General features: G+C 50.8%; 1 protein-coding gene across 2 annotated transcripts; it reads right to left on the bottom strand.

Annotated features, from left to right (window-relative positions):
- Positions 1 to 11784: 11784 nt before the first annotated feature.
- Positions 11785 to 67999, bottom strand: ACSS1 (acyl-CoA synthetase short-chain family member 1). 2 transcript variants are annotated; one of them, XM_011952178.1, is made up of 15 exons: positions 67277 to 67999; positions 57609 to 57705; positions 37563 to 37762; positions 30226 to 30401; positions 29700 to 29852; positions 28179 to 28326; positions 26805 to 26942; positions 21876 to 21968; positions 20687 to 20799; positions 20263 to 20389; positions 19424 to 19551; positions 19213 to 19276; positions 15904 to 16022; positions 14362 to 14537; positions 11785 to 11861 (listed from the first exon to the last, which is right to left on the bottom strand). In XM_011952178.1, the coding sequence occupies exons 1-15, from the start codon at positions 67605 to 67607 to the stop codon at positions 11819 to 11821; spliced, it is 2106 nt and encodes a 701-aa protein (XP_011807568.1). In that variant the 5' UTR covers positions 67608 to 67999; the 3' UTR covers positions 11785 to 11818. The 2 variants fall into 2 exon arrangements, with proteins under 2 accessions (XP_011807568.1, XP_011807569.1); XM_011952179.1 differs by lacking the exons at positions 11785 to 11861; positions 14362 to 14537; positions 15904 to 16022; positions 19213 to 19276 and adding an exon at positions 12504 to 13204 and having other exon boundaries at positions 19465 to 19551.
- Between the last annotated feature and the right edge of the window lie 2834 nt (positions 68000 to 70833).

Below are 70833 nucleotides of genomic sequence, written 5' to 3'. Positions count from 1 at the left end.
GAGGCTTTCCTGATAGAAACATGCCATTACCTTTTTAAGTGCTAGATGGCACTAGAATTCCGTGTGAATGTTTTTTATTCATTCAAAGAGCTGAAGAAGCAGCTTGAGGGAAGTGGAGAGCTGTGCAAATCCAGTTCTCCAGAGGTCCCAGGTAATAATTCAAGTCTCGGCAACATTTTACATCATTCTGTGTCATTGAGAATAGCCAGTACAGCCATTAAATCAGGGATAGTGTTAACAAAGTGCTGTATGGCCTGACGCCTTCCTGCCTGTCTGGACTGTACCTCTTGCTCCGCAACCCCCATTTCAGACACTCAGGATGACTTACCATGTCTAATCTCATGCCTGGCTGCCTTGTCCTTGAGGTTCCTTCTTCCTGTGATACACTCTTCTTCACTTCCACTTGGCCAATTATGTTTATCATTCAGGACCCACTTCAAGTATCCTTGCTGAAAATTCTTCTCCCGATTTCCCAAGCAGAACATCTTCCTCTTTGTCTTCAAGGCACTTTAAACATGCCCCAGCCATAACATTTGAACCCATTGTATTGGAGCTATTTGTGTTCCATGCCCAGTGTTAAAGCCCACGCACTGCAAGCAACCAGGGACACATTCATAAGAAAAATAATGGCAGTAGGTTGGGTTTACTGAACTTGCTGCAACAAAGAAATGCACCAGAGGACCTGTGAGGCTCCCCAAAATGAGGGAGTCATGGGAGATTCCTTGTGGGGTTTGGGGGCTGGAGTTAGTCCATAGATAGTCTTGCTGGGGATTGGTCAGAATCCGTTAACAAGGGGAGTCACTGGAGGAACCAGCGACCTTATCTCTGGGATATGTAAGTCCATTCGGAGTTACCAGGAGGTCAGCTCATGGCCGTATCATGAAGCACGTAGGTAGTTGGTGTTACAGTGGTCTGAGCTAGATCATTTGTGCTGCATAGCACAGGTTCAGTACAGTTTTTCTGTTTTCAAGTGATGGTGAAGCCTGCTTTGATTGTTGTATTTGTTTCAGTTTCAGTTCTCCCACCCCACCTTCCAACCCAGCTGCCAACCAGACCGACTTTGTTTCTCATCGTACTGAAGCCAGTTATTGGAGTGGGACCACCATGATTAATTTGATCAGGTTTCTCAGCGCCACCTATATTTTGGGCTAGATAATTCTTTGTTAGGAGGTGGAGGGCGGCGTGTCCTGTGCGCTGGTGTTTCAGCAGCATCTCTGGGCTGCCACCACTAGATGGCAGTAGTATCCCACCTAGTCGTGATGATAAACGATGTTGCCAGACATTGTGACTGATACCCCCTGGAGGACAAAACAGCCCTTGGTTGAGAAGCACTAGGTTAGACCAACCAGAATCCACACCCAACCCTGGCATTGGGGATGAGGCTCACTTCCATTGGAACACAGGCCCACGTGGAGGGCATTTATTTCAACAAAAGCAGGCTCTGCCAGCATAGAAGAAGAAGCGCATGATGCTGGCAGGGAGCCACAGTGTGCCTCGCAGCTCAAACCAGAAGCAAACCCTACTTCTAGTCCAGTGCTTTTTCCCAGTCCCATGCTGTTTCAACTCCTTCCACAGAGATCTCCTGAAAGCCTGCCAGGTGCCAAGTGTGGTGACAAAACAAGGGTGAAATACAGTGAGCCAGCCTGCACAGGCGTTATCATCTAGGAGGGGGGAGAGGAAGTGTAACGAATGACCACTATAAAGCACTGCTGCAGAAGAGCCACCACATGCCTTGGGCTGCGAGGAGGAACAAGTGCCATTAGATGGGACTGACCAGAGATGGCTTCTTGGAGGAAGGGGATTTGCACCAGGACTTAGATTAATAAGATTATAATTGGGGGATTAGGGTGATAGAGGAGGACAAGAAATAGGCTAAGAGGGAAGAATGTGGTGCCCAGGGATTGTTAAACAAGGGGGCGATGATCAGGGATGGACATCAGGGTTACTGAGTGATCAAGAAAGAATAGCCTCAAATATATACACCTGTTATGTACCCACGAAAACAGAAAATAAAAATAAATTTGTTAACAAAGAAAGAATAGTCTGAAAAGGGCAAAGCAGGGTGGGAAGTAGCTGAGCCCCTTCTTGCCCACAAGTCCAGGAGAGCACAGAAGACACTGCCAACTCAGAAAAGGGTTGCAAGGGAAGTTGTTCTGTCGTGGTGGGAAGCTCTGGTTTTAATTCCGGTGGGACAGTGGAGACAGTAAAGTTAGGCAATGTGGACTAGTTTGTTCACCGCAGGAAAAGCACCTTAGAGATCATGCAGCTACCGGAAACAGACATCCGCCAAAACTGGCAGAGGATGAGGGAGGGATACATTGGAAGGATGTGGGGATACCTTATAGAACTCAGACTCAGAAAGTACAGCCAGGCCTCACAGGGACTGGAACAAAGACCTGGGAACACAGGGGCAGAGTCACCCTCCGCTTCCTAGTGCCTCACAGTGTCCTGTCTCTGCACCCCTCCGTGCTCACATGGCACACCCTGCTGGGATGGCCCCTTCTTCTCTTTTGCTGCCCTCCCCTGGAGAGCTGGAAAAGAGCAGTGTTACTCATCCAGTTGTCAAAGCTAACACAGCCATAGGCAGTGTTTTGGCACAAGATAAAAACAGAAATATAGAGATTATTTTGACCTTTAGGAAAGTTTTTGCATTTCTGATAAAAGGGACAAATGGGGCTAGCCCTGCCCCTTCTTCTGCCTGGAACCCAAGAGTTAAGCATGGAGCAGCAGCATCTTAAGACCACAGGAATACACCTTAATGTCTAAGAAACACACCCAGAAGAGCCTAGGTCCTTAATGGTGCCCCTGAGCTGTTCACCAGAGCCAGCAACCACCTACCTCTGGGCTGCCTGTCACATGAGAGAAACAGTCCTTTATGCATTGAGGCAGCTGTCAGGGGAGCAATTTGCACTGCCCCTCAGGGCCAACAGGCTAGCATTTGCTGCCTGGACATGTCCATGGTAAAAAAAAAAAAAAAAAAAAGCATCACCTAAGCCCAGCTCTCCCTGGCTCTCCCATTTCAAGTATCCCATACCAACTAATTATGGTCTCCTTCTCCAAGTCTAGATTCCTGGACTGAGGATCTGATGTTCCCAACTTTGGTGAGGCTGATGATCCATGTGAGAGGACAAGACCCCGTGGTCCATTGACCATTCCATGGGAACAATACAGCAGCCTCGCTGTTGTAGGCAGAAGGGCAGGACAGGCTCACTGAATGCATGGTCACCCCATGAGAAGCAGGGAGGAGCAGAGGTGAGCATTGAAAAGAGGCTGGCCAGGAAAATTGCCCTAATTGCCTACGAGGAGGATTCTTAAGGTTGACCTAGACTTGGCAGGAAAAGTGCTCAGGAGGAAAGACGTTCACCAGTCACCTCCACCATGGGCGTGGACATTCCTGTCTGTTGTTGAAAAGTGAATGGTCAGCCCCTTTGTTCCCTTTGGAATCTTAACACTGACATTTCATGGTTAGCAGAGATCACTCATTAATCATGTTTTATTATATCCAGAAACCATCTCCTGAGAGTTATTATACTTGATCCTTGAACAACATGGGTTTGAACTACACAGGTGCACTCATAGAAGAATGTTTTTTCAATAAAAGTTACACCTGCCTCCCCTTCCACCTCCTCCACCTCTTCTGCCTCTGCCACCCCTGAGACAGCAACAACGCCTCCCCTTCCTCCTCCCCCCAGGCTACTCAGTGTGAAGACAATGAAGATGAAGACCGTCATGATGATCCACTTCCCCTTCATGAATAGTAAAAATATTTTATCTTCCTTATGATTTTGAATGGCATTTTCTTTTCTCTAGCCTAGTTTACTGTAAGAATACAGCATATAATACTTAGGACATACAAAATATGTGTTAATCCAATGTTTACAGCTGTCAGTAAGGCTTCCGGCCAACAGTAGGCTATTCATAGTTAAGTTTTGGGGGAGTCAAATGTTACATGTGGATTTTCAGCTGGACTGGGGGTTGGCACCCCCAACCTCCGCTTTGTTCTAGGGTCAACTGTAATCATTTTCATTTTGATAATTCCTGTCCTGCTTTTTTTCTGATGGTTGAAAAAACTTATGCATATTTGTAAGAGTTCAATGTTTCTTTGGCTCTCAGTAATGAAGAGATGTGTTGTTTGGGTGAGGTAATGTCTTTCTTTAGGAAGGGAATTGGCCCAATGTGTTTGTTCTTTCAGAAGGCTGTGTGGCAAAAGTTTGGATCTATAGGAATAGAGAGACTAAAAAAGCTAAGATTACCCAAACTGGTGGCTCTTACCAGAAAAGTTCCACCCTGTTGCAAAAGAAGTTGGCAATGTCTCAAAAGTTTTCCAAACTCAGGTGCTTACTGGTAACCTCTTAGGGTATGGGACACCCAGATCTCTTCTGTCTTCTACTTCTGGGCTTGTTTAAGGTAGGCTTCTTGCCCTCTGGCTTGTCACCTCCATGGCCAGGGGTGACTCCCTGTGGTCCAGTTCCATGGGCACTAACCAACAGCTTGTCTTGTATCTGGAATAAAGACTGGCACAGGTGGGAGCCTCAGTTTCGTGATTAGCAACAGCCACCGGAACAGAACCAAGTGCAAACTCAGGCACCCACATGTGGCAAGTTTGGGGGGTAATGGCATTCCTGTAGCATGGCTGATAGGGAGAAAGTTGACAGGCAGGCCTCCACTCTCCCATGGCCTTAGAGGGAGAAGAGGCAGATGGACAACTGAACAAAAGCATGACTCTTCTCCCCTAGACAGAAAAACTGAGCCTATCTTCTCTGTTTCTTCCCTTTCTGCCCTCCAGAGAGCAGGGTGGGTGAGGACCCCCTCATTTCCTCACTCTGATGCTTGTGAACCAAGGCAGCAGGAAGGAGTGCTTTCGTGTCCCACATAGGGCATGCCTTCTTCATAGGTCTGCCCTGTGCCTTCATAGCAGTTCATTCCCCTCCCGCCACTGCAGAACTCCAGAGCCTGGGCCAGCGCCTTTGTCCCCTGCCTCTCTCCACCAGGCCAAAGCTCTGTCTGTCCCACACATCAGCTAGGTCAGTGTGACATCTGTTCACTCTTCATTCTACAGATATCACTGCGCACTTGCACATGCTGGGCACTGCTATAGGCACTGGGGATTAGGATGGTGTTATTTGCCATGTTTATCAGCATGTGACTACAGACGCAAGCTCTGAACACCCTCACTTTCACTTCAGTAAGTGCCACAGAGCTCCTAAGTCTTTATAGGGAAGCAAATCTGGAACCCAAGTCGTTTATGATCTCACAGGAGGAAGGTCTGTTGAACTCAGTAACTGACTTTAAGCATTTGTGCTTTCTCAGGGGCCAAGTTTCTCGCTCCACTCTTTGTTTACATGCACACATCAGAGAGGCAACCCTAAGGAGACAAATACCTTCTCCTTCCCTTCCCACAGCTCAGGTCCTGCTTCTCCAGTTTCCTTCCTCTGAGTTCCCTATGCCAGGAGGCCATGACAGTGTTGGGCTCCATAATGAGAGTGTGGGCACCTTCACAATGGCAGCAGCTGGACTCAGAGGCATTCTACGGAAGGGAAGAGGAGCTGTGTATGCCAGGCAGCAGCGGCAAAGGCTTCAACTGGGCATCATGAATTGTGGCTGTGCTTGATTGTGTCACCCCAGAGGGGCTGAACTTTAAGACAGTGGCTCTCAACTTTGGCTGCATGTTGGAGTCATCTGGAAAGATGCTTGCGTGCCACCCCAGAAATTCTGGTATCACTGGTCTGGGGTACAGCTTGTGCATTGGGAGTTTTACAATACTTTTAAAAACTAAATTTGAAATAGACTAGCACTTTAAAAGCAAATAGGAAATAGAGAGATACATACAGCATTCCAATTTGGGGAACCTGAGTCCAGTGTCTCTAAGACTGGAGACCTTGGAGAATCACTGCCGCCACCACTTTGCACTGGGGACCTGAGGGACTGCCCGCCTGCAGGAGACACCTGAGAGGCAGCTCTGGGCTGAGAGGGGCTGCAGAGATGCAGGTGAGATGCTGACCAAACACCCCTTTCCTCTGCTGGGCTGGGACTCTGCAAGGCTGTGATTTAGCCATGGGGACACAGATTATGATCAGGAATGGGTGGGGGTGGCATCTGAAATGCTGATGTTTTGTATCATGACCTTGAAGGGGGTTACCTGGGTTTTGTTTTATATCAGCTTGTTAAGCTATATATTTATGTACACTTTTCTGAATAAGCTTGTACACTTGTACACTTTTCTATATAAGTTTGTTATATTCCATCCCCTCCCCAAAAGTCTAAAAAATAAAACAAAAACAAAAAACCTATTACCTAGCTTGAAAGTTTTCTCTATCAGGTCCCTATCTTAAGTTGAAATAGAACTTCGGCTTGGTCAGTGATCTCCAAACACTGGTTGACGGGACCACGGCCTGGCCAACTGTGCAAAACACATGAGGAGTTGTTAGAATTTACAGATTTGAGACCCCAGCCTCCCGAGAGTGGAAGGAGTTGAAACAGTATGGGACTGGGAAAAAGCACTGGACTAGAAGCAGGATTTGCTTCTGGTTTGAGCTGTGAGGCACACTGTGGGCTGCCTGCCAGCATCATGTGCCTCTTCTAACATGCTGGCAGAACCTGTTTTTGTTGAGATAAATGCCCTCCACGTGGGCCAGTGTTCCAATGGAAGTGAGCCTCATCCCCAGTGCCAGGGTTGGGAGTGGGTTCTGGTTGGTCTAACTCAGTGCTTCCCAACCAAGGGCCATTTTGTCTACCAAGGGACATTTGTCAATGTCTGGCAACAATTTTTATGATCACAACAAGGTAGGATGCTACTGGCATCTCTGGGGGGAAGGCCAGAGATGCCGCTAAACATCAGTGGAACATTATGCAATATTTTCCATTTAGATGATGACTAATTAGATAGTTGAGACTCACACTCCCAAAGGGGACAACAATGAACAAAATATTTAAAGCATTTGCTTGAAGAAATCAGAGAGCCTGAAACTGGTGAGGAATTGCTGGAGCAGGATCCTGGAACAACAAAGACCCAGAATGATGAGCCTGATATGTAACCACTTTTGTTTTTTTATACAAGGTCTTACTCTGTTGCCCAGGCTGGAGTGCAGTGGCACAATCAGGGCTCACTGCAGCCTCAGCCTCCCAGGTTCAAATGATCCTTCTGCCTCAGCCCTCTGAGTAGCTGGGACTGCAGGCATGCACCACCATGCCCAGCTAATTTTTTTTTTTAATTTTAGTAGAGATGTTTAGTAGAGGTCTGTGTTGCTCAGGCTGGTCTTGAACTCCTGAGCTCAACCAGTCCTCCTGCCTCGGCCTCCCAAAGTGCTGGAATTACAGGTATAAGCCACCACACCTGGCCTTGTAGCCATTTCTCCCCTGGGTGTGTATGCTGCTTCCACAGGAGAAAGCTGAGATGCCAAGTAGTATTTCTTTTTTTCTTTCTTTCTTTGTATTTTTTTTTAATTTAAGTTCTAGGGTACGTGTGCACAACATGCAGGTTTGTTACATATGTATACATGTGCCATGTTGGTGTGCTGTACCCATTAACTTGTCATTTACATTAGGTATATCTCCTAATGCTATCCCTCCCCTGACCCCACGACAGGCCTTGGTGTGTGATGTTCCCCTTCCTGTGTCCAAGTGTTCTCATTGTTCAATTCCCACCTATGAGTGAGAACATGCGGTGTTTGGTTTTCTGTCTTTGTGATAATTTGCTGAGAATGATGGTTTCCAGCTTCATCCAGGTCCCTACAGAAGACATGAACTCATCCTTTTTTATGGCTGCATAGTATTCCATGGTGTATATGTGCCAAATTTTCTTAATCCAGTCTGTCATTGATGGGCATTTGGATTGGTTCGAAGTCTTTGTTATTGTGAACAGTCCCGCAATAAACATATGTGTGCATGTGTCTTTATAGCAGCATGATTTATAGTCTGTTGGGTATATGCCCAGTAATGGGATGGCTGGGTCAAATGGTATTTCTAGTTCTAGATACTTGAGGAATCACCACACTGTCTTCCACAATGGTTGAACTAGTTTACAGTCCTACCAACAGTGTAAAAGTATTCCTATTTCTCCACATCCTCTCCAGCATCTATTGTTTCCTGACTTTTTAATGGTTGCCAGTCTAACTGATGTGAGATGGTATCTTATTGTGGTTTTGATTTGCATTTCTCTGATAGCGAGTGATGATGAGCATTTTTTCATGTGTCTGTTGGCTGCATAAATGTCTTCTTTTGAGAAGTGTCTGTTCATATCCTTTGCCCACTTTTTGATGGGGTTGTTTGATTTTTTCTTGTAAATTTGTTTAAGTTCTTTGTAGATTCTGGATATTAGCCCTTTGTCAGATAGGTAGTTTGTAAAAATTTTCTCCCATTCTGTAGGTTGCCTGTTCACTCTGACGGTAGTTTCTTTTGCTGTGCAGAAGCTCTTTAGTTTAATTAGATCCCATTTGTCAATTTTGGCTCTTGTTGCCATTGCTTTTGGTGTTTTAGTCATGAAGTCCTTGCCCATGCCTATGGCCTGAATGATATTGCCTAGGTTTTCTTCTAGGGTTTTTATGGTTTTAGATCTAACATTTAAGTCTTTAATCCCTCTTGAATTAATTTTTGTATAAGGTGTAAGGAAGGGATCCAGTTTCAGCTTTCTACATATGGCTAGCCAGTTTTCCCAGCATCATTTATTAAATAGGGACTCCTTTCCCCATTGCTTGTTTTTGTCAAGTTTGTCAAAGATCAGATGGTTGTAGATGTGTGGTATTATCTCTGAGGGCTCTGTTCTGCTCCATTGGTCTATATCTCTGTTTTGGTACCAGTACCATGCTGTTTTGGTTACTGTAGCCTTGTAGTGTAGCTTGAAGTCAGGTAGTGTGATGCCTCCAGTTTTGTGCCAAGCTGTATTTCTAACAGCTCATTGTGAGTGAATGAGTTCAGGGACACATTTTGTAAGATTCCTCCTGAGGCCTGAGATGTAGTCCAAGTTGTCTGTCACACCAGCTGACTCAGTCAAATACTTGTATTGGTTCTTGCTCCTTCCCTGTTCCACACCCCTCATACCTCACATTTGTTCCTAGAATCACATCCCTAAGTAATGTACCTGCATGCAAGCCTTTGTATCAGGCTCTGCTTTCTAGGCAACCCAGGCTAAGGCAAGAGATACAGAAAATAGAATGAGAGAAATTTCATTGTATGAGAAGTCGGGGTCCTCAACAAAAGAGAGAATAACAAAAATGATATTTAAAGAGATAATGGTTGAGATATTTCCAAAATGATGCAGACATCAATACAGATTTAAGAAGTCCAAAACTGATACAAACATCAATACAGATCTAAGAAGTCCTGCAGAACCCAAGCAAGATTTTTAAAAAAGTCAAAAAATAAAACTGCAAAAACCAAAGACAAGGAGAAATATTAAGAGCAGCCAAAGGAAAAGTGGTAGATTACCTTTAAATGACCATTCATTGGTTTGACAGCCAACTTCTCAATAGAAGCATGGGAAAACAGATACCAATGGAAATGAGATCGTTGTAGTGCTGAAAAAAATAATTACCAGGCTAGAGTTATATACCTAGTCAAAATATCCTTTAAGAGTGGTCATGAAATAAAATACTTCCAAGTAGACAAAAATTGAATGAATTTCTTATCAGCAGACCTTTATTAAAAGAAATGACAAAAGTCCTTTGGGGCAGAAGGTTAATTATTCCAAATGGAAGTTTGGAGGTATAGAAGAGATATCAAAAAATGATAAATATATGGGTAAATCTAAGTTAATATTGTCTATATAGAACAATAATAAGATGCATACAACTATAATAATACTGCCTTGTAGAATTAAAAGAGAGAGAAAACTAAAATGTATGATTTATAAGTTGGAAGAGAGGTTTATATGTTGTTAAAGTGCGTTCTTAAAGTCTTTGTATTCACTGGAAAGAGGGTAAGGTACCAATTAATATTGAAGGCTGCAACTTATAATCTAGGGTAACAATTAAAATAGTAAGAGTTTATAACTTCAAGCTAATGGGGAGAAGGCAAAAATTAGAATGATAAAAAATAGTCACTCTAAAGGAAAGCAAAAAAACAGAACATAGAACAAATAGGGCAAATAAAAAGTACTGAGTTAGATGGTGGATTTAAACCCAAATATATAAATAGTTACATTAAATGTAAGTAGACTAAATATATAATTTAAATGGCAAAGACTGCCAGAGTGGTTTACAAAACCAAGGTGAAGCTATACGCTGTTTAAAAGAGACACATCAAAAACATAAGGCTACAGTAAGATTAACATTAAAGGAATAATCCACTGGACACAGTGGTTTCCCCCTGTGGTCCCAGCTACTTGGGAGACTGGGGTGGGAGGATTGCCTGAGCCCAGGAGTTCAAGACCAGCTGGGCAACACAACAAGACCCTGTCTCAAAAAAAAAAAAAAGAAAAGAAAAAGAAAGAAAAGAAAATTAAAGGGATGGAAAAAATATTTCATGCAAATATTAACAAAAAGAAAGCTGATGTGACTATACTAATATCAGACGAAATATAATTTACAGCCAAAAGAAAACATATTTAGAGATAAAGGGGGACGCCTCTTTTAGAGTCAATTCATCAGGAAGTTACAACAATTTTCAACAGCACCTAATACACAACAAATAGATAAATACATAAATAATTGCGCTAGATAAATATATAAATAGATAAAGTTTCAAAATGTCCAAAGCAAAAACTGACAGAACTAGAGAAAAAGAGAAATTCACAGTGGAAGTGGAGACTCTTAACAAGTCTGTCTCAGTAAGGGATGAAACACGTGAGTAAAAGTGAGCTGGGACGTGGATTTGAACATGATCAGCAAACTTGACCCGGTGGATACGTAAACAGTCTTCCACCCAGTGATTACGGAATACTTCTTTTCCATCTCGAATGGGACCTTTCTGAAAATAGGCTGAGGCATGCGGCAGGCCTCAACAAACTTCAGAGCACTGAAGTCATAGGAGAGCCTGCTCTCTGAGCACAGTGCAAATAAGCTAAACACCAATAACAAAAACCATCAAATACCAAAAACCATAAAATAACAAAAACTAAATGTTTAGAAATTTTAGAAATAGGCTGGGCGCGGTGGCTCACACCTGTAATCCCAGCACTTTGGGAGGCCGAGGCGGGTGGAACACCTGAGGTCGGGAGTTTGAGACCAGCCTGGCCAACATGGTAAAACCTCATCTCTACTAAAAATACTAAAATTAGCCAGGCATGGTGGTGTGCACCTGTAGTCCCAGCTACTTGGGAGGCTGAGGCAGGAGAATAGCTTGACCTGGGGAGGTGGAGGTTGCAGTGAGCCAAGATTGTGCCACTACACTTCAAACTGGGCAACAGAGCAAGACTCCATTTCAAAAACAAAAATTAGAAATATTTTTCCAAACAATCCATGATGCAAAGAAGTCATAATGTCAAGTAGAAAAGCCAGAACCATACCCCCAAAGGGCAGGTACCTCTGCAGACCTGGCCCTGGCACAGGATATCTGGGAGCAAGTTGGACAGCCAGTCTGTTTGCTCTGCAGAAATTTCTTTGTGGAATAGCAAAGGGGTATTGCAACGATGCCAAATAAACACAGAACAGGATCCTAGAAGCTGAAGGAGGAACCCTTGCCCAGAAGCCCTGGAGCAGCTCTGTTTGTTAATTATTTCTGTAGTAACCAAGGGAACATTGGTGAGCTCCCCACAGAGTAACCACAGGTCAGCATCAAAGTAGGCAAGTAGCTGGCCAGCAGTATTTCACAGCATCTTTGCTTTTCTTCCCCAATCTGCAGTTTGAGAGAGGCAGCTTGCCCTGGGAACTCTGCTGATAGGGCATCATGCAGCACAATCCAGAATCCCTTCTTTTTTGTCACACCCTCTGTACAATATGAAGTAGGAAAGTTGTATTCATTTGTATTCATTTGCTGCTGTAACTAAATATCATAGGCTGAGTGGCTTAAACCACAGAGATCTGTTTCTATGGAGGCTGGGAAGTATAAGATCAAGGGGCTGCCAGATGGGTATCAGGAGCAGACCCAGACCACTGAGATTCCACTTCTATGGCACTGAGTCAGTGTGTCCTGATGAAGGACCAGCCCACCCTAGCAGAGGGATGACCCAGGGACCGGACCATGCTCCTCATGCACGCTACTCAGAGCCAGGTTTGCTCCCTCGCTCTTGCCTGTGCTCTAGCCCAGTGCCGCCCGCGGCCTCCAAGTGATGGTGGCAGTGCGCCTATCTGACCTGCTACGCATGGCCTCTGGGCACTTGCAATGCAGCTACTGCAGACTGGGAACCAAATTTCTACTCTGTTTAAGTTACAGCTAAATGGCCACGTGTGGCTGATGCATCGGTGCAGTCAGCCATCCTTGGTAAGGCACGTGAGCTCACCAAGGAGCAGTCAGTGCTGTGAGTGTGAACCCTCCAGGAGAAAAGGCCCCTTCCAATTTTGTCCGTAGGATTATATTCAGGGGGAAAAAAAAAGAGTAGCATTATTGGACCAAAAAAATCACCACAAACAGAAAATGAACAAAATAAAGCTTTATTTGAACTCCCTCCCATACAGATCATTCAGATGCCCGGGACCATGTCCAGATTCCTCTCAGCAACATGGAAAGCTAAGCCATTTCACAAATGCACAGCCATAGCCACACTACAGCCCCCCATGCCCAGGGCACAGATCTTTGTTGCTAAGTCTGTAACAAAAGAGCACCACTCAGTATTTGTGTGCGCTGCAGCCAACACCACCTCCTGGGCATCACAGGCTCACTCACCCAAGAGGCCAGCACCGCCATGGCCGAGTGGGTGCTCAGTAGCCCAGACACCCCCCCAACACCGGCACTGCCACAAGGCCCTGAGGGGTAGACTGTGGGGCAAAGAGGACACACTCTCCCTGACCTAAGGGACCCGGCTCACTGGGCCTCCTTCCCCTGCCAACCACCAGCTCCTGCGTGCCTAGCTGGGAGGTAAGCACCCACTGGTGGCATGATTTCCATTATCTTGCTAATGTTGACAGCACCTAAGTCACATTAAAACAGAGAGAGACCGGATTCAGATCTCCAAGTCTCATCAGTGGACCTCAGTGGTTCTCACCGCCCCAACCACAGAGCGAAGGTCAGGCAGCATTTACCAGGACTTGGCTCTGACCAAGTTAGTGCTCTAACAAGTCACCTGAGTTTCTAATAGCTTCCCTGAAGAGCCCACCTATTTGGAGAGTGTTGCCTCTCCTATCAAGAGGCATCTGGGGGCACAAAAATCTTTCTGGATCACAGCTTGAAGAAACAGAACATGATTGGAGTAGCTTCAGAACTAAGGTGGCCACATTCACCCCATCACTTAGGAGTTAGCTCCACTATACACAACCAAGCACAGGAGAAACAGTCACCAGGAAAGGATGCCGGAGGCTTGGAAGTTCTCAAGGGAGCTGTTTAGACAGAGGTGCAAACATCTCCAATTCAGACTTCCGAATACACTAACAATAATTAAAAATGTGGCCTCTGATCCTCACGTTTCCCACTAGTAGAGGCAAAAAAGGAGATTTTCATAACTGTATGTTAAAAAGAACATGTTCAAGTAAATCCACACACTACATGTAAGTGTTGCATGCTGTTCTTCCACAATATAAAAGTATAAAAATACGATTTCTGCCCTTTGTATCTAGACACATCTGGAGAAAGCACGGTTGCTACTCGCTAACTAGCTCTGTGTTATCTGAGCGGGTGCACTATCCCAGGGCCTCACCTTCCTGTGCTGGCTCAAGAGGGCAGAGAAATGGAGATGGCAATGCCTTTTCTTTTCTTTTTTTTTTTTTTTTTTTTTTGAGACGGAGTCTCGCTCTGTCGCCCAGGCTGGAGTGCAGTGGCCGGATCTCAGCTCACTGCAAGCTCCGCCTCCCGGGTTTACGCCATTCTTCTGCCTCAGCCTCCCGAGTAGCTGGGACTACAGGGGCCCGCCACCTCGCCCGGCTAGTTTTTTTGTATTTTTTAGTAGAGACGGGGTTTCACCGGGTTAGCCAGGATGGTCTCGAACTCCTGACTTCGTGATCCGCCTGTCTCGGCCTCCCAGAGTGCTGGGATTACAGGCTTGAGCCACCGCGCCCGGCGGCAATGCCTTTTCATTCCAGGAGACCAAACTCAGGATGACAGAACCAGCCCTAGCATGTTGCGTAGCCTCTCCATGGGTGATACTCTTGGGACCTCCAATGGATGGGAGAAAGGGCTCTCAGCCCAGCTTCACGTGAGGGCGGTGTGGGTCATGTGTGGGGTGGGGGCTGCTTCTGGGACTTAGGAAGATGCCAACCTCAGGGGTACCCTCTGGGAAGGACAAGCCAGGGCCTGGGTGCCCGCCCATCCTAAGAGCCCCTCAAAGCGCCAGCTCACTTAGCGGCAGCCTGCTTGTCCTTGCACTTCTGGTAGGCACTCAGGATCTCCGTGATGATGCTGGGGTCCTCCAGGGTGGTAGTGTCCCCCAGCTCCTGGGTCTCACTAGTGATGATCTTCCTCAGGAGCCGCCGCATGACCTTCCCAGACCTGGTTTTTGGAAGACGTTTCACCACCTGGAAAGGAACAGGCACGGTATTAGAGCATGGATGATGCCCAGCCTCCATGCTAGTATGGACTGCATTGAGATGAGAAGGGCTCTGCTCAGGGGGGATGCCCTCCCGGGGGTCCACAGTGGATGTCTAAGCCTCCACCCCCAGAGAATGGTGAGGCCCGAGGTCTTGGCTTTATCCTCCTACAATCTGGACCTAAGCTGAAACCCACCCCGATGCCCTCTGCCAGGCAGGGTCCACCCAGGCTGGGTTCACCCCATACTGCCGCCTGTCTGTCCTGCCACTGTGCCACGTGCAGGCACCCAGGTGGCAGCAGGTCCAAGCACCCACTGGGTGCCTCATCTCCATTCCCTGGCCTGGGACTTAGCGGGTTTTGTCTTACATAAGAGGTGAGAACTACTTAAGAGAAAAATTTTGTCTTAGTGTTTGAAAAGCTCACATGGAGCATGCTCAAACAACTACAGCCCATTCACTGCAAATAGCAATACATTAAGAGCTGTTGTTTGGGATCTTTGACAGTCACTCTGTCTTTTGAAATAGTTCAGTTCACCTAGGGCGAGTCCGGGTCTCCTGAAACTCTGGTCACTTGGCCAAATGTGTCAACTCTCGCAATCCCAAGTGGAGCCTGGCCCTGCTGCCTCCGAGGGCCACCAAACCCAGAGTCACTGCGTGCAATGTTCATAAAGGAAGGAATGAAAAACCGAGGGCTGAAGAGGCAGCCCAATCCTCCCCCGATTCTGACCCCCTGGGGTGGGGATCTGCGATCTCCCTCACTGCCACCAGGAAAAGTGCTCAGGAATCACACAGGGGCTGGAGAACCCTGGTACCGTCCTCATGTCTCTAATGAAAATCCCTAAGATTCTTCACCAGCAGCCCCATTTCTGTGACTAGCCTGCACATGCCAACATACGAGAGCGGAAGCCTGCCTAGGTGACCTCCTGGACAGGTGAGCTGGCTGGGCATGGAAGCCTAGGTGAACTCCTGGACAGGTGAGCTGGCTGAGTGTGGAAACCTGCCTAGGTGGCCTCCTGGACAGGTGAGCTTACTAAGCGTGGAAGCCTGCCTCGGCAACCTCCTGGACAGATGAGCCCACTGAGCATGGAAACCTGCCTAGGTGACCTCCTGGACAAGTGAGCTGGCTGAGCTTTTGGAGCTGCTGAGCTCTTGGAGCGACATCTCCTGCCCTCTCCTCTCCCTCTATGACAACACAGCGACCCACCAGCCTCACCACCAGCCAGGAAAACCAAACAGCTAATGTCAGTTTTGATGGTAATTGGAAAAGAGTAATATGCTCCTAAAAGATCATTGTCACTTAACAACTGTGGGAAGCACAGCAGCACAGCCCCACCTTTGTGGGAGGCCCACTCACCAGGATCTCATCAGGCACAGCATATTTGGCAATCTTGGTGGCCACCATGGACTTGAGCTCCTGCACCACCACATCTGAGTCACCTGCACTATCTTTTACCACAATGAAGGCAAAGGCAGCTGAAAATAAAGTCAAGTTTGGGGATGTATTAAATACTAGACAATGAGCCAACTCCCGAAGCAGGGTGGTATGCACAGACTGCCAGAAATCCAAAGGGCTTTTGAATTCTATGTTAGTGACATTGTAGCAGCTGGTTTCTTTAGTTGCAAACCCAAAGACGCAACTTCAGTTTCACAAAAAGTGGCAGCAATTCTAACAGCTCCACAAATGTTCCAGGTGAGTGCACATGTGTGGCTAAGAGCTTGGCATCTCAACTCTAATGCTGACTAATTGTGTGTGACCTGGGACATGGGACCTCCCCTCTCTGTGTCCTCATCTGTGAAATAACCCATAATGTGGTTTGATAGAATGAGACTTCCATGAGAAGGTGCACAGATGCACAGCAAGTGGGCACCAACAGCCTTTGGGGGCGTGTGTGCAACATGATACCATGGGCCAGGGTGGCTGTTTCAGTTCAATTAAATCAGCAGCTCCCCAGCTGCATGAGCCACACTTCAAGTGCCATTCAGCACCATGCACAGCCAGAGGCTGCCACCCTGGACCACACAGACATGGGGCAGCTGAGAGTTCTGCTGGGCAGCACTGGCCAGCCCACATTTTAGCATAAATACTAGGTTTCGTTTTTCAGTACCCTGGCATGTTCCAGGAAGGGTTCACACTGTGAAGAGGGATCTAATTTGATTGCTTTCCATGTAAAGGGTCGCTTGTCCCAGCGCCATCCCTGACAGCCTGCCCGTCCCCACTGGCCTGTAAGGTCTGTCTCTCCCACGAAGTTTCTATATATGTGTGGCTCTCCTACTGCTCATCTGCCCCAGCGCCATGCCACCTTCACCCATTCTTCTGCTGGCATGTAGCACCTAACTGGCTGTGTCGTTTCCTCAGTGATCATCTTTCTTGCTCTTTGTCTGTCTCTCTCCTCTACTCTCGACCCCTCCAGCAAGCTAGCTCTATGGGGGCAGAGACCTTCTCACTCACTGCTGTGTCTGCAGCATCTAGAACCGTGCCTGGAACACAGGAGGTGCTCAACACATGGTTGTTTAGTGCATGAATGGATGATTGGTTTTCTGAACAAGCTACGATCTGTAAAGACCTACAGCCTTTGCCTGAAAGGCCTTCCCGTATCCATGTGGCAAACTCCTATTCATCCCTCAAGACGCAATTCAGCCACCTCCTGCTCTGTGAAGCCTTTACCCATGAATCTAGTTTATGGCACATGCTGTGTGGGAACAGCTGTCAGTCCCCCTGCTGCCACCCCACTAGGTTGTTAGGTCTTTGAGGGAAAGAACAGTTTTTCTCATCTTGGTCGTTGATATGGGATCAGAAGTGGGCCTGGGCTGTTGAGTTCTGAGGATGGTGCTGGAGGGAGCAAACCCTCCACATGGGTGGAGGAGCCAATTAAGAGCCAGGAGGAAGCAGGCAAGGCTCAGGACACGGGAGACAAGAGAGACAAGAGCTTGGCCAGCAGCACCAGAGGCTTGTTGGGTCTACCAGGGGCTGCCCTTTTTCAGAGCTGGTGCAAAACAGAGAGAGTGGGGACAAATACACAATACTCACAGGCGGCTTTACAGCCAACCAAGAGCTGTTCGTCAGCTCTTCATAATTGTAGAATCGATACTCAAATTCATTAGAAATCAGGAAAATCATCATACCCATGATACACAAATTCTCCCCACACATCTGGCAGACATTAAGAAGCCTGGCGACACCAGACTTGCAATAGCTCCACACACGCAGAACGTGCCCTGGGCAACAGCGTCCACAGCAGACCATGCCCCACCACCACCCCGGCAGACCTAAGGCTGGGCTGCCCTATGAAAGACAGTGATTGCGATGCCCAAACGTTTGTCTAAAGGTCACTTCCACTGTCCTTTCCTTGATCTTGCACTTACTTTATGGAGTTCAATCCAGGGGCTTCTGAGCCCTCAGACACAGTGGACCGTGCACGGACCCCTCTCAGTGTCCCCAGGGAGTACTGGCTCAGCCACTGGACTCAGACAAAGATGGGGCTTTCCAATCCCAGGACACACCAGTGCCCTGTGGATCCCCAGCCCAGAGACGTGAAACGCAGGAGTCCCCAGAGGAGGGCCCAGGCTCCTGTCAGAGCGAGGTACCCTCAGGGGAGCACTAAGTTACCCTAGGCACACCTGGGAAACTGTCCTCATCTCCGTCCTCTCTGACCCTCCTGATCACATGTGGACGTCACCGGGCAGGGGTCCCCACCAGCTCTCTCCCACATCCCAGCCTTGCCAGCACAGTCTTTTCATGGCAACTGAAAATGCTGTTTGTAAAGCACTGAAACAAATTCTCAAACTTGTAATGGGTCAATTTAAAGAAAGCATTTAAGTAAATAATGGAACAACGGCACATAGAAGTATAGGGAGGCAGGTGACATCTGGGACACACTCTGACACAGGGTGACCTCCCAGCGGGAGGGCAAGCCGGACCCCAGGCCACTGGGCAGGGCGGGAGAAGCCAGTCTGCCCAGCAGTGCCCTGGCATGGGATCAGTGTGTGTGTCCAGGTCACGCCAGGCCAGGCAGTGTGCCTGGATGGACCTGGCATTGCAACACCTGGGTGCTCCCCCCCCTTCCCAGACCCAGACACCAAGAAGCTGGCAGACTCGAAACAATGTGTGGCCTTGGTAAAGAAGACCATTCTAGTCCCTCATTCTGCATTCCCCCGGCATGGCGCTGTGCAGTGGGAACCACAGGTCAGATTTGTCCAAAGAGTCCCAGGGCAGCACACAGCCTGCACGCTCCAGAGCACACTCCAGCACACATGCGCGGTGGCTGCAGAGCTGGCTTGAGTGCGATGACCAAGCCTGTGAGGACACATGAGGCTGGACATTTTCTCATAAACTCCCTGTAACAGGGCTGGGCGATGTCTCCACCAGATAAACCACGGACAGAGGGGGAATCCCCCCAAGCTTAGCCAAGCCCAAGTGGGTCACGGCCACTGTAGATGTGTGTCCTGGAAGGACAGCAGAACCAGGGCATTTCAGAAACCTGACCAAACACGAGTGCCGTTCAGCCTCCTCCCCTGCAGTTTCCACTTGAGAGAGAAGAACACCGAGAGCTCGGCCCACAGTATCCCCTATCACCCCCTCTCCAGAGTCTGCTCCTCGTACAGAGGCGCCCATAATGGGTGCGGGGTCAGGAATCAGGGAGGAGCTCTTCTCCAGGACACTCACCTTCTCCTTTGATGTCGTGGGGGTAGCCAATGACAGCACTTTCCGGCACTGCAGGGTGGTCAGCCTGTGTACAACAGAGAACAAAATGACAAAATGTGGCAGCCCCTGGTGCTAGAAGTGACTCGGACCAGGGACTCCCACCCTGACTTGCAGGCCCATAGGGGCATCATGGAGGTGCAGGAGTGAAGGGGGAGGCCCAGCCTGTGCTCACGATGGCGTCCTCAATCTCTGCGGTCCCCAGCCGGTGGCCACTGATGTTGATGACATCATCCATCCGCCCTGTGATCTGGTAATAGCCGCCCTCAGTTCGGTAAGCCCCGTCTCCAGTGAAGTAATAACCTGTACCACAGCAGAGAAATTCAGCACCAGGAACGCTGAGCCAGGACGCATGTCCCCACCTCACTAAGCATGAAGCTCTGCAGCCCAGCACATGGCTGCAGTCTCGCCCATCGGCCCTCCTTGCAACTCCGATGCTTCCCTATGTTCTAGAGCATGGGTAGGCGGCTCCAAGACATCGAGACTTCAGGGAGCAGAAGGTATACAAGCAGCACTTCCAAGATGCTTCTCCAAAACACTGAGTCTTGTTTACAAGCTTGAGACTGAAAATTACTGGTTCCAACAAGACAGAGGAGATAGCATTCATATAAATTTCCAACCCAAGGACAAAAAGGGAAACTAGGAAAAAATAAAAGTAAACTGGAAGAAAACTCCCAGCCTTGGTGACAGTCTTCCAAGGTACTTCTCCACCCTCCCTCCCCAGTAGCTAACAGGATCCTACCACGGGCCTGGCTGCAGGGCAGGACTTCACACGCACACCTAAGTAGCTCCAAGAAAGTCCCTGAGCAGGGAATCATGCCCACTGTCAAGATAAGGAAAGCTAGGGAGATACAGCAAAGGGAGAGGGGGTCGGAGTCAAACTCTGGCCTTGGGAGCGCCTGTTCCTGGCCACTGTGCTACACTGCACTCAAATCCCATTAAAAATGTTTTCTGAGAATAAGATTCCAGCAGTCAGCTGAAAAGGAATGAGAGGGTCCCTGACAGCCTGCTCACCTGGGTAGGCCTTGAAGTAGGCGTCCACAAATCGCTGGTGGTCGCCATAGATGGTCCTGGCCATGCCCGGCCAGGCCTGAGAGATGCACAGGGCCCCGGAGACGTTGCTGCCCTCCACGACAGTGCCCTGTAGACCCCAGACATGTGCGTGAGAGAGGGCAGGCTCTGGGTGAGAAGTGTGCCAAAAAATGACAAGCCCTGCCCTCAAGGGAGCTGTCCATAGCTCTCCCCTCTGCCCCTGAGGAGGGCCCCAAGCCGCCTGTGTGGCCGCTAGCCAGTGCATGATACCAGTGCAGTGAACGCTGTGAGGTCAGCAGCCTCCTGCCAGGTACAGACCTGGGCACACAGGAGGGAGCTGGGCTGGGCAGGCAGGGACGAGGGAGGGCAAGCACATGGCCCTCATGCGGGGAAAGCCCATACACACCTTCTCATCCATGAGGACGGGGATGATGCCAAAGAAGGGCCTCATCGCCATGCCAGGGAGGATTTCCGCCCCTTCTTCCGAGGGCCGTGGTGCGATGCAGATGCCACCCGTTTCTGCAGGTACAACAAGAAAGAAATGAAAGATCGGCCCCAGACCCAGGGATATGCATATCCAGAGTGGGGGGGGGAGGGTGGGACTGTTCCTGTTGTGGGCAAGGAAATGCCCCAGGGGCACAATGATCTTTGAGGCAAACCAGATGTGAGTCTGGTGCCCTCCACGGTGGATATGAGAAGGAGCCCCAAGATGGCCTCAGCCCCAGGAGCTCTGGCGTCCCACAGCCAGGTACAGGCCCCCTCGCCATGTCAGGGCCTTGCTTGAAGTAGGAAAGGGCAGAGCCCACCCACTTGCCCATGAAGATGGGGAAAAATAATTGCTTCTGGGCCAGCGCCCGTTCGACACGAACCCAGCAACAAAAAAAGATGCCCTCAAATCCTACCATCACATTATTTCTCTGGCACTCGCCTCTACCAGGGAAATGCCCCCAGAGACTCAGCTCGAGAATCTCTGCCCCAGGTTTTCCCAAATGGGTGGGACTGTCCCATGGGAACATCTCATTTTCTGGCTTGAGGATGAGCCCTCCGATAGTTACATTCATTACATCTGTGGTGGTCTCTCTCCCCAAGCATCCTAATAAGTCAGATACCCAAGAGAAGGGGGTACAAATCCAAACAAAATGTCACAGGAAAAATTTCTTTTCCCACTAAAATTTAAATGTAGACTCACGCTTCCTTAGAAGATAGGGCCTGTCTCGTCAGATGTTCCCCTGTTCAGAAAGGGGCACTTGGAAGGGACACGGCCCTTGAGCTCCTGCTGCACACCAGGCCTTGGGCAGCAAGCTGGGCTGTGTCACCTCAGTTCACCCTCACCTGGGCCTGTGGGGGGCACCCCCACCTCACAAAGGAGGAAACTGAGGCTCAGAGAAGTCGTGACATGAGGTCCCACAGCTGGGAAACAGCAGCCAGGCGACCTCTGAGTTCCCTCACTCTAGGCCCCAGGGTTTCCGCAGTCTCGGGCGTTGACGCGTCTTCTATCGCACCTGCTGTTGAGAGCTCGGACCCCAGTCCCAGCCTCACACCCGACCCTGCAGACCCAGCACTTAGACTGGAACCTGTTCCCCAGGCCTCCTCACCTGTCTGCCACCAGGTGTCCACCAGCGTGCACCTGCTGTCCCCCACCACCCTGTGAAGCCACTCCCAGGCCTCACAGTTGATGGGCTCTCCCACTGAAACCATACAGGAAAGAAAAAGATGTTAACAGGCTGCAAATAAACCTGAAACCAAAAGTAAGTTTTGGTTTTTTTTATTGTTTTTCTTTTTTTGTTTTGTTTTGTTTTTTGGTTTTTGTTTTGTTTTGTTTTGTTTTTTGAGACTGAGTCTCGCTCTGTCGCCCAGGATGGAGTGGAGTGGTGTGATCTTGGCTCACTGCAACCTCCACCTCCCAGGTTCAAGCAATTCTCCTGCCTCAGCTTCCTGAGTAGCTGGGATTACAGGTGCCCGCCACCACACCCGGCTAATTTTTTGTATTTTTAGCAGAGACGGGGTTTCACCATGTTGGCCAGGCTGTTCTCGAACTGCTGACCTCAGGTGATCTGCCAGCCTTGGCCTCCCCAAAGTGCTGGGGTTACAGGTGTGAGCCACCATGCCCAGCCAAATGAAGAGATTTTTTAAGGAGAAAACAGCTCTGTAATTTTTTTTTTTTTTTTGAAGAACATACAAGGAGACCTGAAAATGCAGTGAGACATGTCATATGTATGGTCATCAAAGAAATGCACATGACTATGACGTATTTTTATCATTAGGTCGTTGAAAATCAAAAAGCCAGCAAGAATGTGGGGAAAACAGGATTTCACAGACACCAATAGGAGGGTAGTGTGGTTCAGCAATTTTGGGGAGCAATCTGGATGTTTCTCTTAACGTTTAAAACTCCATACATCCAATGCAACTACTTTGAGCAACTGCTTGGGGCAGAATCTACTACGGCGGAACACCTCAAAACATGACCCCTGACGGACACCCCACAGAAATGACTGCAGATGCCACCAGAAGTGGCCATGTAAAGGGTGTCCTCAGCAGCTCTGCTCATGCCAGAAACCACACACATCCCTCAGGAGTAGGTGGCTAAATACAACATGGCACGCTCCTGCAGAGGAACACCACCCTGCAAAGAAGATGGCGAACCTCCACGACCCATGGCGGCATGGGTGAGTCTGAGGCACGATGCTGAGAAAGGGAGGGGTGTGCTGTGTGATCCCACCCAACTGAGGTTCAAGTGCAGCCACATCTGTCCGTGGTGATGCAGGCCACACTGCGGTCACAGCTCAGGTAACTCCCGTGACTGGCAGGAGCCATAAGGGGGCCTCTGGGGACTGGGAATTTCTGTAGCACTTACACATGTAAACATCTCTCAAGTTGAACACTTAACATCTGTACCCTTTAGTACACATTATATCTCAATAGAAAGGAAAAGGATACACACACACCCTAGCATTCTCAGTGTCTACCTTATGACATTTCCACACCAGGCCAGCATTCAGCCAGAACTCTCCAGGCTAGACGTGCTGTCACTAAAACACTGAAATATTCTCATGCTGGTGTTTGCCTCTTGCTCAGGACCACTCACAACCCACAGCCTGTCCCAGCAGCGGCCCCCATGTCAGTGCTGCATGATCAGTGCTGGCCACATGGGCGGCTCGGTGTCTTATGTGTCACACCTGCACTCAGAACATCCACAAGGGGCAGGGAAATGCCCTGCAGCACTGGTGGACACGCTGGGAGACTGCGACAGCCTGCACCCAGCCACGGGGATGTGACCACACGAGCCAGGGCAATCCCCACAGCAGGGCAGATCCATGTGGAAAAATGCAGATTCTACGATCTTAAAACAAACATGACAGCATAATAGCACAGTGTGGTGACTTTGGTGTTGAAGAAAACATCATTTAACAGAGCCGCAATCCACTACAGGAACTGAATTGTGGAGACGGGGCCGAAGGCGCAGGAGCAACAACACCTGGAGCAGAGGTCAAGGAAAATCTTAGCTTTTTTTTTTTTTAAGAGAGACAAGGATCTCGCTCTGTTGCCTGGACTGGAGTGCAGTGGCACAATCACGGCTCACTGCAATCTTGACCTCCGGGGCTCAAGGCTCCTCCCATCTCAGTCTCCCAAGTAGCCAGGACTACAGGCATGTACCCCCACACCCAGCTCCTAAGGACATCAGCTTTAAGTTCAATGCTCCAATTTCTTCTTTTCACAAGAGCTTATCCATCTATTACTTATGAAATTGAAAGTTTAGAAAAGCTTTGAGAAATACACTTCTAGGGGAGGGTCTTGAGTAAGTGGGATTCTGACGACTCAATGGATTAAATGTCGTGAGGGCTGATCCTAGCTGCCTGGAATGGGTCTGGGCTCTGCAATTGCACTGACAAGTGTGCCAGCACAGTGCTGGCCCTGGCCAAGGTGTGGAACACACTGACCCCCAGCACGGCTCCAAGGTGCTGGGAGCCTCAGGTGCAAGACATCACAGGACACCATGCTGCCTGCCAACATTGTATACCAAGAACAGCACAACGAGGTGTGTGATTAGCACCTGGCCTCCCACAGGGCTCTGCGGCTAGAACCGGTTATGCAACAGGAATAGGAATGTGCCTATTGACCAGCTAAATACACAAAACCCAGCTGAGCCTATGCTGGGGGCTGGCTTCCTTTGCTCAGAGGTGTTCCAGGTCTGTGGGGACAGAGGCTGCTGGGATACACATCCCACTCTAATGCAGCTGCCAGAGCACACCCCTTCCTGAAATGCACTTAGTGTGGTACCCCTTGTCATTGGACCCAGTGAATCTTCCTTCAGCAGACAAATCCCATGAGTGTATCTGGAAAACCAAATCTTGGCCTTCAGCCCTGTCCCCACCTAATGCCTAGGGCCCACTCAGGTGGCCCTGCTGACAACACCTAGAGGATCTGGGAGAGTGTCTATGGCGCTGACCACCCCGCTGTTTGTTCCCAGTTCCCAAGCACTGTATGGCCCGGGCAGTCAGAATCACACGGGCCTCTCAAGCCCAGCTCCAGCGTGCCAAGAGAGACCATCCAAACTCACCACTTGCTATGGTTTGAATGTTTGTCCCTTCCAAATCTCATGTTGAAATGTAATTGCCATTGTAACAGTATTAAGAGGTGGAACCTTTATGAGGTGATTATGCCAAGAGGCTTCCACCCTTATGAGTGGGATTGGTGCCATTATAAAAGGGGGTGAGTTCAACTTCCTCTTGCTCTCTCTCACCCTCTCTTTGCCCTTCCACCATGGGACAATGCAGCAAGAAGGCCCTCACCAGATGCCAGCACCTTGATGTGGACTTCCCAGCCTCTAGAAACGTGAACCAATAAATCTCTGTTCCTTATAAATCATCCAGTTTCAGGGTATTCTATTACAGCAGCACAAAGCAAACCAAGATACACCATCTGGAAAGGAACCCCATGCTCTTTCTGAGAGGTGGAGGGACAGTATGGCAAGGGAAGCAGAGTGAGCCAGGACCCTAGGACCTGCTGAGGGTACAGGGTGGGTGCCTAGAGCCCATCAATCAGGTGGGGGGCAGAGTGAGTTTTACTGACTGTAGAACCAGGTACTGGGTTCAGCACAGGGTGCCCTACTTGCTGAGTGACCTCGGGCAGGTTCGCTGACCTCTCTGTGCCTTCTCTTCCTCCTCTGTAACGTGAAGCAACATCTGCTCTTTGCTCAAAGGATGTGAAGATAAAGGCATTTAATACATATTTGCTCTTATTAATAGTATTCAAACTCCTCCTGCTTTTTAATCTAGAAAGCTCTTTGAGAAAAGAAGGTTTTTACTGTTAAGGGGAAAATAAGGGAAAAGAGGAGGAGGAGTCATTGGATGCCTGCTGTTCCTCAGGAGCACTCCCCTTTAATCGTCTCCATGCTAAACATTACACTAAGGCTCACATCTGACCCTCTGTGGCATCCTCACCACCCTGCAGGTAGGTCTCATCCCCATCTCACATTTGGGAATAAGTGGTGAGCTCTACAGGGCACAGCCCCAGCTGCAGTGCCTCTCAACCTGTGGCCCAGATGCCCGCATGGCCTCGTGGTCACCCAGCAGTAGCAGAATCACATGTTCACCACACTCCCTTTCCAAGGATGCATGTGGCAGAATGGGACACTCTTCGCAGTCACTGCCCTGCATGCTTCCCCAGTGAAAAGCCACCAAGCAGGTGGCTGACCACACGTGATCACACATGTAAAGGCAGACATGAAGTGTGGCAGGGACAGGAGAGGGAACAGCAGTCACCGGCACCCAGTCCCTCCCAGCACCAGCCCGAAAGACAGACACCGCCGATACTGTAGAAACCATGCCACCGTCACCTTTCCAAAATGTTTCCACGTGACTTGGCAATATCCATCGACATTACCAATAGGCCTAAGCTTTGAACTGTCTGCCTGGAAACATCTACAGTAGCAGCAGGGCAAAAGCGCTGGATGGTATCCACTCCACGGACTTGGAGACAATCAAAAGGTGCAACAACGGGGCAGTGTTTAGCAAACTGTAGTTATACTATTTTTATTATTATTATTATTACTATTTAGAAGACTGAGTCTCACTCTGTCACCAGGCTGGAGCGCAGTGGTGCAATCCTAGTTCACTGCAGCCTGAAACTCCTGGGCTCAAGCAATCCTCCCACCTCAGCCTTTGCCACCACACCCAGCTAAGTTATACCACTAAATCCCATGCAGCCACTAAAGAAATGACTTGGCCCTTAACTTATTGAGTGGGTAAGTATTCCTAATGAAGATTAAGCTACAGAAATTGGGCACAGAAACAATGGCACAGAAAATGTCTGGAATGTTTTTCCCCAGACTGGTAACTGCTGCCAGCTCTGGGGAGGGGCTTATAGGTGGGAACAGGTGCTTTCTACCAGATCCAGTCTGGCGTTGCGTGAATTCACACATATAAAGCCGGGCAGCTTCATGACTGAAGTCCTGCTGAAGCCAGTATTGGCTCTGAGGGTCTACGGCAAGCGCACCCTCTCCTGCTGCAGGGCAGGCCACTCACCTGACCCCAGGGTCCGCAGGGAGGAGCGATCGTACTTCTTCACCCAAGCATCACCGTATTTCAGCAACAGCCGGACAGCCGTTGGAGCGCCATAGAACTGATTGATCTTCAGCCTCTCTACTGTCTCCCAGTACCGACCTACAGAAAGGCCAAAATTCACTGTCAGCAGGAGAGCTGACATGATCTACTTTAAACTTAGAGATCAGCCAAGACTTCCTGAGTGCTGGGCATGTGCAGACGTGCATATGTCCATATAAAAAGGATCCCTCCCAACCACCCCACCAGTGAAAGATGGAAAGAAGCCCCATGGGACAAGTCCCCAATGGCCACTCTCCTCCCAGCACTCCCCAGATCCATGGGTGGCACATTCAGGAACAGTCTGCACCTGGCTTAGGGTGATGGCCTAGTTCAAGGCGATACTACGTGGATTTAATAACCCGTGGAGCATTAACACAGAGCTTTCACTCAGTCACACTTACATGGGCTCTAAAGTGGTGACTGGAGCTTCCCCTTGTGACAGCAGAGCTGCCACTGTGTGTGTCCCAGGGAGCAGGGCCATGTGCCCAGCACGCACACCCCTGATTCCTGTAAACCCACCACCCACACCATCCCCTCCACATGGGACACTGAGCTTCCAGGGGCTGAAGTGGTGGCCTGAGACAGCACCTGGGCCATGGCCCTTAATCCCTGGTCTTGCCCCTACAACTCCTTCCTTGAGCACACCCAGACCCCAAAGGCAGAGATGGAGCACTGGGAGGTGATAACACAGTTCATGCACAGTTGTCAGCGCCATGGAACGCTGTGGCAGCAGCCTTTGGGCAGAGCCACCATGGTCTGCTTACATTAAAGCAAATATTTGAAGACACTGCTGTGTGGGAGGACGATGCCCAAGGGAGCCAGACTTCACCTTGTTTTCAAAGTGATCTCAAAGTAATGGAGATGGTTCTAGGCCATGCATAACATGGTCTGAGGGATGGCCCTGAAGGTTCAGGGGACAGGGCTTGGGAAACAGAAGAGGTGGGCAGCTGGTCCTAGCCTCGAAAAAGGGCTGGATCTGGGCAGGCAGCCTAGAGGTGAGAAGGATACCAAAGTGATGGCCCGAGGCCGGCAGTTTAAGTCAGAGGGCAGGACTGCAGGAGCAGGGGCCTTGAGATGTCCTCCAGCGCCAAGTCAGACTCCCTGCTGCTGCCCGTCGGATCTTTCTGAAGACCTGGTGCCTGGCCCCCCCGGGCATCTCAACAGCAGGACCTGGAGAGCCACACCCTCACCAGAGCCCAGGCGTCCCCCTTCCATGAACCTCTCCACAAGTCTCGAGCCTCAGGCTCTCTCCCCTGACACCAGCATGGGGTCCCAAACAGGGTTCACCATCCTTACCAGCATTGGGGTAAACTGGGGTGCTCTCAAAAAGGACACTGGTGGCACCATTGCAGAGAGGCCCATACACCACGTAGCTGTGTCCTGTAATCCAGCCAATGTCAGCCACACAGCCGAAGATGTCACCTGGCCGGTGGTCAAACACAAGCTGCAGAGACAGGAAGGGAGCATCAGGAGCTTGTCCCCCCACTCCACCATGTTCACCAGGTCACTAGGAAATGGGCATGCATATGCTGCAGTCCACAGCTGTGAGAGGCAGCGGGCTCCTCAAATGGCCTCCAGCAGCAGGACAGGTGGGAACACTGCAGAGTCCTTCTAGTTGTATGTTTAACACATGGACACCTTTTTGCATTGCCTTACGCCACGATTTTTTAAACCTCTTAAGAACTACAAAAAATAAAAGTCAAAAAGGCCAAGAATGGCATCAAGCATCATCAGCTTCGAGGAGCATGAGAGGACAGACATCCGAATCCCCTTTATTCTTCCACAGCAGCTCACTGGAGCCTGATTCCATCTCAAGATCCAACTGCCCATATGCAGGAAACACAGAGGGCAGAGGGACAACAGGCACAACCCAGACCAAAGGATACCAGAGAAAAATGGCTGGACACGACAATGGCCAAGTGTAAGGAAATGGGGGAGCATAGGCTTCAAAGGACTTAAAAGACATATCAACAATATTTTAGGCCAGGCGCAGTGGCTCACACCTGTAATTCCAACACTTGGAGAGGCCAAGGCGGGTGGATCACTTGAGGTCAGGAGTTCGAGACCAGCCTGGCCAACATGGCAAAACACTGTCTCTACTAAAAATACAAAAAAAAATTTAGCAGGGTGTGGTGGCAGGTGCCTGTAATTCCAGCTACTCAGAAAGCTGAGACAGAAGAGTCACTTGAACCCAGGAAATGAAGGTTGCAGTGAGCTGAGATCACACCACTGCACGCCAACCTGCACAACAGAGTGAGACTCCGTGAAGAAAAAATACATATTTTAATGGGCAACAGTAAGCTACAGCACCCATGGACACACATATGGGTCACAAAATTATCAAAAGCAAAACACAGGGGCAGGGGCGCAAGATGCATCAGGACATGTTGGACGGGGCTGCAGCCACATGGGCCTGGAAGGGGCATCTGAGAAACCGGGGGCCTTCCACTTCTTGATCAAAGTGGCATTTGCCTTATAATAATTCATTAAGCCACACATTTAATTTGGGTGGTTTTCTGTATCTGTCCTAAAAAGAGTTTTAAAAAATCTTTGGGCGAGTGGTCCTTAGTGTCCTGCTGCCATGTTACATGGTCAGATTCTCTGGGAGTTTCTAGACAGTGCAGTAGGGGCTCGAGGCAGCCAGGGCCCTGAGATGCTGTGGGGTGGGGAGACTCGAGGGGCCCTGCCCCAGATAGGCCAGGAAGAAACACTGACCTCTCACACCTACAGGCCTCGCTCTGCAGCAGGAGGACTTCTGGCCCTGCCCCTGCCTGGAGCCCTGCCGAGGGCCCAGCACCGCCCCGCACAGGCCTGTACCTTGTGGGTCAGGGCGGCATAGAGCAGGTAGCCTGCCTGGGTATGGACGATGCCCTTGGGCATTCCAGTGCTCCCTGAGGTGTACAGCATGAAGAGCATGTCCTCGCTGCCCATGCTCTCTGGGGCGCATACGGGGTCCTCCTTGGCCATTTCCTGGAAGGGACGAGAAACAAAGAGTCCACCGAGGGCACTCAGCCTCTCTGAGAGCACCACTCCCCCTCCGCAGCAGGAGTCCGCACACGGGATTCAGAATTCACCTGCTCTGACCTGTCCAAGTTCAATTTCAAATGTGGAAAGGACACAAAACAAAAGGGTGGGTGCAATCATTTGTGTTACAGTAAGTGTTCCAACATCCTTGTCGTATTGGAGTTTTATCTTCCCAGACAGTACTCAAGCTCACCAAATACCACAGAGTAATCCTGGGTACCTCTAGGGAGCCCAAATTGAGACCTACAACCCAAGAAGTCTCAGAGCCAGCTAACCTGATATGACCTCTCCTCAAACTGTGCAAAGTGAGGTAACCCACCTGCTCCAGCGGGACGTCCAGATCCCCCATGTGGACCTTGTTGTCTGTCCTGTGAGCCACCAGGACACGCTGCACGGTGGGGCAGTGCTTCACAGCCTCATCCACTATTTTCTTCAGCTCCATCACGCGCCCACCCCGGAGTCCTTGGTTGCAGGTGAGAACCACCTTGCACTTGGCTAACAGAGACAACACAGACATTTCTGGTCAGTGTCCTCCCGACTTTGGCCCTCATAGCTCTGACTCACATAGGACATCCAGGCCTAGGACTGTGAGAAACTCAGTCCAATCTTGAGTAAAAGACTCGATGGAAAAAGTGGGGGGCTGTCTGTTCTCTAGCCTTTGTGTGCCATGAAGAAGCACCAGGCCTTTGTCCAGTTCTGAGGCTAAGGGGAAGGAACCAGAGATAAATTACTTTGAAGCTCAACTCTTCCTCCTTGAGTCAGCAGCATAAAGACAATTTGCCAACCAGACTTCCACCTTTCTCTTCTGTCTGCCCAGGAGCAAATCCCAGGAAAGGGGCCATCATGCCACCTGCAGCAATCAAGGTGACAGAGAAACAGAGAGGCAGAGACCAAGAAAGCTGGACAAACAGAGGCCAAGCCCGAAGGTGTCCCATGTGGCTAGGCCCTGTCTAGAGTGACTTGTGTGGGCCAAGAGCCTTCACTGTCCAGAGATCAGAAACTACACCCCAGTGGATGATTGGGAGCTGCCTGCCCTCCTCACCTCCAGGAGAAGGCCCCCCTGATCCCACACCTGCTCTTCAATGACCAATGGTGCTCAGCCAGGCCCAGGGGGAAGCCAAGAGGACCCTAGCTTCCATGGTTAACCTAGGGGGAAGCCCAGAGCAGGGAAGAGGGGTGCACGCACAATGGGCCTCGAGACCCCAGGAAAAGGAGGTGTCCGCCATGCTGTTCCCCAGTGCGGGATGACCCAGAGGGATCACAGCTGCAGGGGATTACTACACAGCCCCTCAGGAAGAGCCTGGGACAAATGTCCAGCTGTGACCCTGACTGGCAGGGCCTCACCCACATCCCTCAGGCCTTTCAGTCATTTTGCACCAAAGGCCTCTTGCGGAGCTATGGGCAGAAGTGCTTGGGGACCCTCGACCAATGACTCTCAACAGTTGGGGTACAAATCCTGCAACTCCCCACCCTTTGCATGGAGCCATTTGAGGCATGTGTGACACATTCCTGTCCAGAGCCTCTCTGCAGATGAATCTCTGGTCACTCCCTGTGGCCTCACTCACCACTGCCCTATCACACTTCCAAGACAGACTCTGGTCTCAACGTTCCCTTTGGGAGAGTCCTACCTAAATAAATCTGAAAGCACTTTTGCGCAACATGCCCACCCTTTCTCCTCCTGAGAGCCCTGGAGATGTCATGGCCATGAAGGTTCCCTGAGAATTTTGCAGCACACACAGGACCATCCAGGGGTCAGAGAGATACTCTAGGCTGCCCTGGTGCAGCCACCCCTGCCTGGCACCAAGAGCCATGGCTACACACACTCTCTGCCCTTCAAGCTTCAGTGATAGCTCACCTGGGGAAACCAAGTCAGTTGGGTGGAGCCTATCAGAGACTTTCCAGACCTACATCCCCGAGCAGGGGTTGGTCCAGGCAAGCCCCCTATGGGCGAGGAAGGGAGATGGTCCAGCAGGAAGGAATGAACCTTTCTCAAGGGGATGGGAGACAAAGAAAGCTCATGGGGATGAGGATCTTTTATGAAACAGTGGCGCCAGCCCGTGCAACATGCTGAAATCACACTACACAGCAGGCAGCTCCTTCCCTGCCTCCCAAGGCACACACCTCGCCCCTAACTCGCACCTGTCCAGGGCTTCCCTGCCCAACAGGCTCTCCATGAGAGGCCTCCAGGAGGCATCCAGGAGCTTCTGAGCACCATAAGCATGTCTGGCCCACTGGTGCCCTCCATGGGTGCTGGCAGGAACCACGTGCCACTCTGGGAGGATTTGATTTTCCCTCCCTGGATTTGAGCAGGCACCAGCATCTGCGTTCATTTTCTGCTGCTTCCATAACAAATGACCACAAACTCAGTGGCTTGGAACACTCATTTTTAGCTCACAGTTCTGTTGTCTGGATAGGCTTGGCGGGGTTCTCTGCTTAGAGTCTCACAAGGCCAAAGTCAAGGACAGGGCTGGCTCCTATGTGGTGGCTCTGGGGAAATATCCACTTCCAGGCTGATTCAGTGGTTGGCAGAACTCAGTTCCACGCGACTGTGGGATTAAGATCGCCCTTTCCTTGCTTACTGTCAGCCAGGGGTCATTCTCAGCGACTACAGCCACACCACCTGCCCTGGTTCATGGCCCTGTTTATCTTCAAAGCCAACAATGGCAGGTAAAGTTGCTTTGAATCTCTCTGACCTCCCCTTCTGCTTCACTTCCTCTGCCTCTACTGGGAGCAAGTTCTGTGCATTTAAGGGCTATGGGATTAGATGGAGCCCACCTGGATATCCCATTGCCTTACATCTGCAAAGTCCTTTCACCATGCAAGTGACTTGGCACAGCTTCTGGGGGATTACAGTGTGGCCATCTGAGTGGGTCATTATTCTGCCCCCACAGCCTCTCTCAAAGCCATTCTCCTGACCTCTACCCTCCCCTCCAACACTCTCTACTCCTCAAGCAGCCTAAAGCAAGAGGGAAGGCAAATGAAGAGAGATGGTCCAAGCCTGGAAGCCAGGCCAGGGGACTGAACTCCGGAACTGCGCCTGCTGACTGAGGTGGCTGCCCAGACATGTGATCCCTGGTGGTCAGACTCACAATATGCACCCACCTCCCAGTGACCAACTGAAGATGGCTGCACATTCTTTCACCTGCTCTTATAGAGAAGCCGGATCCAGGTCTCCTCCCCTTGAATCTGGAATGGCCACAGACTGGTTTGGCCAATCTAGTAAGACAAGAGTGATGCCAGGCCTGTCCCAGCCTGGCCTGTAGGACACTGGCAGCTGCTATTTCTTTCCTCTTGGAGCCATGTGCTGCCATGTGACAAGCCTGACTGCTGAGGCTGCAAGGCTATGAGGAAGCCCAAGTCAGCCACGTGTAGAGGCCACATGGAGAGAAAGAGAGGCCTGCCAGTCCCCAACCCTTCAAGTCAACCTGACTAATGTCCCAGATGTCATGGAGCAGAGAACAGCCATTCCCCGTCCCCATCTGATTCCTGCTCCACAGACCCATGAAATAGAATAATAAAATTTATAGTTTTCAGTTGTTTTAAGCACTAAGTTTTGGAGTAGTTTGTGACACAGCAATAGAAAACCAAAACAGCCCCTCATTGACCCAAGAGGACACAGATACCTATCTTAATAGAATCTTGTCCCCAGGAACCTGGCACCTGCAGAGCTGCACAAGGAGGCTGAAGGATATCAGGGCAGAGTCCTCTTCAGAACAGAGTCCTGGCCCCTGCCCTCTCATGCTTGGTTGTTTAGTAATTCTGAGGTTCTGGGAGCACCCCAGCCTCCAGCTACTAAATCCCCATATGCTGAAGTCACCAAGAGTCAACTACTATTGCATGTTTCAAACAATCTTAACAGAAGCACTGGGTGACCATGGCCACACCAGCAAGAGAGGAAAGGGGCAGCTTAGCATAATGCTGAAAGTATGAACTATGGCGGCAGAATGTCTGTGTTCAACTCCTGGCTCTGTCACTTACTAGGTATGTGACCTTAGATAAGTCACTTAAACTCTCTGCATCTCAGTTTACTCATCTTTAGAAAGGGAATAGTAACCTCCCAACAAAGAAAAGACCAGAACCAAATGACTTCACTGGTGAAGTCTATCAAATATTTAAAGAATTAGCAACCAATCCTTCTCAAACTCTTCCAAAAAACTGAAGAGAAGGAGATACTTTCAAATTCATTTTATGAGGCCAGCATTGCCCTGATACTAAAGCCAGACAAAGATTACTACAAAAAAAGAAAGCTACAGACAAATATCTCATATAAACAATGATGCAAAACTCTTCCACAAAATGCTAGCAAACTGTACCTAGCAGCATATTAACAGAATACACCATGACCAATCAGGACTTACCCTAGGAAAGGAAGGGTGGTTCAACATGCAGCAATCAACCACTGTAATACATCACACTACTCCAATGAAGGAAAAAAACACGTCTCAATCGACGCAGAACAAGCTTTTGACAAAATCCAATACCCTTAGATGATCAAAAACTTAAAATCAGGAATAGAAGGGGACTTAATTGATAAAGGGCCTCTGAAAACCCACAACTAACATCATATTAACGGTAAAAGGCTGAAGCCTTTCCCCTAAGATCAGGAACAAAACAAGGATGCCCACTTTTTACCACTGCAATTGAACATTATAAAAGAAGTTGTTGCCAGAGTGATTAGGCCAAAAAAAAAAGAAAAAGAAAGAAAGAAAAGACATCCAAATTGGAAAAGAAAAAGTAAAACTATCTCTATTCACAAATGACATGATCTAATATGTATAAATCCTAATGAATCCACAAAAAACTATCTTTTAGAGCTAATAAATCAGTAAATTTGCAAGATACAAGATCGCTACGCAAAAATTAGCTGTATCTCTATATATTAGCAATGAACAATACATAAACGAAATTAGGAAAACAATCCCATTTATAAAAATTCATAAAAGAATAAAATACTTAGGAATAAATGTAGCCTAGGATACGCAAGACTTGGACACTGAATACTACAAAATACTGCTGAAAGAAATTTTAAAATACCTAAGTAAATGGAAAGATATTCCATGTTTGTGGATTAATATTGTCGACATGGCAATACCCTCCAATTTTTCTACAGATTGAATGCAATTAAAATCCCAACTTTTTTTTGCAGAAATGGAAAAGCTAATCCTAAAATTCCTATGAAAATACAAGAAACCCAGAAGAGCCAAAACGATCTTGAAAAAAGAAGAACAAAGTTGGGAGACTCACACTTCCTGGTTTCAAAACTTACAAAGCTACAGTGAAGAAAAAGTTTGGTACTGAGATAACAATAGATAGATAATCATATGGATAAATGGAATAGAATAGAGAGCCCAGAAATAATCCCTTCCATATATGGTCAAATTATTTTCAACAAGAGTACCAAGTCCACTTAACAGGGAAAAGAATAGCCTCTTCTACAAACGGCACTGGGACCAATGGATAGCCATCGGACCAAGAATAAAACTGGACCCTTACCTCATACCCTGTACAAAAATCAGCTCAAAAGTAAAGACCTAAACATAAAAAGGTAAAACTTAAACTCTTTGAAGAAAACATATGAACAGGGAGGCCGAGGCGGGTGGATCACGAGGTTAAGAGATTGAGACCATCCTGGGCAACATGATGAAAGCCCGTCTCTACTAAAACTACAAAAATCAGCTGGGTGCAGTGGCACACACCTGTAATCCCAGCTACTCGGGAGGCTAAGGCAGAAGCATCACTTGAACCCAGGAAGTGGAGGTTGCAGTGAGCTGAGATCATGCCACTGCACTCCAGCCTGGCGACAGAGCGAGATTCCATCTCAAGAAAAGAAAAAGAAAACATAGGAAAAAAATCTTCACAGCATTGGATTTGGCTATGTTTTCTCAAATAATACAGCAAAGACACAAGCAGCAAAATAAAAAATCGATAAATTGGACTTCATTAAAATTTAGAACTTTTATACACCAAAGTTTACTACTGGGAAAGTGAAAAGACAACCCACAGAATGGGAGAATATCTGCAAATCATATATCTGATAGAGGTCTAATATTCATAATATATAGTAACTTACATACTCAACAACAAAAAAACAAACAAGCAATTAAAACATGGGCAAACAGCTTAAGTAGACTTTTTCCAATGAAAACATACAAATGGACAACAAGTACATAAAAGATGTTCAATATTATTAGTCATTAGGGAAATGCAAATCAAAACCACAATGAACCACCACTTCATTCTCACCACGACAGCTATAATTTTTTTAAGTGAAAAACAAGATGCAGAGAAACTGGAGCCCACATATACTATTGGTGGAAATGAAAAATGGTGCATCTCCTTAGCACAACAGTTTTGCAGTTCTTTGATAAGTTAAACATGGAATTACCACATGAGTCAGCAAGCCCACTCATAGGTACATACCCCCAAAATTAAAAGCAGGCGTTCCTATACATGAACATTCATAACAGCTCTATTCACAATAGCCAAAAAATAGAAACAACCCAAATGGCCATCAATTAATGAATAGATATTACTCACCTATTTAAAAAATGAAATACATGTGCCACAACGTGGATGAATGGAGAATGTCTGCTTAATGGGTGTAAAGTGTACATTTTGAGTGATGAAAAACTTCAGGTACTAGATAGTGATGATGACTGCATAACACTGTGAATGTACTTAATGTGACTGACTTACACACTTTAAGATGGTTACAACAGTAATTTTAGGGGAGGGGAATAATAATAGTGTTATTGCATAAAATACTTATGAAGACTAAGGTAAATTAAAAGACATAACCTTTGTAGAGTGCTTAGAACAGTGCCTGGTAGACAGTTGGTATTACAGAGTTCTAGAGAGAGAAAAAGAGAAAGAGGTGGCAGCATCACCCTTGAACGTGGGGGAGGAAACCCTGAAAGGAAGTGGAAGGGCTTCCCAGACTTTTACACAGAGGGAGGTCAACAGGGGTCTGAGAACTCTACCCACTAGTTCTATTTTCTATGAGACACAAGAGTTCTCAATGGCCCCTAGAACCTGGCACCTGCCTTGCAAAACCAGCTCAGGGCACTCCCTCCAGGAGACAGCAGGGAGCAGAGATCAGACTGCATGGACGTAGGGCCACCATCCCGACACTCAGTCCTTTGACAACAGCAAAACAAGGAAGTTATTGTTCTGCACAGTGTCCAAAACACACTGACCCACATGCAGACAGAAAGACCCCCTTCACCTGACTCCAGATCCCCAAAGATGGTCCACCCCTTCGCTCCTCAGGATAGAAGGCTTCCAGTTGTTGACCTGCGGGACCTTCCCTCTGTGTCTCCAGGCTCATCCCACCTCCACGCTTCCTTCCTGCTGCACTACACCCGCCTCCACTGGGCCCTCATGCTGCACTCTTCCTCCACTCGGCCTGTGCCTCTGCTGTTCCCTCTACCTGGAACTCTCCCTTTTTCACCTGGCTAAATTCAATGCACTGAGATCTCAGCCCATAGAACAAATTCTCATTCGGCCATGTGCCTGTCCCTAGTGGGATCTGTCATTTGTCTGTGTGACATTTTATTAATGTCTGCACTCTGATGGTCTCTACACTGATGGCCAGGCCCCCAGGAACAAGGATCAGGGAACTCCAGGATTCCTCCCTCCCCACGCCCACCTTCTCACCATCATTGATCCTCCCAGCCAAGGACACCGCACTGAAGCCAGCAAAGATGACTGTGTGGATAGCTCCGATCCTGGCACAGGCCAGCATTGCTGCCACAGCCAGAGGGGACACAGGCATGTAGATGGCAACACAGTCCCCACGGCAGACTCCATGCCTCTTCAGTGTGTTGGCCAGGCGGCACGTGGTCTCCAGCAGTTCCCTGCAGCACAGGGAAGAGAAAGCCATCAGAGATTGAGGGGGGCCAAAACGCAGAGCAGTTTGGGGTGGAGCAATACTGCAAATGTTATGTCATATACACCCAGCCCAGTGCCAGGATAACAGGCACTTGAATACTTAATGCATGGAAAGTACTTTTCCAGAAAAAGAAAAGTTTTTCACATTTGTAGATTGCTATTGGCAGAGATTCACTGCCACATTGCTAGGGTGACAAGGCTATCCTTAAGTCCACTTATGGCAGGGTTTTGTTAGGGGAACAGGAGCGTAGGGGAGCCATGGTGACACCATTTTAGAATCAATTCCATCTTAAAACTAGCAAGGCGCCGGGCGGGGTGGCTCAGGCCTGTAATCCCAGCACTTCGGGAGGCCGAGGCGGGTGGATCACAAGGTCAGGAGATCGAGATCACGGTGAAACCCTGTCTCTACTAAAAATACAAAAAATTAGCCGGGCGCGGTGGCAGGCGCCTGTAGTCCCAGCTACTCAGGAGGCTGAGGCAGGAGAATGGCGTGATCCCGGGAGGTGGAGCTTGCAGTGAGCCGAGATCGCGCCACTGCACTCCAGCCAGCGGGACAGAGCGAGACTCCGTCTCAAAAAAAAAAAAAACAAACAAACAAACTAGCAAGGCACATTCTTTGCCAGTCACGACCCACAGTCCTAAGATGTTTACAGCTGAGGAAGCAGCTTAATACCTGCAAAGGCAAACTCTTGCAACAACAGAATGTCCAGATGCCCCAATATTGCATAACATATACTTTTAAGATGATTATAGGCATGCTTTGATGTACTTATGCACTAAAATGCCAAGGATAGCTTTCTTTCAATCAACAAAGTAATAAATGTCACTTTGTCAGCCTACCCGCAGGGAGACATAGCTTTGCTTTGACATAGATAAGACCCCTATATAAGAAATAAACAAAACAGAGGCATTCCTCCTCTTGCTGAGGAGGCCCTACTATGTAACTGAGAAGCTTTCAATAAACTATGTCTTTTCACTGAGCTCAGCCACTCGCCTTGGATTTCCTTCCTGGCAAGATCCAAGAACCTTCTCCTGGGATCTGGATGGGGACCCCTTTTTCCAGCAGCAGCTTCTCAGGGACCACAAGTGTCTGAGGCATAGATCATCATGGTTCCAAAACTTCTGAAAATGTTTGCCTCCAAAAGAAAGACTGATCTCATAAGACATTTAGTCGAGACACGACAGGTCCCAGATTTCTGAATCAACACAGTCGAGGGACACCAAACAACGCCCTCAGCGGAGAGGCCCCCAGGCCCAGAGAGGGTGGACCCCAGTTCTGCAAAGCCACAGAGAGTCAGGAGTGAAGGCCGCACACAGGGCAGCCACATCTCCCTGCTGCCCCGGGACAGCACAGGCAGGTAGAGAAAGCACCCTGCTTTCTCCTCAAGCTCGGGGGCCATGGACGAGTGGAAGGGAAAGCACTGGGCACCCGCCCCGGCCCCATGTCATCCCCCACGTCTCCTACCTCCAGGGGGTGTGCCTGCCCTTCCTCTCTGGCCACTCTGGGGCCTAGCACCAGGTTTACCTGCCAATCAGGGTGCAGCATCTCTCTGGGCAAGCTGATTGGTTCAGGGCTGACACGTGACCCAACCTGGTCCAGTCAGAGTCAACCATACTCAACTCCGGGAAAACCTGGAGCACGCGAGAGCTGCCCACTTGCCCACCATGCAGCGGGAAGTGGAGGAAATGGAAGCTATCCCAAGGTTGTCTTTCCTTTCCGGGCCTCCTCATCCCTCTGAATCTGGACCTGGCAATTGCATTAACCATTTTCCCACTCTTGCTGTACTGACTTTAATTAATTATTTGCAATAAAAAGAGCTAACACATAAGGAAGAATGAGGGGAAGCTAAGGCCCCTTCTCTCTGGGCGGGGCAGGCCACCAGCCCACAACCCCTGCCCTCTGCAGAGGCCCAGAAAGCAGACCCTCCTCGGGCTTGCAAGGCCCCTCGCAGCGTGTTTGCATAGCTCTCCTCTGTTCAAAGGGTAGTCAAGGAAAGGGCTCCCGAAAAACAGTGAAGCTCAACGAGGCCACCCGGGAAACCACAGCAGAATGAAAATGAGCTCTCCGCATCACAGGCAGGGGCCTCAAGGAGGCCTTTGTTTCTTCCCAAGGCCATCTGCAGAGGGGACCACATGAGAACCAGCCCGCAGTTCTCCCCGCAGCCAGCACGCCTGCCCAGCCAGGCTCCAGCGGCCTCTTCTGTGGGATTTCATCGTTTTTCCTTCAGGCTTTCAGAAGGAGGACAAAGGCGCCATTCAGTGGCGCCCCACCCACCCCTTGCCAAGGTTTGTGATAAAAGACAGAACACTCCCCAGGAAAACCCCCAGCACCAAGCTCTACAGAATCTAGGGCTCAGCAACACTCCTGCTACTCCCGGGAGGAGGCTGGGGTGGCCTGTGACCGGCTGAAGAGGGAGCCGTGGTCAGTAGCAGGGAAGAGTCACTCAACATCCTCGGCCGGATTCTGTTTTCATAGCTCTGAGAGCTTAAGCCTCACTGCTACGAGAGATGAAGGCTTGAATGTATGCTCAACAGTAAATGGCGATGAAATTCAGTCCCTGTTCTGCAGATGGAGGGCAGCAATCTGAAGCCAAGAAAGGACACCAGACTGTCCCAACAGAAAGGCCTGGGGTAGCTTTCTGTAGTAGCTGCCTAGGCATGGGAGCTTATCTTTCTGAGCTGCCATGTGACCATCTGAGAAACAGCAAGCACCCTCCACCTTGTACAGCTGTCACAAGTATTAAAAAGAAGCAAGACCGACTTGGAACTCTGCCAAACATTCAGTAGGAATCGTCTTTCCCATCAGATGGAAACTCAGAAGTCTTTGTGTGAAATCATTTTCTAAAATGACAAAAATCAGCTAACTCACTTCAGTGAATTCCTAAGATGTTAAAAATCCCATTCTAGGCACCTTGGGAGTGAGTGGGGTGTTTGCATTGGAGAAAGAAATTGACAGGGAAAGTGTCCTCCAGGAGCACAGCTTCGATGAGGAAATGACAGCACATGTGAAGGTGTGCAGGGCACTGAGCAGCTCAGCTTGGTGGTATAGCCACTGGGGGTGGCAGGGAAGGGCAGCAGGGAGAGCTTTCTGGGTAGATTAGCTGTTGGGAGGAGGACTGGGGCAGAAAGAAGAGTGGATTTTCCCTATAGGGGCAGACGTCACCCAGTCATTGGAGCTGGACAGCTAAACGACAGCCTCCAGGGAGGGTCTAAAGAGGAGGTTTCCCTGGAAGACTGAGGCCTCAACATGGGTCCAAGAGCTGAAGCAGGGTCTGGTGAGTCCCACACTCTTGCTGCTGAGTCCAGAGGAGAGGCTTCTGATAAAGGATTTGATCCAGGTAAATCTCAGAGCTCTCTCCCTTCCTATTTTCTCTACTAAGAGAAATACCTTGGCAGAGAAGTGGAAAGGATCCTTGAAGTGGAAAGGATCCTTGGACGTCAGGTGGTGTAGTCTCCTTGGGGTTCTGAAATCTGGCAGCCACATTTTGGCCCACAGCAGCCCAGCCTCTGCTTAAACATCACACTGCCAGAGCTCACCTCATCGGGCCACCTCTCTGTCACTTTGATAGGGAAACAGTCTACCAAAAATTGGACCAAGATTTGCAACTCTTCAAACTCTACCCCTTAGTCTTACCTCAGACCTTTAAAGCTTCCCAGAATAAATCTAATTTCTCAATGACAGCCTTTCAAATTCCTGAATACTCCCCACCCCTCATCCTCTTGGAAGCTTTTCCTCCCCCCGGTTCTCTGGTTCAGCCCTCCATGACGGCACTCAATCTCAGTAGACACCCCCAGACTTCCGAGTGAACCCCCACATTCTCATGGTGCCTGCCCAGAGCTGAATGTGGGTACCCAGACCCTTGACCTCAATTCTATATTTAACCATGTTTTTATTTTTTGTTTTTTTTTTTTTAATTTTTCTGAGGTGGAGTTTCGCTCTTGTTGCCCAGGCTGGAGTGCAATGGCTCGATCTCAGCTCACCGCAACCTCCACCTCCCAGGTTCAAATGATTCTTCTGCCTCAGCCTCCCGAGTAGTTGGGATTACAGGCACACACCACCACACCTGGCTAATTTTGTATTTTTAATACAGATGTGGTTTCTCCATGTTGATCAGGCTGGTCACGAACTCCCCACCTCAGGTGATCCACCCACCTCGGCCTCCCAAAGTCTGGGATTACAGGCATAAGCCACTGCGCCAGGCCGACCATATGGATTTTTAAAATACCTGACAGGTGGCTCAAATTCAACATGAGATCACTAACCTGCACCCTCCCAACTCCTAATACATGTAACAGATGCCCTTTAACTAGGGCTTTCTCATATTATGGCCATGGAAATGTTTTGTGTTTTTTTAAAGTAGGCTTTCCATTTATCCCAATCTAATTCTATCTCAATTTCTCCCCATCTCTCCAGATGACTTTTTTTTTTTTTTTTTTTTTGAGATGGAGTCTCGCTCTGTCACCCAGGCTGGAGTGCAGTGGTGCCATCTCCGCTCACTGCAACCTCCACCTCCCAGGTTCAAGGGATTCTCCTGCCTCAGCCTCCTGAGTAGCTGGGATTACAGGCACGCACCACCACACCCAGCTAATTTTTGTATTTTTAGTAGAGATGGGTTTTACCATGTTGGCCAGGCTGGTCCGGAACTCCTGACCTCAAGTGATCCACCAGCCTTGGCCTCTCAAAATGCTGGAATTACAGGCATGAGCCACCACACCCAGCCAATTTTTGAAGCCTGGATTTTTAAGTTTAAACTCTCATTTTTTTCATTAGCAATATCCTCCAGACATATATTATTGGAAAATATGGTCAGCAAACCTAGGTCTTCAAATCATCAAAAAATAAATGTTGTTCAAGTAAGTGATCCTGCCATTCCAAGTACTCAGCAACTATTTGAAAGCACATTTTTGGATATTCATAATTTCTCAGACTTCCACAAACCGAAACGTTACTGTTTCTGTATCAGAAAGATAACACAGCCACTCAGTGACTGATGCCTTGGGTTACAGTTGCAGGAAACAGTGGCTTCCTCACTACCTGCAGGATCCTCTTTTGTAGCACCCTAGCAGGTTTCCAAAGCACGGGGATGTGCAGCTTTCTAAGTCACTAAAATGAGTTAGAGTTTTACTTTTAAGTCCAAGAAGAAATATAACACTTGTTGTTCAGGTACTGAGCAGGATATTTAAGTTTGTCTGCAATGTAGACTCTTGCTGGGTCAAGCTTTTGGTGTGGATGTATGCAAATGATGTGCAGAAAAACACAAATTTGGCCTTGTGTTCCTGGTGCTCAACACTAGGAAAATGCTGACTGGCCTTGGAGAAGGAAGAAGACTTATTACCAACTCTTAACATCAACTGGGAATAACTAAGCTAAAGATATAATCTGACTGCAAGTAATTATGACCAACATGATAACTGCCTGAGCTCAGATGATACAAATGCACCACTGCCCCCCAACCCCCGCCTCAGAATTTAAAATTAGTCCAAAACAGGAAACAGCTGGAAACAGAGTTCAGAGAAAAGAGAAGAAGAAATGCACTGGTATTTATTTTTTCATCTATCTTTCAATCAGAGCTAGCCTCCTCACGGTTAATATTGAAAGTATCTTTTTCTCCTAGACATTTCCTGATGAGGGCCCAGGGTAAGTAAGTCCTGTGTGTGCTGCCGTGTTTAAGAAATAAACAAATTGAGGCTGGGCATAGTGGCTCATACCTGTAATCCCAGCACTTTGGGAGGCTGAGGCAGGCAGATGACTTGAGGTCAGGAGTTCAAGACCAGTCTGGCCAACCATAGCAAAACCCTGTATCTACTAAAAATACAGAAGTTAGCTGGGCGTGGTACTGCACGTCTGAATCCCAGCTACTTGGGAGGCTGAGGCAGGAAAATCGCTTCAACCTGGGAGGTGGAGGTTGCAGTGAGCTGATATCCCACCACTGCACTGCAGCCTGGGTGACAGAGCTAGACTCTGTCAAGAAAAGAAAAAAAGAAAGAGAGAAAGAGAGAGGGCGGGAGAGAGAGAGAGGGAAAGAGAAAGAGAAAGAAACACTGAGAATGCATGATTGCTTACTGCTTACAATTATTCTGGCACTCAGTATTCATGAAATAAACACTAGCTAACAGACTTCTTTGTTGTCTATCAGGTACAAGGTCTGCTTGGGTAGGGATTTGGGTTTTGCTTATTGCCTTCTTCCCAGCATCCACCTAGCTCGTGTAAAGTACTCAATAAACATTTGTTGAGCAAATGGGCACAGCAGGTGAGCCTGAAGTGGGAAGGACCTCAGCCAAGAGCGACACCCACCCTGTAGACACCCTGTGTTGTCACCTTGCATTACGCTGGCATGAAAATGTGCTGCTGCTCTGAGAAGCAAATGGGAAGGACCGCCCTCTGAGAAACCAGCCTACAGATACTTTTCATTTTCTTCTGCCAATAAGGGAAGTAAACCCAGGTAATTGTCTTGATATGTGAAGGCCTCTGAAAGACACACAGCATTTCCCGGGGCTCAGTCACTTCTCTCCAAGCACTGGTGCTGACGGGGGCTGGGGGAGGTCAACTCCATGGTCTAGATTCAAAACTTGAAAGGACATTCCTATGCTGTCTCTAGAATTTGATATTTTCTTCTGCATGCTGTGTCAGGAAGATAGAGGTAGTAAGAGAAGAAAGGATCAGCCTTAGGGAAGGGAAGCCTGACGAGGCAGACCCCTTCTCACACAGGAGGAGCCGTGGAGGGCTACGCAAATCATGGATGGCCAGCTCGTGTCTCATGGACCCAGGCTTGGGGAACTGACTCCTTCCCACCTGGCAGACTCCTCTGGCCCTGACATTACTGTAGCCACTGACTGTCATTCAGTGGTGATAAGATTTGCTCACTCTGCTCTTTACTACCACTGAGAGAACAGAAGACCAGGAAGTCAGCTAGCAGGGCTCATAAACCAAGTATAAAATGTCTCACGTCATTATTTGATGTCATGGCCATGACATTTAGCAAAGAGAAGCTGCCGTGAAAACATAAAGTGGCAGCCGCACTTGAACGTGAATGGTCCCCTGGGCCAAGGTGAGCCCAGGCACAGCGAGGGCCCCCAGGAGACATGAGCTGAGTTGCCAGTAGTGATGCCAGCTCAGCCAGTAACAAGATCGCTAAAGCTATGCGGGTTCTAAATTCCTTATGGAAAATGGAAGTCTCTTCCCTGAGGATTTGCTATAGACTCTGCGGAAAGTACTGAATCTGCAAGTTGATCACTCAGGAGTCTCACAGGAGGCCAAACAATGACTGATCAGAGAACAGGGTTCCCAACACAGCACCCCACACCACTGGGGCCTGAATTGTCTAATCTGTGAAATGGCCTAATAATAGGACCCATTACCAAGGTGGTCGTGGAGACCAAATATGAAGCTGCAGACACCTTTGAAGGTGACCTGTAAACAGCGGCCATAATGACTGCAGAAAATACAACAAGACATGGGAAAAAGAGAATTGTTGAACACTGATGGACCTTTAAGAAAGGTGGGCACCTCAGGTGCTGCCTTCTCAGGAGGGCAGGTGCAAAATGCTGGTTTGCCTTATGGAAGCTGCAGTCTCCGTGTCACCAACTCAGGGCACATGCGCCTCAGCTGTGTGAATGCCTTGCAGGAAGCCCTCACCTGCACGGCCCGCCGGCTGCATGCCCCCAAGGCGGGTGCCGAGGGCAGGAGTAGATCTGAGAAGGATGCAGAGCCTCCTACAGTTGGGGTTGCTGCCAGTCTGGGGGCTCCAGGCACTCAGCCCAAGGCCTGTGCTTCCAAAAGGCCAGAGGGAAGGCAGGTCCGCCCCACATGCTCTGCACAGCCTACCACCATCTGCCATGTCATCCTGTCACTGCTCTCCTGCTGGCTGCCCAAGCTTCTCCAGCCATGTTTGCCTGCCACTGTGAGCACAGGAAACCTCCTCTCCAGGCCCATGCCCTCCTACCTCTTCAACATCCAGGCGGTGTTCCCTCCCCTGCCTCTCCTCCCACCTGCCCTCACCCCACCCCTAGTTCACAGCCCCATCCTATGGAATGAGGACAGAACAGCTATCAAGCAGGTATCCTGTACCCGGGGCTGCTCCCATGGAGCAGGTTCCCATGGAGAACCCACTTAACTCTCACAAAAGCCCATGGGCTCTGAGCTCCCATTCCCTTCTTCACTTTCCTGATGAGGAAACTGAGGCACAGAGAAGTTGAGCCACTTTCTCAAGGCTATTCAGCTGAAGGAGTCAGGGCTGGATTCAAACCCAGGCCCAGCTCCAGGGGCCTTGCTGTCAGCCAGCTCCTCAGTATTAGAACCACTCCTATTGCAAAGGCTCCCAAACTTCAAAAGATTTGCCATCTGCGAATGCTATAATTATTCATTTAACATTTTTCTTGAGTTAGTTTACTTTTTTAATGTAAACTTATTCTAAGAATGAACCAAAGGCTCTGAACCTGAGGCTGACTCTCTGTTCAAAAGGGAAAGTTAGCAAGAAAAGTGCCCAAAGCCCTTACACTCATGGGGGTTCAACCGAGCCTTTCTTCTTGTCACCAGAATGGAGGACAGGGCTGAGGGTGGGTGTGGAATGGCGTTTTCCTTCATCATTCAGTGTCTGGCTTCTCGCTCAGGGCCACCTGCCCAGGGCACACCTCCCCAGGCACAGTCAGGTCAAATCCCACATCCTTAGTTTTTCTCTTCTCCTCTGACCAGAGCCCAGGATGCAGTCAGCTTCTAAGAAAGCCTTGTAGGATAGAAGTACCAGGCCAGACTCCAGAGAAGCTCTGTCCTCATTCCTGTTAACGCCTGGTTTTCCCTTCGACCTCAGCACTTGGCTTTTGGCCCAAGTCTTGTGTCTGGAAAGGAAGTTCTTTTTCCAGATACAAAGCCCAGCTCATATGACTGCAGGAATCAGGTGTCAATGCCTGAAGAACTTTGGAGGCTCCTGCAGGCTGGCAGCCCAGGACAAGAGCACACTGGGGGACTCAGGTCCTGGAAGCCAGCCCTGAGAATAGCTGGTTCCCTGGCAGAACATTCACCCCTGGCTGGGCAGACTTGTTTACCTCCTGGGAGAAAGCCACAGAAGTGAGTCCTTTCCCTGGTGGAATTTGGAAAGGGATGTAGGTTTTAACATTCTGTAAACATTCACTTTCCCCTGTGGTTGAAAAAAAAAACCACAGGAGATTTTGCAGGTCCCACTCCAGGTTTGCACGCCCCACATGCCCTCTGTTCCGTCTCTCTGAATGGCTCTACCAGAGCCCATTCGGCTGCCACAGACACAGCACAACACAGGGCAGCCAACTTCACACAGAACGCTGCAGAGCCTGGACGCAGGTTGGGGGTCCTTCTATTTATCAGGCCTTCCTGAGAGTCCACAGAACATTCCAGATTAACACCTAGAGGAGAATAAGCCCTGGAGGGGAAGTTCGCAGACACAGCCACACAGGTGGAAATCCAGAGAGCACAGCCGCTTGGCATACCTGCCTCAGGCCCAGCAACTTTCCCTGCTTCTTGGCAGCAGCCTAGAGAAGCATCAAACTCCTAAAAAGAACAGGAGGCTCCTGCTCCCCAGTGCTGTGCTGGATAACAACCAGTTTCTCAGCAAAAGAAGCCCTGGCTTACAATATTTGCCAGTGACCACTGTGCCAAATATTTCCACCACTGATTTTCAGCTCCTGGTAGGACTGACTGGACAAGGCGTTGGGAAGATACGCACACACAACTACTCTGCGGAGCCTGTTCGACACTAGCCCCAGCCTGGGAGCCTGCAGCCCGAGTGCCCGAACCACCCAGCCCCAGGGGCAGCCTCCTCCTCTTTCTTTGCAGCCACACCCCAGAAGCTGCCCAGATGCTCCACCCCAGGCCACCCTTAAAGTTCACTGGAACTAATTTTCCCCTTTATAAAACAATAATTGTTAATAATTTATGATTTCATTCCTTTTATTTAATGATTATTCATTTAATAAGATAAGTAATTGCTAATAAGATAAGTAATTGCTAATAAAACCTGTTAATTTGGCCAGGCGCAGTGGCTCACACCTGTAATCCCAGCACTTTGGGAGGCCAAGGTGGGCGGATCACGAGGTCAGGAGATGGAGACCATCCTGGCTAACACGGTGAAACCCCGTCTCTGTTAAAAGTACAAAAAATTAGCAAAAAATTAGCCGGGCGTGGTGGCGGGTGCCTGTAGTCCCAGCTACTTGGGAGGCTGAGGCAGGAGAATGGCATGAACCCGGGAGGCGGAACTTTCAGTCAGCTGAGATCGCGTCACTGCACTCCAGCCTGGGCAACAGGGCAAGGCTCTGTCTCAAAAAAAAAAAAAACTTAATTTGGAAGGAAGGGGAGGGACAAAAGCATGCAGCTTTTTTTAGTCCACCCCTGTGACCTCAAGACCACAGTCCCTCTGATCCTGGGTTTAAGATGACATGGAGGGTCTGCATAAGCTCAGGGCTGGGCTTCCACAGAGGGCACTGTAGTCCTGGGCATAAGGCCAAGGGCTGAGAGCACACCCACAGTCTCTCCATGGCAGCCCTTGTCCCCAGGCCACCTCACATGGCCTTGCAGCTCATCCCTGTTCAAAGGCACCACCCCAGGGATACTGGAATCTGCAGCAGGCTGAATACCCTATTGGGAGGGGAGCCCTTCCACAAAAGTGGCCCCATTTGCACTGGGAAAACATGCCAGAAACCATACTAAATGTTAGCCTGGAAAACTGTCCCACAATTTAGTTGTGAAGTCCAAAAAACTAATGGGTTTCTAATGTGAAGATAGAAGACTGTTCTTGTTGAAAACGGGCTGGCCTGCGGGGAATCCACATGAGATGGGCCCCCATGGGTAGAATGAATACATCAGGGTGAAGACCAGAGCCTGTTAGTTACAGCAGATTTTGAACGGCTGTGGTGGCCAAAGGCCTTTGCACACTGGAGTGACTTTGAGGGTTTGGTCACCTGTATGAGGAGGAAGGACTGCCAGGCTCCATTTGAGTGGCCTGGGATCTGAGAAGGTACGGGGGGATCCTTCTGTCCTAACAGTGGGTTGTGGAGCCCAGGTATCAGCCCAGTCAGGTTCCACAGCCCACCCGCTGGCCTAGAATTGCCTGTGGTCACCACAGCGTCTTCTCCCTCCACATCCACGCCAGTCTGGCAGCCTCCACCAGAGTCCCCCTTGCTCCCGAGGTTCTGCCTGTGAATCAGCATCAGACAGCTGCGCATGGGAGTGCCTGCAAGGCATGCTGCTGCCCTGCTGCTGCGCAGAGCGGCTAGAGGATGCTGGGTTTCCTGGGGCAGTCCCGCTCACTGTGAGGGGGCCGAGACACAGGTGAACCAGCAGCAATGGTCGTTTCCTGAGTCCTGGACCCAAGCTGCAGGAGTATGTTTGGAAACTCAGCAGTGCCAGTGAGGTCTCCGGAGGCCCTTCTGATTGTGCCAGAGGTCGAGGCTGAAGATCCCCCCAGAGGCTGCTCTTCCTACCTCCCGGGGATTTGGAAGCACCCTGCCTAAACTCCCTTTTGACTTAAAAGAACAGCAGTGACTTCCCTTTTTTACAACTGAATCCTGACAGATTTCTGACAAGCCATTGCTGCGGCATTCCCAGGGATGCATTTTCTTTTTTTTTTTTTTTTTTTTTGAGACGGAGTCTTGCTCTGTCGCCCAGGCTGGAGTGCAGTGGCCGGATCTCAGCTCACTGCAAGCTCCGCCTCCCGGGTTTACGCCATTCTCCTGCCTCAACCTCCCGAGTAGCTGGGACTACAGGCGCCCGCCACCTCGCCCGGCTAGTTTTTTCTATTTTTTAGTAGAGACGGGGTTTCACCGTGTTAGCCAGGATGGTCTCGATCTCCTGACCTCGAGATCCGCCCATCTCGGCCTCCCAAAGTGCTGGGATTACAGGCTTGAGCCACTGCGCCTGGCCAGGGATGCATTTTCAAATACAGAGTCCCATGACCTTCCCAGAAACTCAGAATGGCCCAAGCAAAGTCTGGGCACTGTCTCACTAGATACCCTCCCCAGGGGACTCTGAGGCATGGCCTGCAGCTGGAAATCACTGCTGTAAATTCCAGCCAGAGTGACACAGTTGTTAAAGCTGCCTGGCAATTTCCCTGGCATGTTTGGAGACCATGAGGAATTCCTGAAGACATTCATGTCTGAGAAGATCCCACACAACCACTTCTGAAGTCCCTGTCCACATGGCCTGTCTCCCTTGGTCTAGGCCGTTCCCCTAAAGGCTTCATCCACACAGAAGCAACAAGGAGAGTGGGACTGTGCTGGCCCGAACAGGGGGCAGACATATTCACCATATCTGTAAGCAGCCCTGAAACCTCTCTCCAGGCTTCTCAGGGGAACTAGACTGGATTTGTTGATGGGAAATTGTCAAGTCCCCACCCATCCTGACCCCCTACTGTCACAATGTTCAGATGAGGTCAAGACAGCCACAGGGAGGGTCAGGAGAAAGAATGACAGGGGAGGCCCCTGTTGCAAGCGGCCAGCAGCACCGTGCCACCACCTCCTGTCTTGGCACCAGTAACTCCACAGCCTTTGATCCTACCTCCTCTAGCAGCCGACCCTCCGTCTCTGAACTCTGCACAAGGGGTCCTGGAGTCCTCTGGCATGAGCCCCCTAAACCCCAGCTGGTGTCAGTGCCTGATGAGTGTCTACTGGTCCTCTGAGGCCCCAGACACCTGGAAGACATGGCCCTGGCCAGCAACAGGGCATCCTGTCTGCATGCAGCGGAGTTCAGCCTGGGCACACAAGGACGATGTTTATTTAGAGGTGTGTGGAGGGCCAGAAGCCTCAGCTGCAGAACCCAGGGGTCCCATTGAGACCTGAACTCCACTTCTGATGGGACTGTAGACTCCTCCATACATCCACCACAGTCAGAGCTGGGGGACCTTTTCAGCTGCATGAACTCCCAAGTTCCTAAAGCTCTGCGGATACCAGAGTCCCGAGCTTTAAAAATCAGGGTCCCAGGCAAACATCAATATGAACTGAGATCCTTGGTGTCAGCTCCTGCCCAAGGTCAGACCCACAGAGGCAGTGTAAGGGTGGCAAGGCCAGACTGGACACCGAGGAGATACCAGGCGACTTGAGGAGGATGGAGGGCTGGTGCCCCATCCATTCAAGGCCTTGTGTGCAGGCCTGTTGCCAGGAGTTAGGGGTTCCTGGGCCAGCTGGGAGGTCTAGTCCATCCTCACCCCACTGTCGTACCCCACCCGGGGCTGCACTGGGCACCTGCCACAGGGGCACACTCACTACTGAATGAGCTTTGGTTTCCATTCCGTGCACTGGACCCCACATCTAACCCATGGTGACACCTTCACTCTGTGTCTGCCTAGCAGGGGAGGAGGCAGTGTCAAGGGCAGGAACTTGGGAATGAAGATGTAGCCCCTCCATGGGGAAGGGATGGGGATGAGCTGAGCTGAGCTGCAGTTCTGGACAGGTGAGAAGGTTTCATCCACTGGCCCCTGTGCTGCCCACACTGTGCTGGTGGGGACTGGACACGGGCAGGACTGAGGGACCCCACAGTGCAGAGCATAGCAAAGCTGCGAGTCACTTACCCCCTGCCTAGTGCCTGCAGAAACAGGAGGGAAAACACAAAACAGGAGCCACAAAGCTGTGTCCTGGTCCTCACAGACTCATCTCCAGGCGTGACCCTCCCCCTAGGGAGGCTGTGCCCCCACCAGCCCACGCCCGTCCTCACCTTCTCACCATCACCTGCTAGCTCCCACCCCTCCCCTCTGCCAGCTGTTCCGCCCCTTCCCAGAACTGGGCCAACCCCAACAGCCCCTGCATGGTAGCAGGGGGGTCACAGAAGCCGGGATCCAGCCTGCGTGGTAGCAGGGGGTCACAAAAGCCTGGATCCAGCTCCACCACAGGCATTTGCTTGCGTGTGGACATAAAGATAAACTCCCTCAGTGTGGGTTACTGCACTGCAGTCTGAAGATAGGGCCTTTCTAAACTATGAAGTGCCAGGATCTCAGCACCCAGGAGAACGCAAGGGAGCACAGACAGCGTGCATAGGAAGACCCCAAATATTTCAGCGGCAGCAGCTGCAGCCCGGGGCTGGAGGAAAGGTGGATGCTGCTTTAAAAACAGTCCGTCCCAAGTAACATGGGTTCCCATCAGATTCTGGCCCTAGCATGCAGATTCCAGACCAAGCGTCCCAGCCCGAGTCTCAGAGGATGCCTGGGCTCCCTCCTCTCAGGTGGGGCAGCTAGGCCGGGACTCCACGCCTCACCCGCCCTGGGAGCCCCACAGACCACACGGAGTTTGCCTTCCACGACAGCCGCTGTGTCACACACGGGTCAGCGAGACTGTTCCCCCACAGCCTCCCGTGAGTTAGGATCCTCCCCCAGCTGCCCTGATGTTTTCATAAGGGAGTGTGCTCACTAGGGTAATTAACTTGGGGGGTGAGCAGAAGAGCAAAGGGCAAGGGTCACCCACTAGGGACATAGGGAAGGGGCACATTTTAGCTGATGCACGTGTCCTCCCAGGCAAAGTCCCACTGGAGTACCGTCACCCCTGAAATCACCACCCACCCACTCTCAGCCCCAGCAGCCACGGGGCCACCCATGTCTTTCCCTTCTTCAAATCTGAAACCCTCTGCTGGCCTTCCTTCACCTGGCCCCGACCTGCAGCTGCAACGGACCCTCATCTTCCAGACATCCCTCCGGTTTTCATCTCACGTGTCCCTCTCCACCCCCAGCAGCCCAGTGGAGGAGAAGTGTGACTGCATTTTGCAAATGCGAAAACCAAGGGTGGGAGAGGTGGAACGACAGGCTCTAGGTCCACAGCCAGGGTCAGGGTGGATACAGCACAGCCTCCCGCCTCCACCAGGTCCGAGGCTCTGGCCCCTCCCCCTGCCAGGGTCAAGGCAGGCAGGGCACAGCCTCCCGCCTCCACCAGTTCCCAGAACTTGGCCCCTCCCCCTGCCGTGTCCTCACCAGTCCCCCACGCCTGCCCTCATCACACTTCCCCTTCCTCTGCCTCTCAAAACTCAACCCTCCACAAAGCCTTCTCCAACTAAGTGTCTGTGACAGGACTTCCTGCTTCCTGCTCCCCCCAAGGGACCAGCCACTTCGGTGACCCCCCAAATGGCTGTGTTTGAAGATATCCAGGGCAGACAACAGAAACAAGCCTCTCGGAGAGGTGGCCCCAGGCTCAGTCCCCGCCCACCTCAGCTGTAGTGTGTGGCAGCTCCCTCTCCCTAGGGTGAACGGACAGGCCCTGTCATGCACAGCCCTGCGGGCCTCCGTGTCAGGTGCCAGGCTGCACAGATTCGCAGTAAAGCCCCATGCCCAGCCCAGCACACCCACGGAGAAAGCCTTCCCTCAATCCCCTGGGACCCTGAGGCAGCTGGGGTTGGGGGAGGCCTGACATCCCCTCTGCTGCTCTGGTCAGGGGTTTCTCACTGTGCAGGACCCTGCCCAATAAAAAGGCCGGGAAATAACACTCACAGAAATTACCCCCACCAGCCGGAGTTTCCACAGGGCAACAGCTCCCGGAGTGGCACACAATGACTGTGCTTCCTCGCAGACTCGGGGCCCAGTTCTGCCTCTCCGCGTTTCATGCATGCCTGCCAGGGCTGGAACACTGGGGCCATCAAATCCCTCCTTTTACAGATGAGGACATTAAAGCCCAGAGGGATGGGTCTGAGGCCATAGGACAAGCCAGAGCTAAAACCTGGTCCTCTGGCTTAAGATGCTCTCATTTAAGTTTAAGTTCAAGTTCACACCCCCTTACAGAGACCCTCAGAGAAGAGGTTCACTGATTTGGAGCCTCTGCAGGCACCCCCAGCCTGGCACCCACAGTCCGGTCTCTCCTCTGTGTGGGGGCACATCCTGCTGGCTGAGAAGATCTGGGCCTGCACAGGGCCTCAGGCTGCTTCCTGCACCTGGAATCCAGCCCTAGCCTGGAAATTCCTGGCCCAGACCCCAGACTCCAGGCTCCAGGCAGGGAGAAACACACCAGCTAGGCAGCAGCCATCTCAAAGCCTCGTTCATCTACCTGGGCCACCGCTTTCCTGAAAGAGAGGAATTTGCATTTCTCCACATGGCCACCCCCCAGGGTCTCTAGAACCTGCCCATGCGAACTACAGTGTGAAGGACAGTCTTCTAAAACAGGCACCGGCTGGCTGCATTGGCTCACCCCTGGAATCCCAGTACTTGGGAGGCCATAGTGGGCAGATCACTCCAACCCAGGAGTTCCAGACCCACCTGGGCAGCATAGCGAGATCCCATCTCTACAAAAAATAAAAAGCTTAGCCAGGCTTGGTAGCACACACCTGTAGTCCCAGCTACTGGGAGGCTGAGGCAGGAGAATCACTTGAGCCCAGGAGATTGAGCCTACAGTGAGTTGTGACAGCACCACTACATTCCAGCCTGGGTGACATTTTTGAGCCCCTGTCTCAAAAATAAACAAATAAAAATAAAATAAAATGGGCACCTGCTGGAGAAGTGCAGGTAAACAGCCAAAAAGAGCCGCTACCCTCCCAGAGTGCTGCCTGGCCCCACAGCCTCAGGGCCACCAGGCCCACAGCCTCTGGCAGGCACTGTTCTGCTTTGGGCTTTCAGCCTGCTGCTTCACCAGGGGAGAAGGGCCGCCTCAGCTAGCTCTGGGCAGAGGAAGGCTGGAAATGGAGCTGGGACCTGGAATTGGGTGGCAGATTGCCCTGGGAGATGGGTGCAGATGTCCTAGGCTGAGCCCTTCACCTCCCAGTGGGAAGTGAGCGCTGCAATTATGAAGGAGGAAGCGGGGTAGAACCGCGGCAGGGGAGGGACTCCTCCTTCCCGAGCCCTGCAGCCAGCCAGCACGAGGCCCAACGTCGCTGCCCAGTTACAATGCTGAAAACAGCTCTGGAATCCAGTGAGTACTCAATAAATAGCAGCTACATCATCATCACGGCTATTCTTACTTGCTAGTACATTCAAGCTGTCATCTCCCTGTGCCTACTTTACAGTCATCTCCATTGTGACAATTACCCTGGGTGTACAGATGGGAAAGTCACACCTGGGGAGATTAGGGAGCCACACAAGGTCTAGTTCAGCAGCAAGATGGTACTGAACTAGAGCTGGAACGTGCCTCTTTCTGCAGACCCTGCACCCCCGAGGACCTGGGGAAGCAGGGACTGCAAATCCTGCACTTGCAGGGTAAAGGCTATGGGCACCAGTCCCAGCGCTGCATCTGCCTGTGCTGACCCAGCGTCACCTGTGCCTAAGGTCACGGTGGGGGTCAGAGTCGAGAGGTTTCCTTTGCCAGGTCACCTGGGATTGTAACACACAGACTTCCTCACTGCCTGCAAGCTTCCTGCCTCGCCACCGGCATCCCAATCTCTACCAGCCCCAAGGGGTTTCTTTAACGGGCCCAGGCTGCTAGTCTGTACATTGATCTTCCAGCTGAGGAGGCCTGCAACCCTCCTAGGCACCTTAAGTGCTGTGGCATGAGGCCCGTGGGCAGGAAAGCACTGTGTTCAGTGGCAGTGATGTGTCTGCTGGGAGGACAACCAGCACCAATGTCTGGGGGCTTCCCTCAGAGAAGGGAAGAAGAAAACCTCACATCAGAAACTTAACATGACCAGGACAGTAAGGAACTCACATCCCTCAAATACTAGCTGCAATTACAGGTAACACTTTTCACTCAAACAGTAAACAGAAATGGTCACCTCGTATTAAGCCTGGCTAAAGTCTGCAAAACCATTTTGGAAGAAGTCTGTTTATTTTTATTTTTTTATTTATTTTTTGAGATGGAGTCTGGCTCTGTCACCCAGGATGGAGTGGAGTGGCACAATCTTGGCTCACTGCAACATCCACCTCCTGGGTTCAAACGGTTCTCCTGCTTCAGCCTTCCAAGTAGCTGGGACTACAGGCGCACATCACCACACCCAACTAATTTTGGTATTTTTAGTACAGACGGGTTTTCACCATGTTGGCCAAGTTGGTCTCAAACTCCTGACCTCAAGTGATCCGCCCACCTCACCGTCCCAAAGTGCTGGGATTACAGGCGTGAGCCACTGCGACCAGCCCCTGTTTATTTTTGGAGACAGAGTAATAAGTACTTTGCCAGGGCCATTTCGGTGCCATGGACCTGAAGTTGTCCTTAGTTTTCACAGGCTGGCTGCAGTCCTGAGAATTCTCACATGGTTTATGTTTAACCACACATCTCCACAGGGCTCCAGCCCCACTCACAGACCGAACTGCTGCTTAGCATGCACTTAGTGCACCCACGGGCAGCGTCCAGCCAAGGGTGCATCGCACACAGCCCGCCTGCTCCAGGGTTCAGGCACACCTAAGAGACTGATGGAGGGAAACTGGCCCTTCAGGGAGTGCCATGGCTGGGCCCGCCCTGCCAGACCTCCAGGTGCAGCTCCTTAGCCCCTGACCCCCCAACAGAAGGATTTCATCTTTTACTGAAGAAGAACTGCCGGGGCAGCAGCCTCAAGTTCCTTCTCAGAAGGGGGTTTGTTCGCAGGCAAATGGAGCTGGGCCCACCATGGCGAGGGGCGGCTGCAGCAGCTTGGGTCTTCAGAGCCCCTGCACTCCAGTGTGCAGGGGCCACCTTGGGGGCCACTCAGTTGTCCACTGGGGCCCGAGGCTCCCGGGCAGCAGAATGCTGCTGGCCTGTGGGCCACATGGCATCTGCAACCAGGGACTAGAGATAAGAAATGCATGCTATATAGGCTATAAGTCTGACCACTGGGGAGACGGGTCAGCAAAGGAGCCCTGGCCAAGGCTGGTGGAGGCTATGCCTGAGGGCTCCTGGGGCTGAGGGGAGGAACAAGCAGGACAGGGCCCACTGGGAGCCGCAGCAGATCCACTAGCATCACTTGTCTGCATCCAATAGTTGGCGTGAGTGCAGTTTTAGCAGGTTTGTGATAAAATTGGAGTTCAAGAAACAAACAGGAAACTACAAGTGCCCCTTCGCCCCCAGGTCACCCGAGTGGCAGGGCAGTGACTACTGCTCTCAGGCTGCCCAGTGTGGACCTGCCTGTCGGAATGCTCCTCCTCCACGTTCCCTCGCTCCCGTGTCCCAGCCACATGCACCTTCCTTCTACTTCTGGGACCCCTGGACCAGGTCTGCCCCTGTCTCCTCAGGACTGCTCCTCTTGGCCCATAGGACCTCAGCTGAAACACTGCCTCCTCCAAGAGGCCTTCCAGACTATTCAGCTCACAGTGACCACCCAGCCATGCTCTGCCATGTGCCTGGGGATTGTTTGTTACTGCAACATACCCCAGCCCATATCGACACGAAGGCACCCAGTGAAGACCTGCTAAGTAATTGGACAAGAAGACCCTGGAGCTGCCCCCAGGAGAGTATCACGCTGGATGATTGTGTGTGATGGGGACTTAGGAACTCACAGTTTAGGGGCACAGTGGGCCTGAGGCATCTCTGTAAGGGTAAGGTAAGCCTCAGGCAAAGGGGGTTTGCATGGAGAATAAAGGTGCTGCACCGACACAGCAGCTCCTACAGGAAGCAGCTTGGGGAAGACCAGTGCAAACCCCTCAACGCACACAGCATCTGAAACATGCTGGGCACATAGAATCTGCTTAAGGAATCAGAGACTAAAAAGATCAGCTTGAAAACAAAATAACTCTTCTAAAGACGATTTTATTTATTGTCCCACCCTCACAAGGCACTGAGAGTGTGGCCAGGCAGGCTAGACCGGCTTTTACTATGTTTCATTCTGCTTGCATTCACGTTTACTTTTCCTGGATAAGAGAGCATTTGCGAAGCCAAAACGCACTCCTTGAGTCTCACGCAGCCCCTCCCTGACAGCCAGACTCAGTACACAGGACCGGGCTGGGTGCCTCCCTTGCACCTTGAACATTCGAGGGCACACAGTACCTGTAGGTGATCCTCACTTCCGTTCCAGGCTCATCGCGCTCCCAGATCAACGCAACGCTCTCGGGGGACTTCTGAACATGCTGGTCCAAGCAGTTGACTGTACAAAAAGAGGGTTTGCAGATGTTACACTTGGTGCTTTTGGAGTGAGAATTCGGCCAGGGTGAGGGATTGGAGTGGAGGTCTAGTTTGCTGTGGCTCTCTCTTCTCCCACTGACAGGGACCCTGTCCTCATCAGTGATGATGTTTCTACCCCCTTGCAAGGAGAACGGTGAACAAACATGATCTCAGAGGCATAAGGTGATGTCCTGCAAATATTCTGAAGTGGTTGCTTCACACCAGTGGACCCAACCCTGGCTGCATATTGGCATCTCCTGGGCCACCCCTAGAGACCCTACCCAATGGGCCCTGGGCCTTCAAAGCCTCAAAGACACCATGGTTGGTTCTGATGTGCAGCCAGGGCTGGGCAGTGCAGCCTGAGCTGTTGGAAAGAACACTCAGTGCAAACAGGTCATTCCTGTTTCAGGGCTTGGCTCCTGCAGTTCCCATCTGCCCAGTGCTGTCTTGCCCCCAAGGTTAAAGGTGCAAGAAGGGATGAGGAGCCAAATCCCTCACGTGTTCCACCAGTACCCAGTAAACCAGCCTTGTTCCAAGAAGTGGCTCATGATGGGGAAATGTCCTCCTGGTTTTGCAGAAGGCTCAGCTCCCTCCCTCTCCATTACTCAAGCTCCCACATATGACCCTCCGGCAGAAACAGTCAGCTCTGCGGCACACCAGCATACTGTGAGACTGAGGATTAGCAGCACGGGCTCCTCCGCCAGCAGGCTGGTCATTACTCACTAGATTCCAAAGCTGAGCCCCTTCTGACAACCCTCAAGCCAGCTCTCTTCACTCACTGGCCCATCGGTGGGTCCCCGGGTATGCAGGGACACGAGCCCCATGATTGGCTTTGGGGGAAGCAGCACCTGCCCACCTGGTCTCTCAGGGTCACCCCTGTATCCTGTTTGTAAATTACACCTCAAAAAATGTAATAAATGAAGACAGATGCCAGGAAAAAATTATTAATACTAGCAACAGACACAGGAAAGTTCTTTGAACTACTATTAACAGAAAAATAAAAGAGAAGAAATGCCCCCAAGATAGAAGAAAATAAAAATAAGAAGACAAACTAAGAAGGGGCTCAGTGGCAGACCGGAATTTACACAAGGAACCCGACATCTCTGTGTGTGTTGGGGGAGTGGGCACACTAACCTCTGTTCACTGTGGTCATGCCAAGTGCAGCATTAACCACACAATGTTTTGCTGGGTGTTGGGTAGTCTCTTAGGAGCAAAGAGAAGGAGCATACAACCCTGAGATGGTTTAACCCAACCAGTCCTGGGTGCCAATCCTGATCAAGGCACCATGCTGAGCACTGAGGGAAATACCAGGGCAGATTCGAAACCCCCGTCATGGGTGCAGGAGACAGATGCAAACGTAAGAAACATGCAAAGTGACCAAACACACAGGGTCGGTGGTGGCAGGCTCATAACACTTGTCCAAACAGGGAAATGGAGCTGAATTTACCCTGGGGAGGCAAACCCTAGGAAGTTAAGAGCAGCCTGGGGCTGAAACAATAATTACTGCAAGAGCCTCCACGGAGACAGCGCGCCGGCACCACCAGCATCTCCCATTACGGATGGGAAAACAGAGGTCCTGAGAAGTTAACCTGACCGCCCAAGGTCACACAGAGGCGGAGCTGGATTCAATGCAGGCAGATTGGCTCCATAGTCTGTCCCACCATCCTACCCTCCAAAGTCACCTGATAACAGTCCAATTCTTCACCAGGCAGTGGAGAACTGCTCTATGCAACAAGTGGGAGGGAAGCAAGCTTTGCCAGTTGTGGGGGAAGAGGGGAGGAGGGAAGAATCAGGCTTGGTCTTACAGACAGGGGAGACAGAACAATTGATAAGAATAGTGAGGCCAATTCAGGCAGGCGAGAGGAACATGTAAACCCTGAAGGAGATGGAAAAACAACACAACTGCCAGGGAGAAAATTAAAACACAGGTACAGCAGATATTAGCCAACGTGGTCCCTAGGCTGAGTCCAGCATACAGATGTGCTAAGCACCCTGACCAGGGTGTGCGGGCGTGTGTGTGCGAATCCAGTCCAATATTTACACATCAAGAGATTTCACATGAAAGCGATGGACTTCTGGCTTCTGAACAATCAGCAGGAGATCATCCCTCCATAGAGGGTCCTATACCACGCTGCCTGCCTGTCACCTCCAGTGACTCTGGGCAGCTATGACAAGCCTGGGAATGCCCAGCTGAGGTTAGACATTGTCTGCACCTGCCATACCCCCCGGGAGCTGGTCACAAATGCAAACCGTCAGTCCCACCCAGACCTGCTGAGTCCCAACCAGCCTCATAAGAAGCCCCAGGAGATGTGAACCCACTCTCACATCTGAAAAGCTCTGCCTGACACACTTGCTCCACTCCAAACTTGACCCTGGAGCCCCCCAGAAGAGTGGCCTGCCCAGGCGTAGATGAGAAAATGCCTCTGAATGGCACAGTGACCTGCCCAAGGCCCCAGCCAGGACTAAGCAGGAAGGGCTAGAACCACGCTGGACACTTTGCCTTGGCATTCATCTCATCGCTTCACCTGCTCCCACAGCAGCCAGGGCACCAGGACACTTCTCTCAGAGAGCGTGACTGCCCGACTTCAAACAGGCCCTCACAGCCTCCCAGCCCAGCATGACATCCTGCACCATTTTATACCAAGCAGGAAGGCAGAGCTGAGGAAGGTGGAGAGGGGCAGGCCAGCCCCAGGATGGACAGCACCCAGGTGCGGCTGGGTGGCCCGTGAGATAAGCCACGTGTCCCTATCTTTCCAGGACTGACAGGTGGCCTGAGTCCAGCAGATCAGAATGGAGCCCCAAACACAGTGTCCCCCAGGTGCCTCACCACATGCAGAAGGTGCTCAAAAAGTGGCCACCAAGGCCCCAATGACCTGCCTCTCCCTGCTGGCCAGGCCACATCTGGTGAGCTCCCCTGCCCTGGGGCCTTTGCTGTGGCTTCTCCCTGCCTGGGGCGCTGTGCCCTCCTCACACCCACACTGCAGGTCTCAGCCCGACGCGCTCACTCTCCCGAGCACCTCACTGTCCGGGACCCTGTGCATCCCCCAACTCTTCCAGATGCTCGCTGCCTGCTGCGCTCCCTAGGGCACCGGCCGAGTGTCCTGCTCAGGTCTAGGTTTAGGTAGCCTAGTCCAGAGCACAGAGCCGAGAAACAGACCACTTGCATCCTCGAGCCAAAGGGTCATATTGGGGTGTAACTGGCGACAGGTGGTCCCCTCACACCCAAGGGAGGGAGCAGACCTCTCCTTGTCTTTGTGGCTTCATCCCTCAAGTAGAAGACGCTCTCTTTTTGGGCCCAAATCGGCACTTCTCAACCTTGAGTGGCATCAGAAATCCCCAGAGGGTGTGTTAGCTGCAGCTGGTGTGCCCCGTCCCCGCTCTGCACATCTGCATTTCTAACAAGATCCTAGTGATGCAACCGCTGCTGGTCCTGGGACCCGACTGACGATGTGTGCACGTGGACCTACATGCACGTCCACTTTCTATGCAGATGCCAGATTTCCAGTGGTTTTCTTTTTCCTCTGGGACAGGGGTGATTACCCGCACTTGCCAGCCTCGTGAGCCACTGGCTAGCAGCCTGGAGTCATCACTAAAAACTCAGGGTCCAAAGTCCAGCCCCTGTCCAGCCACTCACTAACCACAGACAATGCATGTGTCATTTAATCCAAGCCCATTTCCTAATCCGTGGAGTGGGTACAATGATCCTTGGTCCGGGTGGGACTGGAAGGATTAGGTGCCATTGGATTATTGCTGACCGTGGGTCTGATGGAGTCAAGGTGTCCCCAGGAAGACAAACAGAACAACCCTTCCCCCGTGTTTGTTCTAGCCACCATGGCTGATGCCCAGACCACACAAGCACCTGGAGAAAGCTCCGTGTGGGTTTTGGGGGGACAGTGGCCCTAACACCCATGTGCACACAGCTCTTCGCACATAGTTATGGTTCCTGCTGGTGCTTCAATTTCAGGATGAAAAGGCAGAAGGGAAGGGGAGGAAGGAGGTACGAAGGTGAGGAAGGACGGAAAGGAGGAAGGAAGGGGGGAAGAGAGGAAGGAGGAAAAGAAAAATTTTAAAAAATCTGCCCAAAGAACTGGGCAGTGGGACAAGAAAATTCCATTTCTCAGCATTTCCAAAAAGAGACAGGCAAGGACCTATGGCAATTTAAGGTATAGCTGAAACTCCACTTCCCATTTCCAGCCTTTCCCAAGTTTCCCAGCACATGATGACCTGTACTTCCCCTGTCAGTGGCCCACACCATTTCACACTGCCCCATGCTGCCCAGTGGTCCCCACTATGGGACACAATGCCACTCCCCAAGGGCAGGGACCGTGTCCCTAAGATTCCTTTATCATGGGGACCAGGGTTGGGAATTACATCACAATTCCCTGCCCAGCCCAGTGTGGACTTACTCATTTACTGACTTATGGTTCACCTCCTCATTAGAATGTGGGCTTTATGGTATTGAGCATTTTCTGGATTATTCATTGCTGTACATGAACTGGAGCCTTTATTTCCACACCTGTGCAATGGGACCACCAACTGCTTCACGTTGCTGTCATGAGGATGCGACAAGCCATGCAGAGCAGAGGGCCGTCCCTCCAGGGCGCTCCATCTCGCTCACAGACGCCCAGGGCCCCGCCCAGGGCCTCACACAGCTGGAGGCAGTCAGCCAATGCCCGTGGCTGGAGCAGGGGTTTGGTATTTTGTTTAAAAAGCATTACAAGAGTATTGGCATTTCCATTATAAACCTGACACACACGTAGGAATCTTCAAGTACTCTTGTTGGTTACTGAAATACATCCCTCACACTCACACACCTAACTGAAAGTGGAACCCAGCATACGGAAATTCCATTTGAATAGGGAGTTACTATTCACAATGGGCTTTTTCTTTTTGGAGACAGGGTCTCACTCCGTTGCCCAGGCTGGAGTGCAGTGGCGTGATCTCAGCTCACTGCAACCTCCACCTCCTGGGCTCAAGGGATCCTCTCACCTCAGCCTTCCAAGTAATTGGGACTACAGGTGTGCACCACCATGCTTGGCTAATTTTTTCTTTTTAAGAGATGGGGGTCTCACTATGTTGCGAGGCTGGTCACAAACTCCTGAGCTCAAGCGATCTGCCCACCTCAGCCTCCCAAAGTACTGGGATTCCAGGCATGAGCCCCGGCCCCTGGCCCACAATGGACTTTCTTTTAATAGCAATCTTCCCTGGCACGCTTTGAGATATTACGTCAGTCACAAAAATTGTTTTGGAAAATTTTCCCAAAGCATCTGTTATTTAAAATAAGTTGTGCCCCTGACAGCTGGGGAGGACTTGGATTCCTTGGGAGGACCCTCCTCCTAAGATTAGGGTTCCTTTTTCATGTAGAGTTACCTGAAAAACCTTTAAAAAGTTACTTGAATCACTGGAGTGACTAGGAGGAAAATGAAGCACAGGCACACAGCGTCTTGCCGCCGTCAGTGTCCTGCCTTCTGAACTATTGGAGGCATGCCACAGAGAGGAAACTACAGCCAACAGAGAGGAACTACAGCAAAAGGGCCTCTATTCCTGCAATTAATGTCCAAAAAGCATCCAAGAAATTTCCCAGTGCTCAATGCTTGGTTACAAAGAGGATTTTTACACTCTTGCTTAAGAGTACACACACTGAAAAACATCACTTATAATCGGGGGTTTAAAAAATAGAGCTTAGCTGTGTGTTTTGAAAGTAACACATGTCATTACCCTCTGGTTCTGCATTTACAACTTCCTGACATCTTGAGCTGACATGCCACAGGGCGAAAACAGCTGCAGAGCCCTACAAAGGACAGACCCAAATTTCACAGGTGGGAAAGAATCCCTTTTAGAACCTGGCTCCCCAAAGGACCTTCTGCAAGGCGGTTTTACACAACAGAAGCAAGTCACAGAAGGGCACAGACGCTCTGTCTACCCTGCCCGGTGGGCCTCAGACACCGTAACCTCGTCTGGCTATTAGAGTTGCGGGATGGGCAGGATACTGTGGTGTTTTGAAAGCCACCTCAGCCACCTGCGTGCTCTCCGAAGCCTATTCCCCACCTATCCCAGGCTGATCAGATGCAAGCTCATGTGGTCCAGTTCAAATGAAGCTCAGCTCTTTCAGCAGCACTGCTGAAGGCCAAGCACAAGGTCACAGCCTCCCCACATGCTTCATTAATAAATAACAAATGGCCAGTGATTGGGGATGTATAACGTGTTAAGAAAGTGCTGAGTGCCTTACAAGCGTTTTCTTCTTTCATTCTAAGAGCCCTGGGATATGTGTGCTGATAGATACTCCAATGGATAATAAAACAGGTGCAAACAGTCAGGTCCCCTTCCCCAGGTCAGAAGATGCCTAATAGTGTCTGTGCTGGTCTCTTGGACCTCTGGTTGCCGGACATTGCCTGGGCCCAGCCACCACACTGTGACAAGCCCCAGGAGGTGCTTTGGGTCACAGGTCTGGCTGAAGTCAGCCTGCAAGTTGTCCCAAACCAGGCCCCAGACTTGGGAGTGCGAAACAGGCAGATGACTCCAACCTCAGACATTGAGGAGCAGAAGCAAGTGTTAAATAAAATGTATAGGAGGCCACTTATCTGGACTAAGCCGCATCAGGCCCAATAGATCACATAAAAATGGAGTCACTCTTGCTAAAGTGCCGTGTCACCAAATGGAAACTAAGTTGTTTATCCAGCTTTCTAAGAAACAAGGAAAGTGAGAGATAGCTAAATCTCCAAACAAGCTGGCGTGATAAGGGAGCTCCTTCCACTTTCACCTTTACAGCAAAAGTAGCTTTGAAATAACCAGTCCACTTTTTGTTCTCTGTGTCCGCATTCTTCAGACCCTTCTGTCTATAAAACCATCCTCCTCTGCTCAACTCATCAAACATTCATTCTGCTTTATGGAATTAAGTGTTTCCCAATTCTATAATCACGAAGAAAGTGAAGTAAGAACTTTAAACTAAATTTGTCGGAATTTCACCCTTTGACACAAGTCATCCCCATCTGGCCCTGTCCAAAGTCCTGACCCACAGACTCTGCGAGGAATATAAAATTGTTGTTATCTTGTACCACTAAGTTTAGGGGTGGTTTGATGTGCATCGATAGTAACTAGGACATAATTCAGTTACACACTGCCCTTGTTTTACAGATGAGGAAACATGCAAAGTGCAGTACAGGGAAAGCAAGAAATCAACCCGAGTCCTGATTCTAAAGACACCTGGAACCACGAAACGGTGTTGCACCATCCACAGCCCATTGTTTGCTTGCTGTTTGTTTAACAGGGCCATGGCCGGGCACTAATCCCAATTCTGTTTCAGAAGTGCCTTCATCTGCCCTGTTTTGAGGCCTACAGACCAGTGGTTCTCAAGCCCGAGTGTCCTCTAGAGCACCTGAAGGGCTTGTTATAAACACAGGTGTCAGGTCCCACCCAGGGTTTCTCATTCCAGATATCCAGGATAGGCTCCAGAATTTGTGTTTCTCAAAAGTTCTCAGGTGATGCTGATGCTGCTGGTCTGAGGACCATGCGTTGAGAACCACTGGTATTCTTGAAGGGGTGAGGTGAAGTTTTCTTCAAGAGTGATATTCCTTTGGAACAAGGCATCTGACTTTATCACACACAGCTGACAGATCAGGCCAAAGTGTTCTCACCTATCCCATGACTTTCTAGGGGCTCCCAGAGGAGTCATGGCCCGGCCTGGCCCTTTTTCATACTGTCCCCACTATGGTTTGCAGACACCGGCAAAGGAAAGAGATATTGCTGACCCATGAACAGGTGGGCATGCACATCCCGGGGCGAAAGTTGCTGAAAAGCTGTTTTTCAAGTTAGTTTTCTGAAGCTCAATTTCTGGCTAAGATAGCCGTAAAGGCCATATTATCAGGAGAAATAAGTGAAGGAAAAGGAGACAGCAGAATGCTTGCTGACCACACCCCGATCCTGACCCAGCGAGGTTCAGAAGGTCCTTGCTGTTGGCCCCAGGAGGTCCGCCCCACTCTCTTATCTGAGTGGGGCTGCAACTGTGCACAGGCCAACTGTGAATGTTCCCCATGACCTTGGCCTCACAAGTCCAGAGCAGGTTACTTTCCATTTCTGTCCTTGGGCAAGCTGCTCTAGTCCCCTTCAAGGGCACATTGCACCAACTCTGCAAACCAAAGGGTTTGGTTTTTTTTTTCCCCAGTAGTTAGAGGGCACTTGTTGCTGGCTCAAGGTTAAAGAAAACACTTATCTAGTAAGTGACTCATTTTAATTAAACCAGCAAAGTAATATACAATATTGGGGGGAGGTCCAAAGTTCCTTTCAATTTCTTTGAAAAATAACTACAAGACACTACCTACAACTGTATGGCTATATCTGAAGTTAAACGAAAATCGCTACTGCCTATGGGTCACCAGTAAGAGCTGGGTCTGCTGCATACCTTGCAGCACTCAGCCTAACCTCTGAGCATGACTGCCCCCATCCTCACAATGTGGACACTGAGGGCTAGCAGGGCAGAACAACAGGGATAACTGAGGGAGGAGCTGGAGAAAATGGGGCCCTGGTGACCCTGCCATAAAGACCCTCAAGTCCTTTCTTAAACACTCCCAAATCCAGCAAGCTGGTTATGGCCACCCTTCTGGCCTGTATCCCTCTGATCAACACCGTGTCTGCCAGGCCCTCCCCGCAGGCCCGACACCCAGGCCCACCCTGCATCCAGGGCCCACCCTGCACTTGGCACCCACCCTGCGTGGCCAGCCCTGCCTGCAGTTCAGGGCTTCCCCCTCGCTGCCCAGTCAGCGCCTTAGGTGGGGGCGAGGGTGCGGTGTACGACCCCCAGCCCAGCGGCCTCTGCTCAGCAAGTTTCAGACCACTGACCACCCGCGGCTTCTGGGGCCGGTTTCCCGGAACCTCAGACCCCGCCGGTCCAAAGCAGGCCCTGGGTCGCTGGGGTGCAGTTCTCTGAGGCCGAGAAGGAGAACCGGGAGGCCGCTGTTACTTCCTTCCCGCCCACAGGCCCCAGGCCGGCAGCGAGGAAATAACTAGTTCCAGCTGCCAGGCCGGGTTTCCTCCTCCCCAGGTCGCCCGCCACAGCTCTGTTTGTTTACGTGGGCAGGGCTTGTCCTCAGGCTGATCCCCGGGCACCGCAGCCCCCAGTGACAACCGCCACCGCTTTGTTTTTCCGTCCACCCAGGTATAGCAACGGGAAAGTCCCGACTCCAGGGCGCTCGGGTGTAGCCCGCGGCTCCCCGCCGGCTCTGGCTCAGCGGCGCTATGCACCCGGTAACGCAACTCTGGAGTCAGCAGAGCGAGGAGCCGCGCCGAGCAAGGCCAGCAGCGGGGCGTCCCAATCGGCCGCCGGGTCCCCGCGGGCACCGGCCGGAGCTGGGCACGTGGATCTGGGGCCGGATGGGATGAGGGACGGGGTGACGTGGAGCCACCGCTTAGAGCTGGCGGGGCGGACGGAATACCGGAGGAGGGGCCCCTGCAGGGGTGCGATCCGCGCAGCCCAGGGACGGCTGCCGCAGGCGAGAGGCTCCGAGTTCCCTCTGGACGCAAGAGTTGGGGGCGTCCTGGGTCTCCCGAAGCCCACTCACCAGAGACGTTTAACTGGCCTCCCAGGAACCAGCCGATCTTGCCAGTGCTGAAGTCGCAGTCCCAGATGGTGTGGTAGGGGGTGTCCCACACTAGAGTGTCCCGCGCCAGAGGCCCCCAGAAGGCGGCCGGCTCCCGGGCTGCCTGTGCACTCAGCGCGGGGTACGAGCCGGGCTGTGAGGCTGCAGCAACTGCGGGGGCACTGCCCGAGGGTCCCGAGGCCGCCCTGCGCGGCGCGCTCACTCGACACAGCGGCCGCGCGGGCTGCCCCGAGAGCCCTCGCAGGCTGCCCAGCAGCCTCCCGACGCCGCGGCCCAGGCTGCGCGCCGCCATCTAGCCGGACTACCTGAGTTCTCTGTGCTCACAGAGTGGGTGCCTCACGCCCGGGGCGCCCCTTGGAGTCTCCGCGAGCCCCGCCCCTGCTCCGCCCTTCGGCCACCATCCATTCCTCCAGGGCCCCTTCCCGGAGCCCGCCCGGTCCCACCCCTTCTTCTCCTCCCCGGGAGAGGGGGGGACGCTTAGGAAGAGGGGAGCAGCGTGGGGAAGGGGAGCAGGGTAGCGCGGGGCGGAGCCCAGGCTCCCAGGCCCTGGCCCAGGCGCTGTGCTCCCGCGGGTCTGCAGTCCCACCCGGACGTTCCTCGCGGCGGCCCGTTTTGGTTTCAGTTTGCGCGCTCTCCTGCAAGCCCCGACAGCTTCTTCGAGCTGCCAGAGGCACGTGCGGCCCAGGGCGAGGGGGCCCTCTGGGATGGGAAGGAGGCGGGAGGGAGCTGGCACCAACGTTAAGGAGGCTGGTGCACCCAAGCGCACTGTTGGGTCCCAAGATGATAGGTCGGTCAGTTCCGCATCTCAGAGGCTGAAGTAAGGTTTTCATGACTTTGTGCGCGCCTAAGAGTGAACCCCTCCCCTGGCTTCTCAGCGGCCCGCGAAGGAGGTTGGCGGGGAGCCCAGAAGCCGGGAGGCTGCGCAGGCCTGAGTCCGTGGTCTGGGGTCCCATGCTCCAGCCCCCCAGCTGCCGGCCTCCGTCCTGGCGGGGGTCACGTTCTGCTGGGGGTCGGTGGTGGGTGATATGGGGCGATGAGGACTTTCTCCAGTTGCTCCAGCATCTGTGGCCTGAGTTCAAATTCTGTGACCTTGAGCAAGTTCCTTAACTTCTCAGTGCCTCGTTTTCCTTTTGGGGAAAACGGAAGTAATGCCTCCCTGGGGGGCGGGGACGGCGGGGGTGGGGAGCTGCAGTAAGGAATACATCAGACAATGTCTGTCAAGCGTCTACCCTTGTGTGGCCCCATAGTAAGCTCAGTAGTGGGGGTGATGTTTTTGCAGCTGTGGAGCCAGGAAGGACAGAAGGAAACGTATAAAACTGGTCTCCACCGAGTTCTTAAATATTTCGACACCCAAGAAGTAAATTCATAACAAAGGGGCAAACACAGGGGAAGAGAGGTTTTGGAAAACTGGTTTCTTGAGTTCTTTCTGATGGGAAAGTTTCCTTCCCTTGAGCTGTAGGGCTTGCAGAGGGGAGGAGCCTGCCATTAGAGGAGCCTCTGCGTGGGCCAGCCACCAGCCCCTGCTGGGGAATGCTGCTGTCTGCCAGAGAAGACAGGAGTGTACCTAAGGGCTAGAGAATCAGTGACATCTACTAGCATAACACATGCCCTGCACAGTGCTCGCACTTGACCTGCATTTTCTCCTTTGTTTATTTATTTATGATACTTTTTTAGAGATACGGTCTGTAGCCCAGGCTGGAGTGCAGTGGTTCCCATCATAGCTCACTACAGCCTGGAACTCCTGAGCTCAAGCGATCCTCCTGACTCAGCCTCCTGAGTATCTGGAACTACAAGCATGTGCCACGACATCCGGCTAGTCTACTTAATTTAAAACTTATCTAGTGCTGTCCACCCCCACTGACTGTCAAACTCCAGGTGGAACAAAAGAGGAAACTGAACCCAAACAAATAAAAGGGCTTACTAAAGAGCATTCGACTGGCTAAGGGAAGAGCAAGACTAATACCCAGTGCCCCCAGTGGGGAGCTCTTTGGCCTAAGTTCCCATTTGAATAGAATATTAAAGACACCCAGTACAGGGCACTGAGGGGCAGAGGTCAGTAAGTAGTGATAATTGTAAATTGAGAAAGCTCTTAACTGTGGCAGGTGGTCATATAGATGGCTACCAACTCTTCCTTCCCATACCTGCATGTGATAGCATGCTGCTCTGTCCAGAGGCGGACCCTGGCTGGCTATATTGCTTTGGCCAGTACAACCTGGTGGGAGGGATGCTCTGACAGCTCCATGTGGAGGCCCTGAGAGACGCTGCAGCCCCAGCTTGTCCTCCCATGGAACCCAGCTGCAAGCTGTGAGGAAGCAGGGCTGGCCTTCCAGAGGAAGGGACCAAGGGAGAGGATGAAGCTGCCGCATTCACAGCCAGGACCAAATCCCAGACAGGAACGAGGCCAGTGTGGAGGCTCCCGCTCCAGCCAAGGCAGCCTCATGAGTCACCCCAGATAACGCCCAGGATGTAAAGGAAACTCCCAGTCCACTTACAGAATTGTAGAAGGAATACATTGTTGTTTTAAGTCACTAAATTTTGGGGTGGTTTGTAACTCAGTAGTAGGTAACTGATACAACAATTGAGGCTGAAAAATGCATGGTTCTTTCACTCACTGACCTCTGCCTCTCAGTGCCCTGTACTGGGTGCCTTTCCTCTCTCTGCCCTCCAAGTGTTGAAGTGCCCAGGCGCTCAGCCCTCAAATCCCCCTTTCTCCCCTGCCCCCTAGGAAACAGCAACCAGCTCTCTAATCTCTGACTTTCATATTGACACCTGCCACCTGGACCTTTCCTCCACATCTCAGTCCTGTATTCAAATGTCTCATTCACATCTGAAACATACCAAGTCCTGGGATTCTTCCCCCCAACACAGATCTTCCGTGTCAGTGAATGGAAATGGCATTTTCCTGCTGTTTGGGCTCATACCCTTGTCATCCTAGATTCCTCCCCCTCACACTCCACATGCAGCCTGTCAGCAAATCCTGTGGCTCACCTTCAGAACACCTGCAGCACTAACCTCTTCCCCCATCACCATCCTCTCCTGCCACCATCCCAATCACACCCATCTCTTTTTAGGATTATTCAGTAGGCTTCAAATTGCTTTCACCCTTGCCCCTGACAGCCTAACCAGCAGCAGTGCAATTCCTTTTAAACAAAAGTCAGAGGAACTTGCTCTGGAGCTTAGAGCAATCCAAGGGCTCCCCAGTCTCCTTAAAACAAAGGTCACATCATTCCCTGGCCCACAGGCCATAGCCTTACTACTCAATGTGTGGTCCATGGGCCAGCAGCATCACTTGGACACTTTGCAGAAATGCAGAATGCCAGGCTCCATCTCAGACCTGCTGCCTCAGAATCTGCATCTTAAGCCCCCAGGGGAGCCACATGTGCATTCAAGTTAGAGAAGCACTGCCCTTCCTGATCCAGCGTCCCCTCTTCCTCTGCTCTCCCTCACTCACTGGGGCTCCAGCACATTGACCTCCTCCTGTCCTTCCCATCACCAGGCAGGCTTCCACCTCATGACCA

Source organism: Colobus angolensis, unplaced genomic scaffold (genome assembly GCF_000951035.1).
Source record: "Colobus angolensis palliatus isolate OR3802 unplaced genomic scaffold, Cang.pa_1.0 Scaffold336, whole genome shotgun sequence".
In the NCBI taxonomy this organism is placed as follows: Eukaryota; Metazoa; Chordata; class Mammalia; order Primates; family Cercopithecidae; genus Colobus; species Colobus angolensis.
The sequence above is the reverse complement of the archived record's forward strand: the minus strand, read 5'-3'. Positions and strand labels throughout refer to the sequence as shown.

Coding starts and splice junctions, on each gene's coding strand:
- ACSS1 (XM_011952178.1), bottom strand. CDS start 67,607: ATGGCGGCGCGCAGCCTGGGCCGCGGCGTCGGGAGGCTGCTGGGCAGC. Junction 21,969..26,804: donor CCTGCGGACCCTGGGGTCAG/GTGAGTGGCCTG, acceptor GTATGGTTTCAG/TGGGAGAGCCCATCAACTGT. Junction 11,862..14,361: donor GACAAGCAGGCTGCCGCTAA/GTGAGCTGGCGC, acceptor CATATTGTACAG/AGGGTGTGACAAAAAAGAAG.